The 72,089-nt window shown below is 44.9% G+C and overlaps 1 protein-coding gene across 2 annotated transcripts; it reads right to left on the reverse strand.

Annotated features, from left to right (window-relative positions):
- Nucleotides 1-10,071: 10,071 nt before the first annotated feature.
- Nucleotides 10,072-59,473, reverse strand: RSPH3 (radial spoke head 3). 2 transcript variants are annotated; one of them, XM_088451750.1, is made up of 10 exons: nucleotides 59,367-59,473; nucleotides 57,848-58,011; nucleotides 54,241-54,328; nucleotides 38,596-38,737; nucleotides 37,911-38,056; nucleotides 36,080-36,283; nucleotides 35,792-35,954; nucleotides 24,500-24,586; nucleotides 20,716-20,818; nucleotides 10,072-10,181 (listed from the first exon to the last, which is right to left on the reverse strand). In XM_088451750.1, the coding sequence occupies exons 2-9, from the start codon at nucleotides 57,958-57,960 to the stop codon at nucleotides 20,736-20,738; spliced, it is 1,026 nt and encodes a 341-aa protein (XP_088307876.1). In that variant the 5' UTR covers nucleotides 57,961-58,011; nucleotides 59,367-59,473; the 3' UTR covers nucleotides 10,072-10,181; nucleotides 20,716-20,735. The 2 variants fall into 2 exon arrangements, with proteins under 2 accessions (XP_088307876.1, XP_088307875.1); XM_088451749.1 differs by having other exon boundaries at nucleotides 57,848-58,014.
- Nucleotides 59,474-72,089: the final 12,616 nt, after the last annotated feature.

Genomic DNA, 72,089 nt, shown 5'->3' on the forward strand with positions numbered 1-72,089 from the left:
TAAACCCTTAGCACAAGCTCTAACCCAAGTCCTAATACTGATCCTAGCACTAACTGTGCTTATATCTTGCATTATCAAATTATCACTATATAAGAAACTCTGTCAGAGATGTATCAAACCTTCTAAAGATGACAAATGGAAACGTTGCATATAGCAACCAAACAGTATCTGGAACTTACTTATCAAACTTCCCCACTGTCCACTTTATGGTGCGTACACACGGTCAGATATTACAGGACGATAAGAACGATAACGATATCGATCATATCGTTATCATTCATATCGTCCTGTTTTTGGACCCTTCCAACCCCCAAATGATGGTCGATGCGCGGGCATGGATGGTCGATATCGATATCGACCAACGCCCGTGCATGCAAGCCAACATGGTCGATATCGACCAGGTTAGCCTGATTACTATAGGGACCCGAGCTCGACATACGCTGGTCGTTATAGTTATTTGGGGGTTGGTGCATGTGCTGGATGTTCGATAACGAACATCCAGCACATGCAGGATGATCAGACGATATCTGATCGCTCCATGTGTACTGAGCATTAGAAGGTTTATACATCTCTCTGTCCCAGCCCAGTCAGCACCAGTAAGAAGATACATGTCAATAACATTCCACCATGCCAAAGGGGGTAGTCTGTGAACGGAAGGACAAGCACTCAGCCAGTTCAAACTTCAACTACATTTTTATTACCAGGCTTTATTTTAACAACCTCATGGATGATGTATATTGTAGAACATTTACTAATTGCAGTCCCTTAAATGCCAGTCCATAAAGCAAATAAGTGAGAAAATAAAAAAAAAACTTGTGGCATTGAGATTACAGAAAATATGAGGTGTGGCTATTAAATAACGAGACTGATGCTATAATTTATGTTTAATTATATTAAGTACATTTTAACTCTGTTCCCCTTCTATAGCCACAAACATTTGCATTCTTATTTTCATTGGTCAAAGCTGTGCCGTAGCTCATTATCTGTCAGCTGTCTCAACAGCTCCATCATTTTCTTCCCTACCTCAGTAACTGATGCAAAACGGGTTCCCTTGAGTACAGATTTGACTTTAGGTAAAAGAAAGAAGTCACATGGTGCTAGGTATTGTGAGTATGGAGGGTGTTCTAGCACTGCAATCTGTTTCTCGCCCAAAAACTGTTTCACAGAGAGAGCTGTGTGGGCTGGTGCGTTATCCTGATGGAGGATGAAACCATTTTTCCACAACTCTGGCCTCTTTCTTCTGATTCTTTCCAGCAAAGTTGCTAGAACATTTTGTAGTAATGTTGAGTCTTCATTCGGATGCTGAGTTGATGGTCAATTAGAACAATTTTCTTAATTTTTTCCACATTTTAATTTGTTTTTGATGTGCAAGTTCATTATCTTCAACAGCCTCGGGACTGTCACTAAATCTTATTTGTCACTCACTGTAAAAAGCACACATACACTCATCATAAATTAGATCCACATAGTTGCTCTCACCTGTGCCTTGACAAAGACCATACATGGTTGAAACGCATCAGTAAGCAGGTGAGAGTGATCCTCCTCAGATGCCAAGGACCCTTCCTGATAGAGACAGCAGTGTGAGGGTGATTGAGTAAAGCTGAATCCCGGGTTATCATCAAACTGCTTTACATGCTCAACCCTTTTTGAGCTAACACTTCAGGTAGGCTGACTTGCTAGAGAGATATGTTTTAGGAAGACGCTCCTTGTGCTAAATTATAAGCATAATTTTTATCAGTGTGGAAAAAAAAAATTATTCATTTTTTTTATCTGTGTGGAAGAATTTTCTTATTAAAATAAAAAATATATAATGCACTAGATGTGCTATATATTTTTTCTTATTATTCCAAATGCTCTAATAAGAAAAAGTGAAAAGATGCTGCCAAAGAGGGGTATTCAATATGGGAGCGAAAAGTCCGTGCTGGACTTTTCGCTCCACATCGGAGATTTTACTGGGATAAAGTATCGGGCGCGCGCCCGCTTTATCCCCGTATTCAATATAAAACCTACGAAAACGGGAACCTGCGAAGTGGGATCTGAGTAAAAAAACAAAATTTACCTGGAATAAATTGTAGGACCCCCTAAAACTGTAAAAACATGGGGGATCATTATGGGTACCCCCGTTTTAGCCTGCAAATGAAAGTCGGGGATTTAAATAGCCACAGCAGGTGTTTTTTTCCCAACATTGAAGAAGTGATGCAGAAGACCACTTAGGTTATTTTTTTTCATTTTTTGAAGTGGTCCCATCAAATTTGGGGTACATGAAAATGGGTACTAGCATATTTTTTTCAATTCTGCAACTATGCACCTGCCGCTAATAATCTATTCTAGAAAACACCTGCCGCATACTTGCAGAATAGCCCTGAACCTATTTCCCTATTGTTAAATACTTTTTTCCTTTTTTTTATTACCCCAATTTTTAAATTAATTTTTTGGGGTGTCCCTATTTTTTTAAAAACTTTTTTTGACACAGTTATTTTTAAAATGTCATTCCCAGGGGTGCAGGCTATCTTTTTTAAGCCTGCACCCCTAAACCCCAATTCTGCACTTTTTTTCGCCACCTATTTAGTGGTGAAAAGTTATCCCCGGTTTTTTTCAAAGACTTTTCGAACCTGCAAAAAGTCTTTGAAATTGAATACGATGTAAAACCAAAACCAGCGAAAATGGCATCATTGGTGCAAAATAATCGCAAAAAATTAGTTTTTGCTCCATATTGAATACCCCTGAGAAGCTGGTACTAAGCAACATATCAGCATCCGTGAGGACCTATGTAAAGATTGGAGAACAGGTGAAAGGGAATCCTGTCTGAAATTGCATACTAGCAGGGTTGAACACAAGTTCAACCCAGCTCGTGGTGCGAACGGGTAACCTGGGTCGAGGTGAACCGGGGTCCCGTTCATTGCATAGGGAGCGGGCACTTGGAGATGATCTCATCTCCAAGCGCCAGCTCATCACGTGACGCTGATGGCGTCATCAACCTGGCATTATTACAGGATCGTTCCGCCAGTCTGAAAGGGTTCTCAGGCTGGTCGCACCCGGGATGGAGTCGTGCACAAATCCCGGGTGTGACCCTCAATTTGCTATCTGAAAGGGGTATAGGAAGGAGAATTTTTCAAGTATACTGCACATCTGAGACAGCATTGATAAGGCTAGACGTCCTAATTTTTTAAACATTTAAGCAGTAACAAATGAAAGATAAAAAGACATTGTTTCTATTTTAATATTTATTCCCAAAAGAATGTTAAGTAAATGTGGGAAAGTTTGAAGAACTATTGTATATTTCATCACTTAAGCAAGAATTTGTGATAGTTATTCTTTCTGTTTTGAGAACTATTTTCTGTAATCCCAGCACCATAAATTTTCTAAATTCTCAGGTTAGGTGAATATTGAGTAAATTTACTAAGCTCCGTGTTGTTGGCCAAGTTTGTCCATGTTTAAACACGGGTAGGAACAATCAAACATGGGAGGTTTTTTTTTTTTCAAAGAAATCCAGGAAAATATTAAGCTCCCGTAATTTACGGGATTGTGTTTTCCGATGGTGTAGCAGATCGTTTCTGCCCGTGTTTCCCTCCCGAGCAAGCAGCCTTCACATATTAGTGAGATACATGCAGGCTGCTTGTGTGTAATAATGAGTTATTAAAGGGTCAATATATAAAAAAACTGATGTGGGGTTCCCCAGTTTTTTTTTTTTTTATCAGGTCAGGGGTGCTCAGGAGAGAGGGACCCCTTTATTAGGTGGGTTCCCAACTCCTCTGGGATCCTTGGCCTGGGCTGACTAGTTTGGGGTGTTAATGCTTTGGCCGGAGTGACCCAGTGAAAGGGTCCCCGGCTGTGGCATTACACTTCGGCTCCGGTGCAGTTTTTAAAAATATGGGGACCCCCACGCTATTTTGTCCCCGTATTTTTAAAACCAACACTGGCTCACAGAGCCCAGTGCTAGTTCATAAAATACGGGGGACCCCTACACATTGTCTCCTGTATTTTTATAAACAGGACTGGCTTTTTTAAAATAATTATCCCTTTATTTTTTTCATTACAGGCAGAAACATACACAGGTCACACTGATCTGTGGTACAGTGCATCCGGAAAGTATTCATAGCGCTTCACTTTTTCCACATTTTGTTATGTTACAGCCTTATTCCAAAATGGAATAAATTCATTTTTGTCCTCAAAATTTTACACACAATACCCCATAATTACAACGTGTAAAAAGTTTTTAGAGATTTTTGCAAATTTAATAAAAAAAACCCTAAAAACTAAGAAATCACATGTACAGAAGTATTTGCCTTTGCTCAATACTTTGTTGATGCACCATTGGCAGCAATTACAGCCTCAATTCTTTTTGAATATGATGCCACAAGCTTGGCACACCTATCTTTGGGCAGTTTCGCCCATTCCTCCCAAACGTCAGTGCCCAGCCATTTTCAGATCTCTCTAGAGATGTTCAATCGAATTCAAGTATGAGCTCTGGCTGGGCCACTCAAGGACATTCACGCAGTTGTCCTGAAGCCACTCCTTTGATATCTTGGCTGTGTGCTTAGGGTCGCTGTCCTGCTGAAAGATGAACCGTCGCCCCAGTCTGAGGTCAAGAGCGCTCTGGAGCAGGTTTTCATCCAGGATGTCTCTGTACATTGCTGCATTCATCTTTTCCTCTATGTTGACTAGTCTCCCAGTTCCTGCCGCTGAAAAACATCCCCACAGCATGATGCTGCCACCACCATGCTTCACTGTAGGGATGGTATTGGCCTGGTGATGAGCGGTGCCTGTCTTACTCCAAACAGAACGCCTGGCATTGACGCCTAAGAATTAAATCTTTATCTCATTAGACCAGAGAGTTTTGTTTCTCGTGGTCTGATAGTCCTTCAGGTGCATTTTGGCAAACTCCAGGCGGGCTGCCATGTGCTTTTTATTAAGGAGTGGCTTCTGTCTGGCCACTCTACCATACAGGCCTGATTGGTGGATTGCTGCAGAGATGGTTGTCCTTCTGGAAGGTTCTCCTTTCTCCACAGAGGAATGCTGTAGCTCTGACAGAGTGACAATCGGGTTCTTGGTCACCTCCCTGACAAGGGCCCTGCTCCCCCTATGATCGCTCAGTTTAGACGGACGGCCAACTCTAGGAAGAGTCCTGGTGGTTCCGAACTTCTTCCATTTATGGATGATGGAGGCCACTGTGCTCATTGGGACCTTCAAAAGCAGCAGATATTTTTCTGTACCCTTCCCCAGATTTGTGCCTCAAAACAATCCTGTCTCTGAGGTCTACAGACAATTCCTTGGACTTCATGCTTGGTTTGTGCTCTGACATGCACTGTCAAGTGTGGGACCTTATATAGACAAGTGTATGCCTTTCAAAATCATGTCCAAACAACTGAATTTACCAGAGGTAGACTCCAATTAAGCTGTAGGAACAGCTCAAGGACGATCAGTGGAAACAGGATGCACCTGAGCTCAATTTAGAGTTTCATGGCAAAGTCTGTGAATACTTATGTACATGTGATTTCTTAGTTTTTAGTTTGTTAATTAAATTTGCAAAATATCTCAAAAAAACTATTTACACAACAAAAATTTTATTTATTCTATTTTGGAATAAGGCTGTAACATAACAAAATGTGGAAAAAGTGAAGCGCTGTGAATACTTTCCAGATGCACTGTAAGTATGACTAACTGTAACCCTCCCCCTAGTGCCAAATCCTAACCTCCCCTCTCATAGCCTATCCTGCTTCTAGTGCCAAACCCTAACCTTCCCTCACGCAGCCAAACACTAATCTGCTGCAGGTCCATGTAGAATGTCGGCATTCTGCAGATGCCAACATGGTCATTGTCAACATTACGACCACATCCCCAATAGGGGCAGTTTAAGAGAGGATGGGGTCCATGTGCTCCCTCCATCAGGCCCCCTTCCCTACGTAGAGCAGTACACCCTGGCATTGTGCAAAAGTCTACTGCACATGCGCAGCTCTCCAGTAACATGGAGACCTTTCTACTGTACATGCGTAAATCTCTGGAAAAATGTTTCAGCCTGTATATATATATATCAATTAGGTGTGAGAATAGTAAAAATCCTGCACCTGCTGAGTTTTTCCTGCAGGTGCAGGATTTTTGCGATTTCATTTTTCATTTTTTGTGCGCCAGGAGGTTTTTGTTTTAGTATCTCCAGAGCACGACCAATTTTCCTAAATTCCATATTTTAATTAAAAATGGTTGGGAAATGCTCTGGGACCCCAGCAGCACCCCTCCTAATGACTAATTAAGCAACTGGAAATTTCCAATTAGTTTAGTCAATACTCACCTTCCGAAGTGCTGTCCTCCCTCCAGTGCCGGGACCAGGTCATCTGTGTGTAAGTATGTTTTGTTAGTGTGTGCAGTATGTGTGTGTCTGTGTGAGCCCCCCCGGAGGCAGCTGCAGGGAGAACTACATTTCGCAGCAGCCCCCTCCCCAGTGCAAAGATAGAGGGGTGATGACACGGAGCCGTGGAGACCACCAGAGAGGCAGGTAGGTTTTTTTTTTCTCGCACCGCAGCGTTTTCAGTGCTAAAAACCCTGCGTGAATATTTTTAATTGAAAACCGTGGGTATCGGGAGCGCGCATACCCGCGGTAAATCACATTTGGGCGCAAGGTCCGTAGATAATACCTAGCTCCCAATTGAATATGCCCTTAAGTACTTCAGCCTGTTGTTCACTAGTTTGAAACTATGGGCCTGTCAGCAAGGAGAGAACGCACACACTTGGCTGATGTTTTTGCTCTGCGCATGCATCGATTAGATTGTGGTACGCAGACTACATGTAGTGTGTACGCAGACCTTTCCAAAAATGATTAACAGGAAGTGCTGTTTGTTGATGGTGATGGGGGTTGGTCAGGCGAATGCAGGCGTAATAACGCCATTATAGGGGCGTGCATAATTAAGACAGTGCGGCAGCATATGCAGCCATACCTGTACACAGGAAGTGCCCATATTCCTGCGGCAGGTCAGATCAACCACTATTGTGCATATAGGTCTGATGGTTCTCGATGTTACCGTTGTTTAAGCTATCTGATTAGGCTGTGAGTAAAGGGAGATGGGCAGCTTAGTATGGGGCTGGGCGTCTGCATCTTGTGCTGTGGTCTCCATGCGTATGCATTGATTAGCATATTCTCGCAGCGGACGGGTGCATGCGTCTGCTAGCGTGTGTTCCTTGCTGAGTCAGGCCCTATATCAGAGTCACTGAAATTGTGCCACACAAATGGCGCATTTTGTTTTTGACAGCTGCTCTAAGAAAACCAAAATGAAATAACACAAATTTTATTAAACATCACATTTCTGCACAGAAAAAAATGGACTGATTTTCTACATTTTCTTTGATCGTTACTGAGGTCAGTTCTTTAAATATTGCCATTATTCTGTTTATTTATACAATTTTTTTAAATATTTTATTCCTGTAATATGGTCTGGACACAGAAGCATCCACCGTTCTGCCTGGGGTCCACACATAGCAATGTAAGTGAACAATGTATTGTTTTCCACATTGATGCAGAGTTGAATTCGCACCAATCTGGGTAGCGTATTGTTCATGAATTCACACTGAGCAAACTCAGAAAATAGGATCAAATGCGAGAATGCAGTCTTATGCAATTTAGAAGCAATAACACTACTGAAGTGGTGAGAAGAAGTATTCTCACATAGGCATGTTGTACAGTACATGCTATAAGAAGATGCAAGTACTCGCTGATGATGATAACGACTTGTCAGAAAATGGGCAGATATTCTGCCTATGAAATGGCGTACACGGGTTGGGTATGGATTGCCGGCGGTCGGGATACCGCTGGTCAGAATACCGACAGCGGCATCCCGACATCCATAGGTAAGTATACTAGCACTAACCCCTACCCCAACCCTCCCTAGTGCCTAAACCTAACCTCCCCCTCCCCGCACCCTAAACCTAACCCTCCCCCTAGTGCCTAACCCTAACTCTAGCCCTCCCTTAACACCCGATACTTACCTTCGGGGTGGCGGCAGTCAGCATACTGGTGCCGGGATCCCAACGCTTTCAGGATTTTGGTGACGGCATATAGACCTTCGGCATCCCACATGCCGGGATGCTAACTACATCCCGGCATACACATCTCGTGTGCTTCTTCTAGGCAGAAACATGCTTTTAAAAAAATTTACTCCCATTTTACTTCCAATTGAGAACAGCCCCTCTGTGCCTGTTTTATTTTGCATTCTCACTAGGGAACACTTACTAACACCTCTGGTGACAGTACTCTCACAACTGAGTGAACACATCAGAAAAAAATGTTTTTTGTCTTATCCCATAAAGACAATTTCTAATGCTGATCACTCATGTTACAATATTGCCTGAAGCTTCGCACACACTGGACTATCTGTGTACGGAGCAATATTGGCAGTGGTGGGCCCGATGCCGGCAACGACGGTGGGTGGTGGTGGGGGTTAGCGGGGCCATGCTGCATTCGGCAGCATGGCATAGTTAACGATATCCCCAGATTGGACTGCATATACAGAAGACGGGATATCGTTAACGACCCATTCTTTGTTAATTTCATACACACTGGACGATTTGAATGTACATTGTTCAACGATATCATTGTCGTTCATAAAAATCGCTCAGTGTGTATGGGGCTTTAGATATCCGGCATTTAGTAAGAAATTTGTGTATGGGCCCAAAATGAGGATAAGATATTTATTGTTCATGTTAGTAAATGCAGTCTGGTTAGGAAAGGTGATGTATACGGAATGGGTATGTAATGCCGGCTGTCAGGATGCTTACTGTCACAATACCGACAGCGGCATTCCGATGGTTGGTATCCCGACAGGTATACTTGCCCTCCCCCCTTCTCCCCCTAACTCTCCCCTCTTGTAGCCTAACCCGAACCTTCCCCACCCTAACCCTCCCCGTTAGGTTTAGGAACTAAGGACCTTATTCAGAGGCCGCCGTACGGTCGACCGCCTCGGTGTTTTGCCAGTGCGCAGGAGCTGGCTCCCTCGTGCGCATGCGTGAGACCCGCTACGACCGACTGCGCCCGTCGTAGCGGGTCTCTTTCCAAAGGGGGCGAGTTGTCGATGTTGATTGACAGCTCGCCCCGTTTGGAAGGCGGGCCGGGGGGGGTGGCAGCCCAAACGGAGGCGTTCCCATGGGAACGCCTGCCGTTTGGGGGAGGCCCCACTGACATCACTAGTGATGTCAGTGGAGAGCTTCCGGCTCTGACAGAGCCAGAAGCTCTCCGGGGCTTACGACAAGTGAGACCCTACCCTAGGGTCTCGTCGTAAGCCCCGATGGTCGCGATGGTCAGAGACCATCGCGACCATCACCCGAGCGGTCGTTAGAGCTGTGGGTGTTAACCCACAGCCTAACGACCGCAACAGAGGCGGGCGGTCAGGATGCAAGTGACCGCCCAGTTTCTGAGCGACCGCTTGCATCCTCCGACCGCCTCTGAATGAGGCCCTAAGTCTCCCCTCTTCGTGGAATACCCTAAACCTTCCCCCTTAGTGTCTAAACCTAACCCCCCCAGTGGTACCTGACCCTAACCCTTCCCCCTAGGAGTGCCTAACCCTAACCTCCCCCCCAAAACATAACACTAACTGACCTAAACCTGACCCCCCCCCCTCGCAGCTAACACTATGGGCGTACCTTCGTTCGGGCCAACGTCCTCCTGGATTCCGGCTTCGGGATTAAGATAGGAGCCAGTATTTTGCCGCCTATCTTAACTCCCTTTTCGGTCTCTTAACTACAGTACATCCCATGTGTACTATCAATCTGCATGTACAGTCATCTTCTGACCACACTAACACACCCCAGTGATAACTGAAGTCATATGTCCCCTCAGCCTGCATGCTGAATGTGTGGATCATGCCTAATCACTTATAGATTCTGTAGCTTAGCTACAGGGCAGACCTGATTGTATGGCCAGAAAACTAATGAATGAACCTTCGGCCTCGTGTGTCACAACGCACAGCAAGGCATTCATGGCCACACACCCAGGAGTGGTATATCTATTACACACACGTGTGTGTGGGTTACTTTTTATATTATTGTGAGAAGCAGCACAAATACATCAGTCAATAAAATAGTGTTCTTTATTAGTCCTTTTTTCTTGCAGAATTTATATTTATACTTTCCCGTGTGTTGTTTGGAGCTATATATTGATGTTTGTTGCATGAAGGGGACAAAGATTTAGACTGATGTTCCTGCAAAAAAAGGAAATATTAATTAATATAAATTCATAGTATAATCATTCTTTATTAAACTGGTAAAAGTAATTTTTATATATAAATAACTAAATGCTAAGGTCCTGATTCAGAGACGCAATGGCGATATTTACTCACATTGAACGATTTTTAGCCATTGAGCATGAGTGAAAACCGTTCTGCTCACATGTAGCGATTGGTTTGCGGTTACACTTGCACAGAGGATTTGCTCGCAAAGGTAGTCAGTGTTTGGGGGAGGTAACGGGGACGGTGGTTAAGGAAACACAAGCGTGTCATTATTCTGCACGCCATTTCATGGGCGTGCATAAATTAACCATTGCCATCTCCTTCGCAGCATGAGAACTCTCAGCGTGTCAGTAGAGACTAACGGGTATATTTACTAAAGTACAGGTTTTTAGAAGTGGAGAAGTTGCTCACAGCTTCAATTTAACATTTATCTAGCACCTTCTAAAAAATAATAGCTAGAATCTGATTGGTTGCTATGGGCAACATCTCCACTTCTAAAAACCCACACCTTATTAAATATACCCCTAATTATTTAGTAAGTGTTGGGTTGTAAAACCCGACACTTTTGTTTGTGTTCATGCCCGATATTTAAAGGGCAGTGCTTTTACTAGCCATGTCTGGCTAGTAAAAGCACTGCCCTTTTAAATATCTGGCATGAACATAAACAACTTAGTAAATAAACCCCACAGTGTTTGAGACAAGTGAGACTTCACTTAGAGGCAGCGTGGCTACCCTATCTGCATCGATGTTTACGCTGTTGCATGTCATCAGACGGATATGAGAAGGCAGCAGTGGGCGTCCCTATTTTTATGAAAACATTAGCGTACTTTTGCTATTGCAACCGTGAGAGTTTGCAGTTGCGATTGCATTCTCGTATATTTCAAATCAGGCACTAAGTAAGCACTAAGTAAGCAGTGATCCCTGGAGTTCTGCTACTGCGACTCTCAAAGAATTACTAATAATGTATGTCGTATTGATATTCTTATAGGAGCAGTGTGGCATAATACTCGGAAGAAGCAATGTGAAATACATTCACCTGTGCTCCATAAAACATACACTGCTGGTGAGAACTGAGGAAAGGTTTCAAAACTGCTTGTCTAAATAATTAGGCCACGCGAGCATGTGTGGTATAGGCCATGTTTTAAACCAGGGATGGGGAACCTCAGGCCCGGGCGCCGTATAAGGTCCGCAGAATCATTTGGTCTGGCCCTCTGAGCTTTTTTTCTGCTAGCCTCATCTGGCTAGAAGGGTGCCTGGAATGGCACCCTGCAGCCAGAATCTATGCAGCAGTGCCACCTGGCGCGCACTTAGGGCCTGATTCAGAGCCGAACGCTCTGACCAGAGCGCTCGCTCTGAATCAGTGCCCTCCCCCCTGAAAATGGAGCGGCCTCCTGGCCGCTCGCATAGCTGTGGGTGACCACCCCCAGCATATGCGAGAGGCCAAAAAGATGGTCGCGATGGTCAAGACCATCGCGACCATCGGGCTTGCGACGAGACCCTGCGGTAGGGTCTCGCTGCCGCAAGCCCAGGAGTGATTTTGGCTCTATCAGAGCCAAAATCACTCCAACTGACATCATTACTGATATCAGTGGGGCCAGCTTGAGACGGTAGGCGTTCCCATCAATCAACATCGACAGCACGCCCGCTTTGGTGCGAGACCCGGAGCGACGGAGAGCCCGTCGATATCCGGGTCTCGCACATGCGCACGACGGAGCTCCCTCCTTCGTGCGCATGCGCAGTGGGGCAACATCGACCCGCTTGCGAGCGCCCTGCGCTCGCGAGCGGGTCTGAATGATCCCCTTAGGACGCTTCAGACGGTCACACCGCTGCCCTTACAGCACCGTCAGGATGCTCTGGGCATTGCTGTAATCACCGGCGATTGTGGCCCCGCCCCGTGTGACATCACACAGAGGGAGTGTGGCCTGCACAGGGCCCGCAAATAATGTTATATAGATCAAAATGGCCCTCGGCAGAAAAAAGGTTCCCCATCCCTGTTTTAAACAACTTGCTGACATCTCTAAACGCTGCCCGAACTTAGCATAGCACTGGGATAATTGAAGCCAATACAGAAATGGACAGTTCGTGAACACTTATACTTTTGTTTTTTTTCTTTATAAAGCACAAATATAATACACAGCAGTTTGACATCAGAAATTACATTGTGAACAAATACTGAAAAATCAGAGTTATGGTATAACATGCCTTAGATAACTCTTTTTCTTCGAGGTCCATAGGGTCCACAGAATCTTCCATGGGGTATGTAGTTGGAGAGATCCATTGCACCAAACAGCTACAGCTTTGAAGCTCCCAGCATGCACTGGTCCTCCTCCCTATATACCCCGTCACCAGCCACAGGCTGATAGCCAGGTGCAGACCTAAGTCTAACCCAGCCTGCAGAAAAGCAAGTACTCTTGAAACCTTGAAAGCCTTAGGGTCATATTTTGTTTGGGAACACCAAGAAAAATATGAATGCCAAATCTGTGATAGATGCAGGCTGAAGCAGGCTTCCTTGCCCTCATCATCGTCTGGATCAAAGAAGCAGAGAAACCCTTGACCTTTAAGACGGAAGCCTCAATAGCCACGCCATTAAAGCCAGCCGAGGTAAATCTGGATATAGATAGGGACCCTGCACTAGCAAATCTGGTCGTAGAGGCAGTGGAAGTGGCCTGTCTATAGATAGACATCTCAGATCGGTGAACCAAGGTCTCCCGGGCCAGGCAGGAGCTATTAGTATTAACCTGCATCCTTCCTGCTTGAAATTTCTGACGATTCTTGGGAGGAGGGATATTGGAGGAAACAGGTATGCCAATCTGAAGTACCACCTTACCACCAGAGCATCCACAAAGGCAGCTGAGGGGGTCCCTCGTTCTAGAGCCGTACCTGGGGACCTTGTCGTTGTGGTGTGATGCCATGAGGTCTACGTCTGGTAATCCCCACCTGTCCACCAGGAGTTGAAAGGCATCCAGATGAAGAGCCCATTCCGCTTTCCAGTTGAGGACTCCTGGGATGATTATTGCCAAGATTGCTGGAAAATGGCATTCTGCCCACAGCAGAATGTTTGCCACTTCCCTCATGGCTGCCGGACTTCGTGTGCCTCCCTGATGGTTGATGTAGGCCACTGTGGTCGCGTTGTCGGACTGAATCTGGACAGGCCTGCTGTGAAGAAGGACCTGCGCCAGACTGACCGCTTTGTGCACTGCACGAAGCTCCAAGATCTCTATCGGTAGGTGACTTTCCTGGATGTCGTCCACCTCCCCTGAAAGGTGTGACGCTCTGCCACCGCACCCTATCCTCGCAGACTTGCATCCGTGGTCTGGAGTACACAATCTGGGACCCATAACGGATGACCCTTGTATAAATGAGTCGTCTCCAGCCACCAAACGAGGGAGAGCCGAACCTCTGGTGAGATGCGAATCATCTGAAACTTTATCCGATGATACTGACCATCCCAATGAGACAGAATCCATTGCTGCAGGGACTTGGAGTAGAACTGGGCATACGCCACCATATCGAATGTGAATACCATGGAGCGCAGCACCTGCATTGCCAGGTGAACCGACACACTTTGTCCAGTAGACCGCGCACACGAGACTGTAGTGCCGCAATCTTGTCCTCTGGTAAGAGAATCCTCTGGCCCAGAGAGTCCAGCAGCACCCCCAAGTGCACTATCCGCTGAGTTGGAGAAAGAGGACTTTTTCCAATTTATTAGCCAGCCGTGCTCCTGTAAGCAGACAATGGTCATCTGCAGATGACATTGTAACGACTCCTGTGATTGTGCTAATATCAGGAGGTCGTCCAAATAGGGCAGTAACCTGACTCCTTAGTGTCTGAGATGAGCCGTCATCACTGCCATTATTTTGGTAAATACCCGAAGGTCTGTAGCAAGCCTCAAAAGGTAGCGCCTGAAATTGGTAATGTTGCTGATCATCAGCCAATCTTAGATATCCTTGGTGGGATCGTGCAATCGGAACATGCAGATATGCATCCTGTATGTCCAGGGAGACCATGAAATCTCCAGGTCCATTGCCAGCATAATTGACCATAGGGTTTCCATACGTAATTTGGGCACATGGATGAATCTATTGAGAGACTTCAGATTCAGGATAGGGCGATGTGACTCATTTGTTTTCTGAACCAAAAACAATTTAAATAATAACCCCTTCCCTGTTGCATCACAGGAACGGGGATTATGACTCCCGACCTCAGGAGGGCTAGACTCCCGGAAGGCCGAAGACCTGACCGGGTCTAAAGGTAGGGTTGTACCAACAAACCTTTGCGGGGGATGCCTCAGGAACATGATGGCATAACCCTGAGAGACCACCTCTCGAACCCAGGCATCTGTCGTGGTCTGATGCCAGGCCTGAGAAAACTGTAGGAGTCGGCCTCCAACCATGAGACCCCCCAGATGGAGGCCCGCCCCATCAGGCAGTGGGCTTACAGTCCGGCTTGAAGCGGGATGCTTAGCTGACCAGGACTTCTTGGTCTGCCATCTCCTGTGGGAATTATCCTGTCTAGGGGAAAACTGTCCCTTTGCCCTACCCTGTGGGCGAAAGGACCGAGCTGATGACTGCCTATAAGTAATATATAATACCTGCGCTTGAAGGTATGGTGTAATAGAAACAATGTATAACCCAAATATTGAAAAAATGATTATTTATTATGTAGGGATGGGTATGAATAGCAGATACAAATAGGATCTATATGAAGTCACAGTGCTACCCTGCTGAATATGGATGGGGGGAAGGGGGTGGGTGAAAAATGGGGAGGATATAATGCAGAATTGTTTCAAGTTCACCCTCCTAACCGGAAGGTTGTATGCTGTCCAGGGGAGTGAAAACAATGCAAAATACAACACACAAGAAAAAGAATATATAATAAAAAATTTAGATTAGTAAAAAAGTGTCTGTAGAGTTGCTGTATAAAAGTCTGGGGTGTTGCGCTCTGGAGGGGCGGCGTCCCGTGCCCTCCGATCCGACAACTTACCTTTATCTTCTGGGATTTCTGCTCACTTCTCCGTTGCTCCTGCGAGATGGGTGATAGAAACGCTGAGGATATCGGATGACACCTGTAGCGGCGGGGCGGCCTGAGTCTCACGATCCCGTGAGGTCACGTGATCCTCTGCCGTCCACTGCCTCTCACAGGTCGCTCGACTCCCTTCAGGAGAAGACTGGTCCGCGGCGATGCAGTCCGGGTGCGTGCCTAGTTACGCTCCATGCGACTAGAGGTACGGCTTCTCGTGCAGGAGACCGGATGCGGAGGTGGAGGCGTGGGGTATGCTGGGAAACGTAGTCTAATGTGTCCAACGCGTAGCAGCTGTAATGGCCTTCTTCAGGGACGTATGCAAGTATCTAATAGGAGGTGCTCTATATAGCGTCACCGATGATGACGTAATGGCACATGGGCGTATATCTGCATTGGGTGTATTTAGATCGGGTATGCCCTGTATCCCATAGGAATGGTCTATAGTCTGGGATACTGATGGATTAAGGTCTGCTGCTTCATATGCGCTATGCATAATCAAGTCCTGTCCAAAGTTGTATATCTTGTGCAGCCTAATAAGGAATCTAATCCATGGCTCAAATAATAGCCTTGTCACAAATAAATAATATGCATTAAAACCAGGTGTGCAATTTAAGCACTAGACCTATTATTTAGTCACTCTAAGGTAATTAGCCAATTGATGCTGGATGTTCTGTTAATTAACTTAACCACTAGTAATGGTATGTACTCTTATGATGTTGTAATGGATTTTACCTCGTTATCGATGTTAAGGCCTAATGGGCTCTGGGCCTGATTCAGACCCGCTCGCAAGCGGGTCGATGTTGCCCAAGTGCGCATGCGCGCGACGGAGATGGCTCCGTCGTGCGCATGCGCGCGACGGAGACGGCTCCGTCGTGCGCATGCGCGAGACCCGAATAACGACGGCCAAGCCGTCGTTATGGGTCTCGCACCAAAGGGGGCGTGCTGTCGATGGTGATTGACAGCACGCCCCCTTTGGTAGGCATGCTGGGGGCGTGGCTGCCCAGACGGAGGCGTTCCCATGGGAACGCCTACCGTCTGGGGCCGGCCCCACTGACATCACTAGTGATGTCAGTGGGAGTGCTTTTGGCTGTGATAGAGCCAAAAGCACTCCAGGGCTTGCGGCAGCGAGACTCTACCGCAAGGGTCTCGACGCAAGCCCGATGGTCGCGATGGTCTTGACCATCGCGACCATCATTTTGGCCGCTCGCTATAGCTGTGGGTGGTCACCCACAGCTATGCGAGCGGACAGGAGGCCGCCCCAAAAACTAAGAGAGACGGCCCTGATTCAGAGCGAGCGCTCTGTCAGAGCATCCGGCTCTGAATCAGGGCCTCTGTGCTTTAAGTGTAAAGATCCATTTTAGCTCTACTTTATTTAATCTCACTTCTAGATCACCCCCCCTCCAGTTTGGTGTAAGGGTTTTTATGCCTATTAGTCTTAAACCCGCGGGGTTACTGTTGTGTGCCACCTTGAAATGGTTTGAAAAATTATGTGTGATCAAACCATTTTGGATATTCTTTACATGTTCAGCAGTTCTTATGCGTAGTTTCCTAGTGGTTCTCCCTACGTACTGGAGACCACATGGACATTCCGCTAAGTAAATGACTATGCTTGTGTCACATGTGATGTGCTCCCCAATACTGAATTGTTTATTGGTTCTTACTGATGTAAAAGAAGTTATGCGTTTGGTAGTTATAGGGCTCAATCTGCAGGTTTTGCAATGTCCACAGTGGAAAAAACCTCCTTGAGGTCTCTGATTGGTTAATGTTTTTTGTATCTGTAACCTCGTTGCGATGTGGTTGATGTCGAGAGTACGGTTAAGGTCAGGTGCTTTCCGAAACACAAGGTTCGGTTTGCTTGGAAGAAAATTTTTAATTTGTGCAACTTGTTGAAGGACATGCCAGTGTCTCTGCAGTATTTTCCTCAATGGATTGGCCCCTCTGCTAAATTGGGTGACCATACAGGTTTTGTACTTGTTATCCAAATTTGCTTTGTGTTTAGTCTCTTTCGGAGCCAATAACGGTTCTCTATTTAATGTAAGTGCTTGCTGGAAAGCGTTTTATACCAGACCCAGAGGAGAGGTATACAGGGAGACGGACCAGACCTCTAAGACAACCAGCCTGCAGTAGTACGCACAACTGTGAACTGCGAGCGTCTCACACACGAGGTTGTCAGAAGTAGCAACCCAGAGGTGGGAATTCATAACCGGAAGTTGCATCTGGGTCGGGGGAGGAGCTGCCGGGAGAGCACCGATCTCCCCTAAGCTGCGATTTTGATGGCACGGGTACGCTGGCCTCACAGTAGTAGACGCTAACTAGTGCACTGTAGTGTGTCTACTACCCATCCCTGGTGACCGACGATATGGCCCCGGTCGCCTTAGCGAGTATACGTTACACAAGGCCTTCACCCGCAGCCGCCTCTGGTGCATCTCCTACAACGGAAGCCTGGACTTTGTTGTCAACGATTCCCCTCACGAGGAATCGCTTAACTGCCATCTCCATGAATCCGATCGCAGTCCGAACCCCAGCGACACCGCTAGCTAAGCTTCGCTGAGGCCCACCGAAATCCCCAGGGCATATAGCGGTACTGGCGTTTTGGCATCGGCAGAGGTAGATGGAGTCGCAGTATATGTGTCCTATTTGGCACCTAGCACTGCTCGACTCAGAAGTTCAAAAAACTAAGGTAAATCATAAAAGAAAAAGCCTGGGACTGCTTAGGCAGTCCCGCTGTTAAACAGGTGCGTCTGGATACTTTCCACGCACCACACAAAAAAAAAAGAATGACTGGGGCTGGAGGCGGGGTATATAGGGAGGAGGACCAGTGCATGCTGGAAGCTTTATAGCTGTAACCGTTTGGTGCAATGGATCTCTCCAACTACATACCCCAAGGTAGATTCTGTGGACCCTATGGACCCTGAAGAAGAAATTATTATTTTGTCTGGAACCAGAGGTAGAGGGACTGATTCAATGTGCACGCAGTGTCCATGCCGCACACAAACGGACAATATTTTCAGTCTGTACATGTGTCCGATTCACCACAGCCACAAAATTAATTTAGACACAGAGAGAGGCAGTTTTGGCGGGCATTTCTGAGTGGTAAAAATGGGGGTGACTAGCTAGACGGGGGCATGTTGCGGCCAGAAGTCTGTTGCACAGATTCTGATGGCCATGTTCAGATGGAGATTCTGCACCTCCATAGGGGTGGTGCAACCGATATAGGCTGATGGGGCATCTTAATGCACAAAGCAGCAAATTAGCACTGCACGCAATGGATGTCTCTGTACAGCTATCATCGGCATTGGCATAAACGCGCAGTCAGGCTGTGTCACAAGCAGCAGTTGCGGCTGTATCAGCATGCACCTCCGAATAGGACCCTGAAGCTACATTACCCCAGTCATGGTCCACAGCACACACCAGCAATTACCTATGGAACTCCGCACTGGTGTCAAAATTTAACGGATGTCTTAAAATCAATTATGGTACCGTATATGCACTTAAAAACATTATATTATATTCCCAGGACAACTGACCTATTCGTGTACAGTAGGTTTAGAGTTGTGTACAAATAGTGATGCTTTGCAAATTAAAATTCTAGACAATAACTCATGCAATGTAATTAAGCTTAGATATGAAAAAAAACACAACAACACAGCTGCAGCAGAAAAGTGAATATTGTTTCATGTATTCAAGGTTCAGGGATTGCTGTTCAGAATAAAAATTGCAGTCTAAAACAATATAAGAATTAGTAGTGTTCAAATGTTATAGGAAAGACAGAAAGCATTCATCAGCACCACCCAAAGGCCAAACTCCACCAACAATCCCAGCCCAGTAAAAAGTACTGTGCTGGAAGCCAATGTGTGCCATAGATTTTGTCTAGGACTCCTTAGGGCAGTGTCCAAATTGACTCTAATCTTGTAAAATGACGTGTGAAAGAATGAAATGCCAACAAAGGACTTTCACTGATAAAAGAAAAGTGAGAACGTTACGGAGGTGGACTTAAATGACCTATTAAACGATGATTATGCAGTATATACTAAAACAGTTGCCTAAGACTATCGCAATAGCAGTTATTTTATTTCTCTATTATCCTTTACATATTTCTCTAGTATTCTTTAGTGCCTATATGTTATGCAATTCTTTACAGAGACCAATTGTAGTCATCCTATCAGTTGCTGCTGTAAATCCCTATAAAACAAACACAAACTTGAGCACTCAGGTAACCCATGCTGCAACTTCAGGGAGAACACCAGACAGATTAGGACTCTGATCAGAGTCATACCCAATGGTAATTAATGTGGCACCATGACCAGGTGCTGTAGCCATTACCTCCCAGTCAGATTTTAGTTTTCATCAGTTTAATGGAAGTTAAGCTGACAAAGTAAACATCTGAATGACTTATGTTTTATAACATGTGTTCTCTATGGCCTTGTTATACACCTTTTAATATTTTATTAAAATGTCATGCTAGAGGCCAGTCCTTTTATTGGTGCTGCACCAGAAATGCCTGCTTTGACAACCACGAGTTTTGCTATGTGCTAACAACAAGATGATCTCTGTTTTGATAATATCAGCAAAACATTTCATACACATTTAGGACCTCATTCAGAGTCGGTCGAAGCGGCCGCACGGTCGTACGGGAAAAGGGGCCGGATATGCAAATGATTCCCTCGCAAGTTGCGTCCCTAAGTTCGGATCGGTAGCTGGCCGACCAAGGGGAGGAAGTGGCCGGAATAAAAAAAAAATACGCCCCCTTCTCGTACGCATTGCACGTCATCTCCGGGCATATAAGCATTAATCGAGACCATCGGGAACCATCGGAACTGGTCCTATAGATTGTAAGCTTGCAAGCAGGGCTCTCTTACCTCTATGTCTGTCTGTTATTACCCTGTTTTGTTCTATCAATGTTTCCAATTGTAAAGCGCAACGGAATATGCTGCGCTATATAAGAAACTGTTAATAAATAAAAAATAAATAAACTGGTCATAGAGCTTAAGGTTAACCATACCCTCTCTTAAGCTCTACGATCATGTCAGTGTAAAAACCTCCCATGTCACATGTTACATGACGCTACTTTGTTAATTATGCACTCCCATAAACCGTATGCACTCCCATAAAACGCCGTTCGCATTTTTAGGCACGCCTGCGTTTGGATCTCCACTCCCCCGTTTTCAAGCACCTTCCCCTGTTACCACCCACAAACACCTCAATTTGTCACTCAAACTACCGACCTGGCTGTGTTCAAGGAGAGAGAAATTTCTGATCGTAGCGGCTAGTTTGCACACGCGCATTGCAAACTTTACGCATGCGCAGTATAGCGAGCATCGGTGGCGTACGACCGTGCGGCCGCTTCGACCGACTCTGAATGAGGTCCTTAGTCCATTTAATGTATTTGTTATATACAGGTACCTTGTATGATACATAATTGATACAATGATATAGTACTTATAAATACATGTAAAATGCATCCGGTGTCATGATATATTTATACCTTCCAATGTCTGTTCTTTATTATATGTCTGATGATGCAGGGTCTTTTATCTCCAACTTGCTGAAATCAAAAATCCGCTTTTCCACTACTTCACGTATCAATACTAGAAGAGAATAAAAACCATCATTTCCATGCTACACCAATAATAATTACTAATAATGGCTGCATTGTAATAATTGTAGCTTACGATTTTTACTGCCTAACATTGTAATATACTGTATTAATCTCTGCGCTGCTTTGAGTTTTGTTCTTCGTTGTATGTAAACACAAACTTAGGGTGCAAAATGACCCTTCAATGGAACATGTCTTGGAAACCTGTGCTAAACAAAATACAGCCTCCAAGTCATGTTTGTCCGGTGTTTATTTAATTTTAAAAGAAAAAAGGGGGTGCTGTTAGGGCCCTGGGGCCCTAATCAAGGTTGACCGGGTTTATGAGGGCTTGTCCTGGCCTAAAGGGGGAGAGCCTTCCCATTACTGTGCTCCCTTGTGGAAGACTCCTACCCTGGACTAGCCAGCTATTTGTCTGTGCTATGGATCAACGATTGTTCCCCTCTCTTGCTCTCCCTTCCTACCTCCCACTTGCTGTCATTTCCTATCCACCCTCCTCAATCCACGCATGGAGCTGGTGCAGAGAATGCAAAGGAAGAAAATAAAGGTGTATGCCTCAGACAGCATTCATGAGCAGGTAAGTGTATTTGGAGTGGATTAATATAATGCAAATGTTATATGAGGAATGGTGGGGTATATTAATGCTATGTGAAGAATCTTTATTAAATGTAGGGAGCTACTGATGTAATGTGGATTTGATAAAGCTATCATGATATTGTAGGGGGCTATTAATGAAATTTGGGGTCTAAAGTAATTTTGAGGAGCTAATTTACAGTTAGGGTCCATCATGGTAAATTTGAATGCTATAAACTAGATAATAGGGCTGGTAGTGTGGACACAGGTCCAAAATTAACACTGGTGTATTTGCTCTTGTGCTAGAGAATTTAGACTATACGCTCACTTGGGACATGGACTGATATGAATGACAAATATTGTCTGTACAGCACTGCAAATATTAATGGCGCTATATAAATAAACATAATTTATCAAATGTGGGGTGGGATGTAATAGGGTGCGAGTTCTTTAAAAGTGCGAGTATAGCGCTATTTTTAGAACTCGCCCAACATAGTGGGATGCGAGAACATGCAAACTCATATGTTACTCGCATTTCCACAAATCTCAATGCCGAAACTTGAATCCAGATATTTTCCCATGAAAAACATACAACTCAGCCAATGTAAAGTTTTTACCTCACACAATATTACTTATCTACAACTGGCAAAATAATACACCTGGCTTCATGGGATCTCCCAGCCAAAGCATTCGCACCCCATGCTAGTCAGCCCAGGCCGGGGAACCCTGGGGAGGTGGATTCCCCCGTAAATAAAGGGGTTTACCCTGTCCAGGAGAACCCAAAGCCTGGACAGATAGCCGGGGGATATCCCTGGCACCCCTGGGTGGTGGGTACCGGGTTAATTGTGTAAAAGAATAGAATAAATAATATTGTCCTTTACAGGAGAACTAGAGGTCCCAGCAAGCCTCTCCTGCATGCTGGTACTTGGAGAACCACAAGTACCAGCATGCAGGGTATTAAGGGCCCGCTGGTACCTCTAGTTCCCTTGCAAAATAAATATAAAAAAAAACACAACAGGACACACACACCAAATGTTTTAATCTTTTTATTACACATGCACTCACTCATTCACACACTCACCTGCACTCATACTTAGTTTGTCCCTAGCACCAGTTTGTCCCCTTGTCCAGTAGAATCCAGATCAGGACCTGTAAATAAAAATACTCACCTAATCCTTGGTTCCAGTCCTCATCGGTTCAAGTAGGAATCCACAGTCTTCTTAAAATAAAAAAAACTCCAAGACCGGATCCAGCAGACATAGGGCCTGATTCAGCACGGATCGCACGGCTGCGTTCGCACACACTCATTAGTGCTCACCCCTGTAATGGCGTTTAAACGCACAGGCACGTCTGCGTTTCTCTGACCACCCCCCTGTCACCACCATCAAACGGTCACTTCCTGTCAATCACTTCCCGATTGCTGCGGCCGGTTCGCACTGCAATGCATACGCATATTGCAAACATTGACCGGCTGCGTGCGAACGCAGCCGTACGATCCTTGCTGAATCAGGCCCATAGTACCATCCTCTAAGGACGGTACTTTGCCAATGATGCTACAGCCACTGCATTTCCCATAGAAATGCATTGGCTGAACGCTCATTGGCCGATAGAGGCGTGCTTCCGCCTCTCAGCCAATGAACGGTGTCCACTATTGAGTTTAATGGTGGGAACTGCCAGGTTACTAAAGTGCATTCCCAACCTCAGTTTTAGGTACAGTTGCCCTTCAATTTTAGGAATGTAACAGAAAACATAGGGCCTGATTCAGACCCACTCGCGAGCGGCTGTCCGCTCGCAAGTGGGTCGATGTTCTGGACTGGGCATGCGCACGACGGAGGGAGCTCCGTCGTGCGCATGCGCCAGACGCGACGAGCGAAGGAAAGTCCTTCGCTCGTTGTGTCCGATCAAAGGTGGCGTGCTGTCAATGTTGATTGACAGCACGCCCCCTTTGGTAGGCGTGCCCGGGGCGTGCCTCCCTGACGGGGGCGTTCCCACGGGAACGCCTCCCGTCAAAAGCCGGCCCACTGACATCACTAGTGATGTCAGTGGGAGTGATTTTGGCTCTGATAGAGCCAAAATCACTCCGGAACTTGCGGTTGAAAACCTCAACCGCAGGCTCCGGCTCGCAATTTCGATGGTCGCGATGGTCTCGACCATCGCGGCCATCAAAATGCACGCTCGTATAGCCTGTGGGTGGTGACCCACAGCTATACGAGCGTCCAGAAGGACGCTCCATTTTCATGGAGGCCGGCCCTCATTCAGAGCGTGCGCTCTGCTCAGAGCGTACGGCTCTGAATGAGGGCCATAATACATTGCTTTCGAAGCAATAGCTTTGTAAGTGGAAATTGTTATGGGTTAATACAACAACCACTTTGATGCAGCCAATATATGGCTCACTGGCAGCCACCAGAAAAAATGATTGTTCATTCTTATTGGTGGTGTCATGCAAACAGTGTAGGCAAATAAACCTTTTTATAGTAGTCCTAGAAAATAGCTCTCCAAATCATTGGCCTTGAATTGTTTAGCACACATGACATGACAATATAAGCTACAGTATGTACTTTACCAGGTAATTGTACTAGGCACAAGGAGCTCTTTTGCTTCCTAATGCACTGAATTCCACGGAAGAACTGCTATGGCTTTTCCCTAGTCTCAGTCAGTAGCATTACATTTAGAATGTCGACATAGTCTGAATGAACGACATACATTTGGTCAATAACAGACTGCCAACATGCCATAGTGCTGACAAAATCATGTCGGCATCTGTTTTTTTTTAATCATTTTAGGATTAGGCTGCGATTAGGTTTAGTGTTAGGTTATGGTTAGGGATACTCACCTCGCCAATGCAAAACCGCATTGCTGATATTGTAACTGTGCACATTTTACATGGATAATGTCTACATTTATTACCACAACAACATACAATGTCTAAATGATATAGTGACAACCATATTTAAGTCTCACTGGGAATGTAATAATTTACAAATCATTAATAATCATAATGTTTACTGGTCCAAAAGTCCTTTAAATAATACATTAGATTACATTCCTATATTACACAGCACTTCTAAAATGAACGCTTAGGAGTTACAAGTATACAACTTACTGTCAAGCATTGTTCTTCCCAAGTCATTCTTTTCTAGTATTTTCTCCACCTCGTCCATCAGCCATGGCATGAGTTCTGTCTCTACATCTGTTTAAAACACAGGTATTTGGTTATGTAGAAAGGAGTGAGGAAAGCCTCAAAAACCAAAATCTATCTGCATGTAAATAGAATATGCAGAGAACCAAGTATGTATATAGCCTTAAGAAATGCACATGAACCATATGAAATATTAAAAGTAAACATTTAAAGAACAATGATCCTGTAACCTGTATAAAATATATACAAAGTGGCAATATTATGCTAAGACATAATATCATGCTTTGGGAATACTGAGTTAATTTCCAAATGATAAACTTAATAAACACAGAGTGACCATACGTCTTATTTTCACTGGGACAATCCTGTTTTTTTTAACTTGTTCCACCTGTTCTGTCGGTTTGCCATTTTCTGTTGTAAAAGATTTACAACATTAACATATGCATATAAACAAAACAAATCACAATAAAAAAAATTCACTGTTTGGAACAGCAGTTCTCAACTAGTGGTGTGTGTACTAGGGTCAGGTGGTATGCCTGGGCTGCCCATAGCCAGCTGCTCCTAATGAGACAAATGCTTTCAGTTGCAAAGCAGAGAATAAAGAGTGAATGGGAGCAGCTGGCTTACATGTCATATGACCACAGCATAGCCAATCAGAGAAGGAGATGGTGAGACAGAGCAGAGCATTAGTGATGGTCACTGAATGGTTAACTATCGATGGTTAAAGTCGATGGTGCCATCAAAATTTTACATTGTGCAAACCATTGACGGTTTCTTGCCATCAATCAGTGAACATCCCTGCTTGTACTACACAGCAGGGCGGCTAGCCAATCAGGGAAGGAAACAGGTCTACTTGCTTCCAACGAAGGGCAGAGCAATGCGCCATTCCTCCTATGCCCACAATATAAAAACATTACTGCACTCTGCAATCAATGGCAAAACCATCGACCATCAGTTGCAATTTACTCTAAATGGTTGACCCTACACAGCTGGGGGGAGTCACTGACCACCGGTATGGCAGTAACAGCCAAACCCAAATTATGAAGGAGAGTGCACTAAATACAGAAAACAATATGTCAGCTGAACTACCTTACTTTCCTGCTGCAAACATCACCCAATCACAGGAACTGCAAAAACAAGCTAAACCAAATACAGCAGATAAAGGAATGGGGGTGGGAGATGATCAGGAACAAATAAGACCACTCCAGACAGACCTAAGTTTATATAAACAGCCTAAATCTAAACCCAGCCCCAATGTCCTTCCTCTAAGCCCACAGCAACTTTGTCAATCACAAACTCCTTTAACCCTAAAACCTGTAGTACACTGAAATAAAGGTTACAATTTGCTGCAACCTCGAGCGAGGTTTAACAGCCATCAGCTTTAAGCTTTCTGTTAGCCTTCTGCTTTGCAGATGTTCTTGGACAATTTTTTATTTTTATTTTATACAAACGTATAGGAGCACAGGAGTTGTTTGTTACCATTGGCAACATTGACAACCAGACAAATTGAAAAAATAAAAGTTGAGAGAGAACACGTCAAGTATTTGGAACAGTTAGAACAAAAAGGCACATGATTCTGTGCCCAACCATTATAAACTCTCTGTAAAAATGTTAAAACAGTTGTATTAACGTAGCAATATATTCAAATTAGATATCATTTACATTCATGTTGAAACATAGTTTAAGGGTATAGCTGTTATGTATTTTCTATAGAGAACATTTTATTCATGCAAATTTTTTTTCTTAATTAATGTTATTATAGATGGTGTCAGAAGTTAGAGCTGTCGCGCTGTTGTTTTTTCCCCATCAGTTTCAATTTCACTTTGCTGCAAAATATGCTATAACTGTTTTTTTTAACAGTTAGACTGGGTACACATGAGACGATATATCATCCGATATATCACTTTGAGGTAGATTTGAAAGATATATTAGGCACATCCTCTAATGTGTACGCATGATTGGCTGTACTGCATGGCCAATCACACAATATTGTGTGTGCGGCAATGTAGTTTATTAAAGGATGGAATGAGTGATCAATCATTCCGTCGTTCATTAAATTTTTTAGTGTGTACCGGCAATCTGGCATGATGGAGTGAAGGTAAATCGCCCCAACCATCGGCAAGATTGCTGGGTTAGGGGCTTATTCAGAGTTGCATGCTAGTCAGCTGTAACTGCACCTGCATTGCGTGCATGGTACTAAGGGGTTGATATATCAAGCAATGAAAAGAGTGGAGAACTGGACCAGTGGAGAAGTTGCCTATAACAACCAATCAGCTTTGAGGAAGCATTTATCAAGTAGATGCTGATTGGTTGCTATGGGACACTGTTATAACTGCTTGATACATCAGCCCCTAAATGTGGATATATGTATGCTAAGTGGTTCACATCTATGGGATTGCACTGCCCTTATGTCAGGGCTCGACAAATCCTGGGGGCCAGGTCACCATGGTGACCAGATTTTGCTGCATGGCACCAGATTTTACAGGGAGGGAGGAAGGGAGGAAGCAGATCTTTGGCAACCCCAGCAGAGATTCGTGGGTGTGCCAGCAGTATTGTGGTGGGCATTTCATGCACAGGAGTGCATGTGCCGAGTGTAGCTTGAGGTGACTGCTGTGTCTGTCCGCCCCAGCCTGCGCTGACTTTTGCAGTCAGACCCAGTCTGTGCTGACTTCTGCTGTCAGATCGAGTCTACGCGGATCCTCCAGTTCGTCCCGGTTGTCTGCTGTCACCTAACTTCGGTTGCTTAGAGCTCTTCCGTAAGAGGGTTTGTGCTTGGCCAGGGATTGCGGCTTCGGAGTGGTAGTGGTGTGGGCACAGGAAGGGGGGGGTGTTGTGCCCGGGGTGGGTAGCTGCTCAGTAATGTGGCTGCGGGGGAAGGGGGGCAGCTGCACAGCATTGTGGCAGAAAGAGATGGTTTGCCTATGGGTACTCCCTTATTGGTGTGGCCATGGAGGGTTGGTTGCCCGGGGGTAGGTGCTCAGTAATGTGGCCCCAAGAAGAACGTGGGGGGGGGGAATGTTGCCGGGGGTGGTACTTTCTGGCACTAATGTTTTATGTACACATGTGGTCCGTTATTTCTGGAGGGATGGGGGGGTGGAGCAGGAGAGCTGTGCAGAGCAATGAGAGGGCCTTCATTTTGCTACATCCATTCAACTGTGGCCCTTTTGTGGACTAGTATATAAATTGTTTAACAGCTGAATTACACACAGAGCTGTGCTCCTTACTCACTCCTGTAATTATTTTTTTTGCAGTGGTCTGGCTCCTACATTTTCACCCTAGCGCCCAGATTTTAGAAAAAAATTTCAAGCACTGCCTTATGTATACATTTGGTCTCTTAGCAATCATCATTATCAGTGTTCACTTGCAACAGCCCTGTCTGAAAACAGATCTCAGCGTAAGCACGACTCACCATAACACACTATGCCCTCTACATGCCCACAGTAAACTCAGCCTACATCTACATACTCACATTAAAGTGAGCCTATATATTAACTCCGCGTTACCACCCAGTTACATCACTTCAGCCACAAATAGAGATGCTACGGAGTTATGTATGACTCTGAATCACCCATACTTACGTACGCTCGGCTCAGGAGTAAGCGCAGGGCTAAAAAAAACAGTCAACAAGTCCAAATCAGGCTAATTGTATAAACAATAGGTTCCCAAACTCCGCTATAACAATCCAGGTTCTAAGGAAATCCATGCTCGAGTCCAGATGGTTAAATCAAATCGACTGAGGTATTAGATAAGTCACCTGTGCTCCAGCATGCTCAAAACGAGGACGGAGTTTGGGAACCTCAGGTATAAACAGAGGACGTGATATGCCAAAGTGATTCCAATAAAAAAAAAAAATCAAACAAAGAGGAATTTTATGTTTTGTAACATATTTTTGGTCTGCAAATCACCCCGAACCTCACCCCAAAACAAGCAATAACAGAGAGTATACCGACATCGTAAACATAGGTTCTTTAGTCATGTACCTCTATTGTACTAGTGTTAAAAACACTATTAAACACATTTATTTTATTGTGTCAATCTGATTTTATATTCATCAACAGGATTGGAGCACAAATTAATCCCAGTAACTGTTTCTAACTGTTTAATAATAAACAGTTGAAATCTCCTGCATGTTACAATGAATGCTCGTTTCTAGAGAAGGGAGAGTGTTTTTAAAAACCCAGGACTGATACAGGTGGCTTGATTCCTCTTTCGTCAGAAAGCCATATCAGAGCCTAAAAGCTGGTTATGGTTCATTCTTGTACGTAATTTATGATAAACAAAAATACAGCATCTGACCATGCTATATGTGTCTTCTATATACAAGGCCATAAACTCACTTATTGCCAGCTTCCCACCATGTATGGGCAATTCTCTTCCATCGCAAAAAAGAGAAATCTGAATATATAGTATATCAAGATTTTAAAAAGTAAGATTATGAACAAGTTGGCTAAGATACAGAAAGGAATATAAAATAAATAATGCCGTTCTATTTAAGATAGTATGAGGTATTTAGCTGGTGACCTTGTTAGCTTATGATATGGATGAAAGGCAAACAGCAGTCAGCAACCACAGTTCCAAGTGATACAAACAGAGCTTTAATGCTGACGTGGAAGAGGTCATCATGGTTCTACAAAACCTTACATGTCCTCCAACATACAAGGTGATTATTGTGCATGTCAGTCAACAGCAGACATTTATAAAATGGTTATAGTTACAGGAGAATACTGCATTATAGGATGTGCTTTCCACAAACCAAGTAGTAGAATGTGGGTATTGTAATTTGAAAAAATACATTAATTCTGAAGTGTGCTACGACAGTCTTTTTAGACCACTGTAGAAGCATTTACATTTCACAGCTAATTTGATTAATTAGAAAAAGCAGTTTTGGGTCTAATCACATGACCGGAAAGAGTTGCATGGCATCAGGAAGTAACATTTGCAACCAGGAACAGGGTCCTGTCTGTGACTGTTATTTCTGTTGCTTAAAATGTTCAAGGTACTTGAAAATACTTCCATGGTCCAGACGCATCATCTAGAACTGCTCTATGAATACAGGGAAACTTTGCCTTCTTACACTGTGAAGCAGAAGTGTTTGCAAATTGGTTAAAGTTTCCTAATAACGGTTGGTGTAATGTAGTGAATATCCGATGGAAGGCGATTCTGTGTGACAACAGGATGTGTCTGATGGGTACCATTTTCTCCTGATGCTCCATCCTGGAGGGTGGACAACTTTCACACCATCTTAATAAGATATCTGAAGTGATACAATTCACTCCAAAAGGTGTCTGTCTTGATATAGCCTAAAGAGCTAATGAAGTACATGGATGTCCATTTCACTCCCATCCAGTTTGATAACTCACTTCATGCTTCTTAGGCTCGGCATACACTGTCCAATTATTAGCCTGATCAGTCGTTTATCGTATGATCGGGCCGATAACTCTGGTCTACAAAAATAAACTTTTTTTCTTTCACAAGAACTAAATAAACAGGGGAAAACAGGAGATATGGTAAGAACTTACCTTTGTTATCTCCGTTTCTACGAAGTCCTTAGTGTCCACAGGGATACCTATACCTTGGGGTATAGGTCTTGGCTCCAGCCATGGGCACCACAGAGTTAAAAGATGTCCTCCCAGGATGCAATGGGCCCCCTCCTATACCCCGCCCCCAGGCCAAGGCACCTCATCAGTTTTAGTATCAAGCCATAGGCCGGGAGAGACGAAAAAGGAAGAAGAATGTCTGGAACACACAAGATTCACATTCTCATAGAAAAGGGAGACAGAAACTGGTGACCAGAACACCACCCTATGGAAGCACAGGGCGTCAGGGCGGGCGCCCTGAGGACCCTAAGGACTTCGTAGAAACGGAGATAACAATGATAAGTAATTACCTTATCTCCTGTTTTCTGCCTCAGGGTCCTTAGGGATCCACAGGGATACCTTGGGGATGTCCCAAAGCAGTATCCTTCAAGGGAGGGGACGCTCCTGTGACGAGAGTAGAATCTGCCACTCGAAGGAAGCATCCTGAGAAGCAAATGTGTCAAAGACGTAATGCTTGACGAAAGTATGGACAGAGGACCATGTGGCCACCTTACAAAGCTGAAGAGCTGAGGCGCCACGTCGAGCTGCCCACGAAGGTCCCACAGATCTTGTAGAATGAGCTTTCACAGAGGGTGGCACTGGAAGTCCCTCATGAGTGTATGCCTCAGAGATCGCCATCCAGATCCAGCGTGCCAAAGTCTGTTTATTGGCAGGCCAACCCCTCTTATGAAATCCATATAGGACAAACAAAGAGTCCGATTTTCTCAACTGGTACGGTCCACGTAAATCCGCAGAGCCCGTACCACATCCAAAGAAGCCTCACCAGCTGTGAGATCAGATGAATTAAAAGCTGGGACCACAATTTCCTCGTTAATGTGGAAACTAGCCACCACTTTAGGAAGGAATTCGGGACGGGTACGAAGTACCGCCCTATCTGAATGAAAAATTAGAAAAGGGGGGCGACATGAAAGAGCCCCCAAATCCGACACCCTTCTGGCTGAAGCAATAGCCAAAAGGAACACTGTTTTTGCCGTAAGCCATTTCAGATCCACAGAACCCAGATGTTCAAATGGAGGATCCTGTAGTGCCTTCAGGACCACAGCCAGATCCCATGGAGCTACCGGATGGACATAGGGAGGCTGGATGCGAAGGACACCCTGCATAAAGGTACGGATATCAGGCCGCGTAGCAATCCTTCGTTGAAACAAAACCGACAGGGCAGAAACATGCACCTTCAGTGAAGCAAGGCATAGACCTAAATCCAAGCCTGCCTGAAGGAAAGCCAACACTCTCGATATTCTAAACTTGCGAGGATCGTACGCTTTAGGGCGACACCACTCAAAATAGGTATGCCACACCCTGTGGTAAATTCTAGCTGAAGCCGGCTTACGAGCATGTAACATGGTATTGACCACCGCTCTAGAGAAACCCTTGGACCTCAAGATGGAAGCCTCAAGAGCCACGCCGTCAAAGATAGCCGACTCAGGTCCGGGTAGAGACAAGGACCCTGAGACAATAGGTCCGGCCTCTGAGGTAACAGCCAAGGAGTGTCGATGGATAGACACTCGAGATCCGAGTACCAACACCCTCTGGGCCACGCAGGGGCCACCAGCAGGATCTTGCCTCATTCCTGCCTGAACTTTCGAATTACTCGAGGCAGCAGGGAGAATGGAGGAAACAGGTACGTGAATTGGAAGTTCCATCGTGTCGACAGAGCGTCCACCAGGAACGGTCTTGCATGCTGCAGCGCCCTGAACACTGCTCGAATTTTCAATATATTGATTGGCAGGTCCGATTCCTCTGACGTCCACCGTCCCTGGAAGACGTGTGGGCCTGTCACAGCGCCCCAGCCCCGAAAGCAGGCATCCGTTGTTAGAAGGACCCAATCCAAAATCCAAAACGGACGTCCCCTGCTGAGATGAGACTTTTGTAACCACCACGTCAAAGACAGGCGCACTTCCGGAATGAGCCTGATCATCTGTGTCTTTATTCGACGGGGATTTCTGTCCCATCTGGACAGGATCAACATTTGTAGAGGCCTGGAATGGAACTGGGCATACTCCACCATGTCGAACGTTGACACCATGGAACCCAGTAACTTCATCGCTGAGAGAAGAGATACTCGGCGACTGCTTAGAACATTGCGTATCTTGGACTGCAACAGGGCTAGCTTTTCCTCCGTCAAGAAGATCCTCTGTTGCTGAGAGTCCAACAATGCCCCGAGATGGACCATTCTCTGAGAAGGAATTAGAGAGGACTTCTTCCAATTCACTATCCAGCCGTGAGCCTGCAATACAGATATTGTCAGTTGTAGATGGCTGCAAAGGACTTGTAGCGACCCTGCCAACAACAGAAGGTCGTTCAAGTAAGGTAACAGGCGAACTCCCTGCAACCGCAGGTGTGCCGCCATAACCGCCATTGCTTTTGTGAACACCCGAGGAGCCGTGGAAAGGCCAAACGGTAGAGCCTGAAACTGGTAATGGAGGTCCGACACTGGAAATCTGAGGTAACGCTGATGAACCCTGGCAATGGGGATATGCAGGTAAGCATCCTGAATATCCAGGGACACCATAAAATCCCCAGGTTGCATAGCTAAAACAATAGAATGCAGAGTCTCCATTCGGAACAGAGGGACCCTTAAAAACTTATTCAGGGACTTGAGGTTGAGTATAGGTCGGTATGATCCATTTGGTTTTTGAGCCAGAAAAAGGTTGGAGTAATATCCGGTCCGGTCCGGTCTCAGGGATAACGGAACAGGTTCTATTACTCCCATCTGAAGCATAGAACGCACAGACTCTTGGATCGCTAGAGCCTTCGTTGGATGTACGTAGCGGAATCCCAAAGGTTACCCACTAACACAACCTGTTCGCTGGTACCCTCAGAAGCAAATGACGCTTCCAAAGCGTCCGCCCACCTTTCCATAGCCTGGGCCACCCAGCAGACAGACAGCCATAGCTGGCCTAGATGCTCCTCCAGCAAGGGAATAGATAGACTTTAGGCACACCTCCACTTTACGGTCTGTAGTATCCGTCAGAGAAGACATATACATAGGCAAAGTTGCGCTCTTTACTAAGCGCGTCACGTGAGAATCCACCTGAGGAGGAGACTCCCATTTAGTGAAGTAATCTTCCGCAAAGGGATATGTACGAGCCAGACGCTTGTGAGGTTGAAACCTTTTTCCTGGAGATTTCCAGGCCTCCTCCATGTGATCAACTAGCTGAAGAGATAAGAGGGAATACTGCTGCAGCTCCTTTAACCTCTTTAAAATAAGCATGAGTAGGCGCTGCCGGTAAGTTGTCGTCCATAATTACCATGGCCGCACGGACTGCCCGTATGAGGCCTGGAATGTAAATACTAGACTTAGCCTCTGACCCTAATTGAGGAGTGTCAGTGTCCGAAAAATCTAAAATTTCGCCCTCATCAGACGAGCCGTCATCTTCATCATCCTGAGCAGATGGATATGACAATAACGGTCTTTTAGCAGGTCTAGCTTGATCCTGCTGAGAGCCCCGCACCCCAGAATCAGACAAACCTGGGTCAGCCTGATTAAGGACCTGTTGCGGGGGTCACTGCATTACTATCGGTCCTGGAACTCCCAGAACAGGAGACGGGACTACCGCCTGCTGTGCAAACCCCAATTGTGGAAACATAGGAGGGGCTGCAAGCCTATTTACCAGAACATTCAGGGCTTGTGCAAAACAAGCCCAAGGTGGCTCCTGAGAGGTGCTGGGTACAGCAGAGGTACTAGGGATGGCCAAACATGCAGCACATAACCCATCCTGAAGTACCGCCCCCTCCCCCACACCTGCTTTACATCTGGAGCAGGAAAATAGGAGAGGTGCTCCTCTAGCAGAGTCCTCACTGGACATAGTGGTATGTGACACTCCTCTCACAGAAATAAATCTAAAAACTGTGAGGTAAATTCCTACCCTGACAGTACTGGCACTGAGAGGGCTGGTCAGGAGGAAGAAATAGGGATAGCTAAAATGGCTGACAGGAGAAAGATCAGGCACACAGCGCTAGCATAAAGTCACATACAATGCAGAAAACCCTGCACTAAATCACATACACAGACTTACAGCCTGGCAGTGATAGCGCTACATACGCTGACCTTTACTGGAGGAGAGGTATGTAAGGGGCACCCCAGGCTCCGCACCCTGTCACCACAGCGTCTTGGGTCACATAAGATGGCCACCGGAGGATGAAGGGAGGCGGGCCTGAGGAGGGTCACTGCCTCAGCCCGCCAAAACCTTAATGTAAGGCGGCGGAGAGCAGTGATGGGGAGGAGCCTCCTGTGCGCTACAGGGAAGGCATCCTCCCCTGACAGGCCATTAAGCCCCCGGGATGCTGGAGCGTGTTCCGCAACGCTCCAGCCCCGTATCCCTGGTGGTCTAGTGGAGAGCGCAGGCATCCGCGTGGCTCCACTATACTGCCGTCCCCAGGGAGCCCCCAGCCCTGGGGACACCAGATTGTGATTCAGCGGGCGCCTAAAGCAGACGCCCGCTGCTTACCTTATGCAGCCCCTCGTAGATCCGGCCACAGTCCAAGGCCCCCGGGGGTTCCGCTAGCTGGAACCCCCAAGAGCCCGCCGAGCTCCCCGCTACCGGTGTCGAAGCGGTAGCATGGACGTCCGCTGGACAGTCCTATGCTACTGCTCTTGAAGATCTTCAGGGGCTGTTATACACAGCCCCCCTCTGCGATGACCGGCTCCCGGCCGGGCACCTACTGAAACTGAGGTGCCTTGGCCTGGGGGCGGGGTATAGGAGAGGGCCCGGTGCATCCTGGGAGGACATATTTTAACTCTGTGGTGATCATGGCTGGAGCCAAGACCTATACCCCAAGGTATAGGTATCCCTGTGGATCCCTAAGGACCCCGAGGTACAAATATGGTTTGTATGCCCTTGTATGTCTGTCTGTGTGTGTATGACAGGCCATAAAGAACACTAAAATGTGAAAAAAATCAAAGTAACGGTCACAAACACACTATGCCTGATGGAAAAATTAATCACATATTTGAATTCAGAATTTAAAAGTGCACTAGAGCCACTATTCAGTGACCAGTGTAATTGAACAGTGTATTGCTGCGTTCCGACAATTGGTCGGGCTTATCTTACAGTGTATGCACTGCCGCGGCCAACTGCCCATCATTTACCCTGCTCCTTCACAGGGGAGGAATGGGGAAAGGTTTCCTCTCTAGGGGAGGAACGCAGATATTGTGGCCATGCCATGTTAAATGAATGGTAGACATTTCCTAGTCAAATAGTAATCTCTTTAACTTGTATCTTAAAAAATGCCCATAGCTTCTGTCGACACGTAGTTTGTGAATGTTGAGCAGAGAACACTATAAATCCTGTAGAATATGGGGATGATGTGAAGTGGAACATACGTGGATCATATCCTGTCAGAGTTTGCATGCTCAGAAATGGGCATGATGCAGAGATGTAAGCATTCCGGTGACATCGAATTTCTTACCATCGAAGAGGCGAAACAGATTTGTAAAGGTGCGTCTCATACAAGCAATGTTCAGTGAGAGTGTGTTCCCACAAATGTGGCCTATGCAGACCTCAACATCAGCCTAAACACCCCTTGTAGGAGGCAAATATCTTGCACTTCGTATAAGGCAGAATGATGATGATAGTAGCATATCAGGTACACACAGATGCGATCGGCTGCAGAAACAGTGAATTATTTAAAAAATATACATTTTGAAAACACAAACCTCTTTCCATAGGGTCATAGAAATAGCCATTGTCCCTTAAACTGCTAAATACGGATGGAATAAGATCAGTCAGGTATTGCTGTGCGAACGCCCTAGCTGCCACTTTCTCTGCAGTCTCCTTTTCTTTGAGGAGCATTTCACGTTGCTGCTGTTTGCGCCGCTCCTGCAAAGAATAGGGCAGTGATCTGTACATTGAGCTTTTTGTTAGGATGTTTTAGGACTATATATACAGGACTGGGTGGATTTGTACAAGAACCATAGTTACTGACTAAAGATAAAGCATCTTACCTTCTCCTCCCTGTGCCGCCTCTCTTTCTCTTCCAGCCGCTGGGCCTCTGCAAGCTCAGCATTGCGTAGCTCCTCAAAAGCTCGCTGCTGTGCCCTTAGGTTTGCCAGCTCCTCTTCTTCCTTTACTTCCAGCAGAGCCTGTTCAATTGTTTTTCCAACCAACACTTCCAATATTGGTTTTACCTCCAGGTCAAAGTCAAAAAGCTTTAAAAAATTAAAAAAAGGTAATATCATTTACACAATGGCTGATCAATACCACGTGTGCAATACAATAGATAATAAGTATTATGTGGATTATGTAAGGGGAGTCGGTGCATTCGTTGATTATTTTACTTTGGCGTACTACAAGTCCCAGTAGGTTTTCTCAAGTGCCAGCATGGTCTGGCATTTGTAGTACTACAACCACCAGGATACACCGTCATGTAAATGTGGACTGAGCAATCTAGGATCTGTAGTGAACCAGGGGTGTTGGAAATAGCCATAGTGCTGTCAGCACAAAGTTGATTTTAAGTTTGTGGGTGGGGGCATTCCCCCAGAAAATACAGTTCCATGCTGACCAGCCTTAGCCTGGTGAGCATTATGGAAGGAGAACCCAATGCTGCATGTTTTTCAGCTATAGTGCCACCAATCCTGTCTGGCATAGTCTGGTGTAGGAAGGAAGAATCTCAGGATGATCACACACATTTTGTGCCGATTTCATCAGTGGGCTATGTACATTAGTGATGGTTGCACCTTTTGGGAAGGGGGGGCATGCTGTGTTTTTATAATTTATTATTACAACAAGGGATTCAGTATGATGGGTTCTAATCCCGACAGCAGCAGCCCGACAGAGAAGGAAATCCCGATCGTCTTTAGGGCAAGTATAACTAACCTAATTTCCCCCCCTAACCGTCCCTTAGGGGTGCCTAACCCTAACCTCCCCTCCAAGTGCCTAACCCTAATCCCCCCCCTAAGTGCCTAAACCTAACCCCCCCGACCCCGCAGCCTAAACCTAAGTCCCCTGGGGGGGTGCCTAACCCTAACCTTCCCCCCCGGGGGTGCCTAACCCTAACCCCCCCTTCCCCTAGCCTAAACCTAACCTCCCAGGGGGGGTGCCTAACCCTAAGACCCCTCCAGAAGCCCCTTACCTAACCCTCCCCCTCCCCACGGCTGTCCGCGCCCGGCTTACCTTCGATCGGTAAGCCAGGTGTCGGGCTCCCGGCATAGGTCTAATGACAGGTGTCAGAATATCGACGCCTGTCATTAATGCCTTGCTGGGATTAGACAGTCGGGAAGCCGGCGGTCGGGATTACGTCCGTCGGCTTCCCTACAGCAAGATCTTCAGATCAGAGATGTTCATCATCAACACAGATCTCGCCACAGGGACATCAAGAGAGGTTTACTCCAGGGTAGCATGTTTGAGTCCTTGCTAAGACCCTTATTAGATGCAGAACTGCAATATTTGGTCTCTAATTATACAGGAGAACTAAAAAAAAAAATACAGTACAGAGTTATATTATGGGCTAATATTGAACATGTAAACATAATACTGGGAAAAATTATGAAAAATTGTTCTCTTGTGATACTTTCCATAACTGTATGTACGTAAAATAAAATGTGATTGATTTTAATATGTCACCAGAAGAAACCACTATGAGTCCCAAAAAAAAAAAAAAAGTATAAAATTTGTTTGGCTAGAATAATAAATTAAAACGTTATTTCTGACATAACTAATGTACAGCAAAAGCATGGAAATGGGTCCATTCCCAGAGGGAGGAGCAAGTGTCCCTGGTCTTGTTGCGGTTAAATAATGCAAAACAACAATTAGCTTCAAGAAAGAAATGCCAATTACTTCTCCTTCCAGGATTTGAGTTGCTACATCAGCCCCAGTCTTAGCTGGGATGAAGAGAGGTGTAGGTGGTCTATCCAGGAAAGCATCTGTCTGGCACTCCGTGTCCTTCTCCTCAATGCGATCGCTGAGCTCTTCCAGGTACAGCTCTGGAAAAACGGTAACATAGATTACATTATGTGGTTTGTTTTTCTACAGCTTACACAAACAATCCACTTTTATTAATAACTATATTATGCTTATAAATGGTCCAGAGCCTTGTTTACAGGGTGAGAAATGAAAAGCTCAGGGTCATCTTACAGCATCAGTTAAAAAGTTCGAAACCAATCGTGGACAGCACAGTGGCACAGTTGTTATCATTGCACTCTCACAGCACTAGGGTCATTGGTTTATTTCCAACCAGAGTCCTATCTATGCAGTGTTGGTATGTTGTCTCTGTGTTTGTGTGTGTTTCCACCAGGTACCCCAGTTTCTTCACACACTGCAAAACCATACTGGTAGGTTAATTTGCTTCTGAAATTAACCCTTGAGTATATGTAGGTTTGTCCCTGTGGTAGGTAATATAGATTGTGAGCTGCACTGGGGCAGGGAATGATGTGAATGACTAAATATACTCTGTAAAGCACTGCAGAATATGTGTGTGCTATATAAACAATTGTTAAAAATTCAGACCTTTTATTCTTCTAACCTGTCTGCACGTGTATGTGTTTCCTGCCCTCTACAGGCTCCGGTGTCCTGGGCCTCAGCAGTTCCTTGGCACGTTTCTTGGCCAGTGCTCTCCTCCGTGCCTCCTGGTTCCTCTGAATCTCCACTGGATCTGGCTGAGCAGACTAAAGCGCAAATAGTAAGTAATCAGTGACCTGTGTTCTACCATAAATATTAACGTCAAGTGCAGGGGTGTAACTAGGTATTTGTAAGGGACCCTATGTACCACTCAATGGTGAAAAATGTATATAACACATGTAACTGTGACAAGGAAGATGGGCCCCCCTATCAGCTTTGGGCCCCGTAGCAGCTGCACCCCTTGCACCTATGGTCGTCACGCCCAAGTGCATAATACGATGTCAGATTTTTATTCTGAAGCAAGCAATGTTACTATTAAATATTCAGAACACACTACATTTTCTATTGTATACATAGATAGTGTGACTGCTGACTATGCAGCAAAATGTGAATTACTATTTAATATTATTTTTCAGGCACACTAAAAAAAAAACCTGGCTTTTCTATGTTAAAATGAAAATGACACAATCCACATTGTAAGATCCAATTGTTTAGTGGCAAAGTACGAGTTACAGTGATCTCATACAGGGTGTAGGTCTTTCCTTATCTCTAATAGGATTACATAAAACCAAAACAAAATACCCAGGAATAGCAACCAGTCTTCCTCGCTGCTGTGTCACGTAACCACTCTGATACTGTTACTATAATTGTCTCCGCACTATGTGGCCTGAGTCATGAGCTGCTCATTATCTCCTGCAGCAGAAAGGGTTTTATTTCATATTTACCAAAGGTCTCTCTCTGGAAATAAGGCTACAAACTTTAGATTGATCAAAATCCATTGACAGAAGTTAGCTCCTTCATAGGGATGCATACAATTACTGTGGGTTATTAAGCAATAGCCATCAATAAAGTGCATAACATGATCATCTACTGTAAGCAGTGTTCTGTGCCTTATACAAAGCACATGGCTTGTGCTTTTATTTTGAATCATAACTCCTTGTAGGTCTCTAATTCCCATATATTCTGTTTTCATTTGTGTAAGGATCACCTCAATCAACTACCCTGCATAATATGACAGCACTTTATATATAAACAATAATAATATAATGTTCTAATTATCTTGTACAGGTCGTCCATTTTTGGACAACTCGTCTTAACAAAATCATCTCCCTTTCATGTAGCATATAGGTCCTTCCTCATTCCTGGCCATAGCTTTAAGGAGCAATTCTATACCCTTTATTCTGAGACAGACTAAAGGTGCCTACACACTTGGCGATGTGCTCACGATCCGACATTGTGTCCGATTTCCCCTTGAACTCTCCCCAGCAGCTCCCCGGCAGTCGTGGGCACGATTGGTGTTAAAAACTGTCCAATGTGACAAACGATCTATCGTGCCTCCTAACTATTCCAGTGCATCGTGACCCAGATTGTCAGATTTGCCCTACAGCACGGCAGATCTGAAGATGCGATGTACGACCTGCGGAGATGCGCATCGGCATCGTGATCGTGAGTGGACACTCACGATTTGGGCATATTTTACACGATTTGTCGTAACGATTGGTGCATGACTGGTGCCCAGGATGTAAGGCAGAGGTTGGCGGCACAGCCACTGCATTGAGGACAACTGCTTACTTTGCTACATAAAAAAACACAGGCTGCATCCTAATGACGCGCCTGGAACCTAACTTTTGTTCTGGGACGTCACGTGACTGGAGGGTGCCGGCCCAGGGTTTCCCTGGAGGGATATTTGGATATGAAGTAGTTAGGTGGCTAATACATGTATATGTGGTGAATAGTAGTGTATTGCTTCAGTGTTTCTTAGCTTAATTTACATTATAAGGACAAATAAATATATTGCCGATTGGAAATTATATTATATGAAAACTTACCTCAAAGTTGTGAAAAATATATAAAAGCCACTGATACACAGTCATAGAACTTTTCAGCGACTTCTTTTATAGACCTATGAGTTATACCATTAATTATTATCATTAGTTTTCAGAGATGGAAAGAGTGGAAGATTTATAGACACCACAGACAAAGTCTGGGAAAATAAAGAAACTCATTTGATCACTTTGTATATGATTATGCGACAGTAAATACTGAAGTTCTGTGTTATGGAAAACACACAAGTCCATTTCCTCGCCAGTTAATATATGACCTTGATCATCACCATTGGGAGTAAATGTAAACACTTTCCTTTAGTTTTCCTCATGCATACGCACTGCCTGCCAGGAAATAAATGCGGATCTCCAACTGTATTTAGAGTTTAAGGCATTTATACAGCCGCACAGCCCCTATCCATTTGCTTGAAAAAGTAACCTCATCACTATCAGCTCATGAATGCACAGCCCTATACCTGGTGCAAGAGATCTGTCAGAAATCAGACGGTTGTCTGTGTAGCCTAAGTGCACTATAATACAAACATTCTCTAATACTCTGCTGTTGATCTGTGTACACTCATCTCTGCATAGCCCTCAGTACCACCTACATGCACACAATATTCCCTCAGGACCCTCAGAGTAGATGTGAATGCCCAGTTGCCCCAAGTTTCACTCATTCAGCCACAAGTTGGGAAGCGGCTTACATGCATTCAAATCGCTCGTAGTTGCTCATAGTTGTGTATGGTTAGCTTGGAGACATGCGCAGTGTGAAAATTTGCAGGTCTGTCCATAAAACAACGAATCTGTCCCTAACTCTACATTGCTCTGTACGGAATGGGTATGTAATGGCGACTGTCGGGATGCCTCGTGTCAGAATACTGACAGCGATATCCCGATGGTTGGTATACCGACAGGAGTCGGGTAAGTATACTTACCCTCCCCCCTTCCTGCCCTAACCCTCCCTTCTTGTAGCATAACCCTAAACCTCCCCACCCCGTACCCTCACCCTCCCTGTTAGTGCCTAAACCTAACCTCCCTCCCTTAGTGCCTAACCCTAACCCCCCCCCAGTGGTGCCTAACCCCAACATCCCACCAAAAATCCTAACTCTAACCCCGCTATACTCCCTAAACCTAACCCTCCACCCCTGTGCGGCTAATGCTAAGGGCGCCCCGGACTTACTTTGTTCAGGCTGGCGTCCTTTGGCATTCCGGCATCAGGATTAAAAAAGGTGTCGGTATTTCAACGCTTATCTTAAGTCCCTTGTCGGGATTTCGATGTCAGTATTGAGACCAGCGGCATTGCGGCCGCCAATCTCATAACTACATCCCCTCTGTACGCAACTAAATCTTTTGCCACAACATAAATCACATAAACCCACCATTACCATATTTATTTGAAGGCTACTGAATAAGTTACATATACACACACATATATTATATATATATATATAATTTGTGAAAAGGATAACATACGCTGGATTAAAAGGTTCCAGCAGTTCCTTTATTCTCAGGCAGGTGAACAGCATCAGGTAAATTTCGTACTTCACAGCATGGCAGTTTACAGTTCACAAGCAAGTTGGTAACACATCCATATGACTTTCTATCATAATCCCACAACCCCAGCCTATTGTCCGGGTGACTGATTCACCATCGGAAGCATTGTGGATTTGCACTGACACAACTTTAAAGATAACAGGTGCTGCTAAGTAGCTTTGCTTTGTGGCTTAAAATTGATCCCAGGAATACCTGGACTGAATCTCATTACAATGCTGTTTATTGCTCCATCTCTGCACAAACCTGCTGCTCCACATTAACCTCATGTGAAAGCATGTTGTCCCTGTCACACTTCTTCCCCCTTAGCTTAAATCACCCTGGTGAATCTAAAACTTTTTTAGGCAAGCTCTCTGCCTCACTCACCTCTATTTGTGTTATCCAATCGGAACACAATCGTCTACAACTTTCCAGAGCTCGCATTCCACCCCCTCTTCCTCCTCTAGCTTCACCATATGGTTGCTCAGAGGTTCGGGACCCACAAATCTTCTGGAAAGAGCATCAGCATTGAGGTGCTGTTTCCCTGGTTGATGCTGTACCTCAAATTTGAATTGCTGTAAAGCCAAAAATCAGCAGGTAACACGGGCATTCACTTTGTGTGCATCCACTGTAAGGGATCTGTGACTAGCTGGAATTCTTGCCCCAACAGATAATATTTTAGCGACTCTACTACACACTTAATCGCCAAGCACTCCTGTTCTATAGTTGAGCACTTGCGTTCTCTGGGCAGCAATTTCCAGCTAAGATAGAGTATGGGTTTCTCCTCCCCACCTACCTCCTGGGAAAGGACTGCTCCTAAGCCTGTCCCAGAGGTATCTGCAACACAAACTGCTTCTTATAAAGTCAGGAGCTTGCGAAACAAGTTTTACACTCAAGGCTTCTCTTAAATCCTGCCAAGCAGTCTCTGCTGGCCTAGACCACATTAACTGGTCTGGGGGTTGTTTCTTAAGGCACTCAGTCAGTGGAGCCGCCCTAGTGCAAAATCACGTATGACTCTGCGGTAATAACCCACCAGACCAAGCAATGTTCTGAGTTGTGATTTACATTTGGGTTTAGGCCAGGTGAGGACTGCTTCCATTTTACTGGGCTGAGGTTTCACCTGCCCTCTGCCTACGATATATCCGAAGTATTTTGCCTCCACCATTCCAATGGCACATTTCTCAGGGTTAGTGGTAAGCCCATGTGCCCGTAAAGACTGTAACACTGCCTCTATCCTTGGAAGGTGTGACTCCCAGTCAGAGCTAAAGATGACAATGTCATCTAAATATGCAGCAGCATACTTCATGTGGGGCCGAAGCAACTTATTCATAGCCCTCTGGAATGTTGCTGAGGCTCCATGCAAACCAAAAGGCAGCATTTTGTACTGGAACAAGCCCTCTGGGGTAGAGAAGGTAGTTTTTGCTTTAGCAGCTTCAGTCAAAGAAATTTGGCAATAACCTTTTGTCAACTCAAGAGTGGTGAGATACTGGCTTTTTGCTAGATTCTCCACCAGCTCGTCAACCCGGGGCAATCAAAAGGAGAAACTTTATTTAACTTGCGAAAGTCATTACAGAATCTTAAAGCCCCCGAAGGTTTAGGCACTAAGAGAATGGGGTTATTCCATTCACTGTTTGACTCCTCTATGACCCCTAAGTGCAGCATCTCGTCCACCCCTCATTTTACCACTGCCCGTTTTGCCTCAGGTATGCGATAGGATCTCTGCTTTATTTTCACCCCGGGAGAGGTAACAATATCAAGCTGTATGAGTTGGGTCTTTCCTTAAATAGCAGAGAATACATCTTGGTTTCATGCTACTAAGCTCACCACTTCCTGACCTCATTGGGTACCTGACAGTCTGGAATTTTCTTTGCCACTAAAGAGGGCTGACTGGCACTTACTTTCCAAAGTTTTAAAAGATTTACATGATAAATTTGTGCCTCCTTCCTTCTACCCTCCTGTCGTATCCTGTAGTTTACAGGTCCCATCGCCTCTATGATCTCATAAGGGCCTCGCCATTGAGCATACAATTTGCTTTCAGTAGTAGTCACAAGCACAAGAACCTTGTCTCCTGGTTTGAAAGACCGGTCGACTGTGGCAATGCCGTAATTGCGTTTCTGACGCTGTTGAGCTCTGTTCATATGTTCATTCAGTAGTGGCGCAATCTGCCTTAACCGGCCATACAATTGGAACACAAACTGAACGATATTAGCATGACTGTTGCTCCCACCCTTCCTTTAAAACCTCTAAAATCCCTCTAGACTGCCTCCGATAGAGGAGTTTGAAGGGACTGAACCCCGTGGAGGATTGGAGCACCTCTCGAACTGCAAACATTAAATAAGGCAGGAGTAATTCCCAATCTCGCTTTTCTTTTCACACGCCCTCTTTACCATCTGTTTAAGAGTCTGGTTAAAGCGTTCTACTAAGCCATCTGTTTGCGGGTGATAAACTGAGGTGGTAATTCTATCTACCCTTAATAGTCGGCACAAATCTTTAATTTAGATACAAAAGGGGTACCTCGATCCGTCAGCACCTCTTTTGGTATTCCCAAATGAGTAAATAGCATCAATATCTCCCGGGCAATAGTGCTAGAATCATATTACGTAGCAGTATGGCCTCCGGGTACCTTGTGGCGTAATCTACAACCACTAATATGTATTGATGACCATGAGAAGATTTTTCCACCAGCCCTATCAGATCCATACCAATTCTCTCAAAAGTACAGAAATTACATAGAAGGGAATCAAGGATACCCGAAACCCTGGCAGGGGTGCTGTCTTTTGACACACTGGACATTCCTGACATTTTTTTTACTGCTGCATGAATACCTGGCCAAAAGAATCTTAACTAAATATGCTAGAGAGTTTTCTCCTCCCCTAAATGGCTACACCACAGGTGTGTATGAGCCGCCTCAACACCAACTGCTTGTGTTCCTGGGGAACCAACAATTGGTCTACTCTCTTACCCTGCAAATATGTTTTACGATATAACAAATAACTTTTCAATGCAAAGTATGGTACACCTTCTGTTGGTGAAGCCGTGATTACCTTACCATTTATCTCTACAACATTTTCAAATGTGTTTATCAAGTTCCCATCATACTGTTGGTCTTGGCCAAAGTTCTGTAAAGAGACTTCCTTGCCGATGGGAATCCACTTTGCCTCTGTCTCACTCCCCTCCTGCTGCTCACTGGCCAAGGAAGGTGTTACAGTCACCAGACTTTGGTATACTGCAGAGCTTGGCTCTTGGGACACCTCTAACGTGGTCCATCTGCTGTCATCATGCCAAGCAACCACCAATGGGTAGGGTGGTCTGGTGGCTACCAGCTACAGAGATCGCCCTTTTATCACTACCCGGAGGTGTACTCGGGGCATTCTTCTACATGCCCATGTACACATAGAATCTTTACCGGGGGTAGCACCTGATCAGCCCCGGGTGGAACCAGGTTGGCAGAGATGATAGTTCATTCACTGCCAGTATCCACTAAGGCCCCAATCTCCCGGCCTTCCACTTGCACCATCAAACTAAACAAGGTGGTTTCCGCTGGGGAAATGCTTACAGCAGCCATGCTGACCACCAAACGAGTTGTTTTTCCAGCCCTGTACACAGGCCCCTGGGTCCAGGAGGGCCCACACTGCACACCCTGCACCCAGATTTCTAATACTTACCTCTCTAGAGTCCCACACCAGAGCGATCAGCTCTGTGAAAATCGCCTGGAAAATGGATGTCGCAGCCCAGAGTTCACTGCTATGGCGCTGTGCTCAGTGCACTGCCGGCCACCAGAGAGAGAAGAGGAGGCCCTGGACAGAGACTGCACAGGCACCCTCCCCTCTTAATACACCCCTGGCCCAAGCCTATCGTCCAGGATACTGATTCAACATCGGAAGCATTGTGGATTTGCACTGACACAACTTTAAAGACAGATAACAGATGCTGCTAATTAGCCGTGCCTTGTGGCTTACAACTGATCCCAGGAAAACCTGGACTGGATCTCATTAGCATGCTGTTTATATCCACCTCTGCACAAACCTGCTGCTCCACGTTAACCTCATGTGAAAGCATGCTGTCCCTGTTATATATATATATATATATATATATATAAATATAAACCACAAGTGAGCAGCACTCCTCAATATGTGCAAATCACTGCAATAAATACCTCAGATCTGGTGCCTTCCAAATAGCTGTCAAAGAAGATGTCATATATCCATGTTGGCGGCACTCAGGAAAAAAAGACAGACTAGCAGGGTGAGTAACCGACGTTTCAATGCTGTACCCTGACGAAAATGCACTACCCAATACAGCATGGATAATATATATATATATATATATATATATATATTATACATATATTCAGGTCGTATGTCTAACTATATTATATGTAAATTGTAAAGTTCAGAGCAGATCATTTGAAACACAATTTGCATATAAGATAAGAGTATTGTATAATAAAAGTGAATTTCCTTACTTCTTATGATAATTTATATCTTCCTTTAGTGTTAGAGACTCATAAACAGTTTGATAAAAAAAAGTGTGTGTCCTGAACTGATTAAGGCCTGTAATAAATGTACAAAAAGTGACTCGTCTCAGTAGCTTCTCATACACAGTTATGGCGGCACACTAAGGACACATTTAGAGTTAGAAGCACCAGCTGAAGGGTAACATTTGGTTTTTTTGCATGTGGGGAAGATGCTGCCTTCTTTTGCATGTAGTACACATGAACTGGGCAGCTTCATTTTACACTACAATTTAGAGTTGAGCTAGGTCGTAGCCTCTTTCCAAATAAATCTGTCTGCACATTTTAGATTTGACCCCCCTGCAGTGTAACATGGTTTTGTGAAGGTTAAATGTTCACAGATACACATAAAAATATCTGAAGTTAAATATATTGCTTCACAAGCAATGTTCTGATCCCGATATCATTGTCTATAATGTGGCATATTAACAGCAACAGTGTGACTAGTAAGGTTGAATGCCAGAAACAGAAAGTCCTTCGCTAAATAAACATAAATTATTCGTATTATATTTCTTACTGATACAACCATGCTATAATTCACAGGGCTGTACAATATTACTTTGCATAGGTTGACATAAACACATGATGGACATTCAGAGAGGATCCTAATGGAGAAATTATCATAGTTGAATGACCATTGAAGTATTAACGTTAATTAGGGATGTGCGCCGGACCATTTTTGGCGGATTTGGATTTGGATTTGGTTCTAATTCGTCATCCGGCTTTGGATTTGGATTTGGATTTGCCAAACTGCGGTGACTGGCTTTGGATTTGGATTTGGATTTTTTGCCAAAATTGGCAAAAAAAGCTAAAATTACATAAATTGGGCTTTTTTTTCTTCCTAGAGTGTTATTTACCTCAATAACATTAATTTCCAGTCATTTACAGTCAATTTAGACCACCTCACAGCTTAAATTATTCGTTTCACCATTATTGGCCAAAGGTTGCAGTGAGCTGACTGGTGACCAAGCGTCAGAGCAGCGGCGCAGTGGCACAGACACCACAGTTTAAAGCACATCTATGAAACTATGCCACACAGCAGTGGCAGAAATGAAAGGTAGTGCTAGATGGAATTGTCCTTGGGCCCTCCCACCCACCCTTTATGTTGGATCTTAAAAAGGACATGCACACTTTAACAAACAAAGCATTTCAGCGACAGGTACTGCCACTTTGTGGCTGAAGTGCTTGGTTTGTTTGGGCCCCCACAAAAAAATCTTCCAATCTACTAAAGGCAACAGGTCTACAGTGGCATGATGTCACCATCATTGCCATCCTCACCCTCATCAGTGTGTACATCATCCGATTCCTCACACAATATCAGTTCATCCCCGCTGGAATCTACCATTACAGAAGTATCTGTACTGTGACGTGATTGGTGGGAAAGGTTTTCCTCGTGAAATTTCCAGTTCATTTTAATGAACATCATTTTTTCTACATTTTGTGGAAGTAGCCTCCTTCGTCGTTCACTCACAAGGTTCCCGGCTGTACTGAAAACTCTCTCCGAGTACACACTGGAGGGTGGGCAGCTTAAATAATGCAAAGCCAGTTTATACAAGGGTCTCCAAATTGCCTTTTTTTTCTTCCAATATTCGAAGGGACTCTGTGACATGTCTACGTGTATGGTGTCCTGAAAATAATCCTCCACCATTCTTTGGATGGTAATCGTATTAGATGGAGTTGCGGTAGAGGTGTCACTGGTGTTGGGCAAATCTTTTAGACCCGACCAGATGTCAAAATGTTGACTTGACTTATCTGCATCACCACTGGGTCTTTTGGAAAAGGTGCATTTTTTTCTGGCTGCTGCTGCAGAAACCGAAGGAGACGTCATCGTAGTGCCATGTGTCACTTCAGCTGCCAACTTGCTCACCAGGAGCGCTTTGGTTCTTTTAAGATCTGGGTCAGTTGTAAAGAAAGACACAGCATATGACTTGAACCTAGGATCAAGAATGGTTGCTAAAATATAATGATCAGATTTCAAGATCTTGGCCACCCGTGGATCCTGGCGAAGCGAACAAAGGACTTGATCTATCAGTCCAGCATACTTTGCGGAATCACTTTGTTTAATATCATCCTTCAATTTCTCCAGCTGCTTTTCCAAAAGCGAAATCAGGGGAATCACCTTACTCAAGCTAGCAGTGTCAGCACTCACTTCACAAGTGGCAACTTCAAATGGTTTGAGCACCTTGCACAAGACAGAAAGTACTCTCCACTGTGCTGGGGTAAGGTACATTCCCCCTCCTCTCCCAATGTCATGGCTTGTCGTATAGCTATGGATGGCTTTTTGCTGCTCCTCCATCCGCTGAAGCATATACAGGGTTGAGTTCCACCTCGTTACCACTTCTTGCTTCAGTTGATGGCAGGGCAAATTAAACTGCTCTTGCAGGTGCTGCAATCTCCTGCACGCTGTTGCTGAATGCCGAAAATGTCCCGAAATTTTTCGGGCCACAGACAGCATCTCCTGAACGCCCCTGTCGTTTTTTAAAAAACCCTGCACCACTAAGTTTATTGTGTGAGCAAAACAGGGGATGTGTTGGAATTCACCCAGCTGTAATGCTTTCACTATATTTGTAGCATTGTCAGAAATCACAAATCCTGAGGAGAGTCCAAGTGGGGTAAGCCATGTTTCTATGACATCTCTTAGTTTTTCTAAGAGGTTGTCAGCGGTATGCCTCTTATTGAATCCGGTGATGCACAGAGTTGCCTGCCTCTGAATGAGCTGGTGTTGTTTGTTAGATACTGCTGCTGCTGAAGGCGATTCACCCACCCAGTGGGCTGTCACAGTCATGTAATCTTTAGTTTGTCCACTACCGCTTGTCCACATATCTGTGGTTAAGTGGACAGTGGGTACAATAGCATTTTGCAGACCAATAATTAGGTTCTGTTTAACGTCCTGGTACAGCCGAGGAATGGCTTTTCGGGTAAAATGAAACCGAGATGGAATTTGGTACCGGGGACACATGACCTCAACTAGCTGTGTAAATCCCACTGCATTAATTGAGGATATTGGACGCAGATCTAATATTAGCATAGCTGTCATGGCGTCAGTGATCCGCTGTGCGACAGGGTGAGAGCTGTCATACTTGCTTCCCCTTGCAAGAGATTCTTTAACAGTCAATTGTTTTTTTGGTATACTACTAGTAGTCTTCTTTGTCCACTTCTGGGATGAAGATCCACCAGCAGCAGCAGCAGCAGGCCTAGCGCTCAAAGATTCAGTTTCTTCTGAGGTGTCCTGGAAATTGGAGGAGTCACCGTGACTTAGCACTAATAAATTGGATGTTGTACTACCACTGATCATTCCTGAGGATATTGAGGAGGAAGGTGTTGTCGGTGGAGATTGCAGGTGCTGGGATTTAGTAGAGAGAAGGCATCTAGCTAATGCTGGACTGCTTGTTGTTATTTTTTTTGCAGTAGTTTCTGTTATCAAACACCTGTCATGAGCTCGCTGCAGATGACGTAATAGCGTAGAGGTTCCTAGATGTTTAACGTCCCTACCTCTACTAACTGTGGTCTCACAGAGGCTACAAATGGCTTGACAAACGTTGTCAGGGTTTGGGTAAAAGTAATTCCACACAAAAGATGTGGATTTCTTGGTTCTATGCCCAGGCATGGCAATGGCCTTCTTATCTTGGCCAAGAGCTGCTTCCACTGGTGCCTGACTTATACAAATAATATCCTCATCCTCAACATCCTCATTAGTGCCAGCATCAGCTGCACATATATTCCTCTCATCCTCTTGCAATTCCACGGTGGCATCCTCAATTTCTATGTCCTCGGCAATACTGCTCATCCCCACAACTACAGATGGAAAAGAAACTGTGGAGGGCGGCTTCTCTGAAAGGTCAGGCTTACACATAGAAATGCCACTTGTGGACCCACTTAGACTCTCCTCAGGGATTTCTGACATTTGTGTTTCAAAAAACACAGTTTGTTCGACTGCCTTATTGGTTTTAAATTTTTTCACACTTCTATAGTCTGATTGAAAAGGTCTTTTATCATCACGAGAGGCACAAGATGCCTCACTGACAGCTGCAGAACCACCACTCAGAAATAAAGGGCAAAGCCTGAGTCTTTCCTTGCCGCTACGTGTGGTGAATGGTATGTTGCCAATTTTCTGTTTCTCTGCAAAAGTAGTAGTCTTTAGAGGTTTTTTTTTTGTCTTTACCCCTGTAAAATCTAAATTTTTTGATTTCAGGTTCCCTAAGGTTTTAAAGCCTCTACGCCCTTGAGCATCAGCTTTAGATAAAAGTGATGGACTTCCAGCCGCTGCAATGCTAGCATTTACATGTTGTTTCTGCTCTAATCTCAGTTCATTCTCGTGATCCATATTACTTTATCACTATGAACTGGAGTCACAGAGCTTGTATACACACAGTGGGCTATGCCCTTTCACGGAGCTTGTATAATAGACACAGTGGGCTATGCCCTGTCACGGAGCTTGTATAATACACTCAGTGGGCTATGCCCTGTCACGAAGCTTGTATAATACTCAGTGGGCTTATGCCCTGTCACGGAGCTTGTATAATAGACTCAGTGGGCTATGCCCTGTCACGAAGCTTGTATAATAGACACAGTGGGCTTATGCCCTGTCACAGAGCTTGTATAATAGACACAGTGGGCTTATGCCCTGTCACGGAGCTTGTATAATACTCAGTGGGCTTATGCCCTGTCACGGAGCTTGTATAATACACTCAGTGGGCTATGCCCTGTCACGGAGCTTGTATAATAGACACAGTGGGCTATGCCCTGTCACGGAGCTTGTATAATACTCAGTGGGCTTATGCCCTGTCACGGAGCTTGTATAATACTCAGTGGGCTTATGCCCTGTCACGGAGCTTGTATAATGCACTCAGTGGGCTATGCCCTGTCACGGAGCTTGTATAATAGACACAGTAGGCTATGCCCTGTCACGGAGCTTGTATAATACTCAGTGGGTTTATGCCCTGTCACGGAGCTTGTATAATAGACACAGTGGGCTATGCCCTGTCACGGAGCTTGTATAATACACTCAGTGGGCTATGCCCTGTCACGGAGCTTGTATAATAGACACAGTGGGCTATGCCCTGTCACGGAGCTTGTATAATAGACCCAGTGGGCTATGCCCTGTCACGGAGCTTGTATAATACACTCAGTGGCTATGCCCTGTCACGGAGCTTGTATAATAGACCCAGTGGGCTATGCCCTGTCACAGAGCTTGTATAATAGACACAGTGGGCTATGCCCTGTCACGGAGCTTGTATAATACTCAGTGGGCTTATGCCCTGTCACGGAGCTTGTATAATAGACACAGTGGGCTATGCCCTGTCACGGAGCTTGTATAATACACTCAGTGGGCTATGCCCTGTCACGGAGCTTGTATAATAGACACAGTAGGCTATGCCCTGTCACGGAGCTTGTATAATACTCAGTGGGTTTATGCCCTGTCACGGAGCTTGTATAATAGACACAGTGGGCTATGCCCTGTCACGGAGCTTGTATAATACACTCAGTGGGCTATGCCCTGTCACGGAGCTTGTATAATAGACACAGTGGGCTATGCCCTGTCACGGAGCTTGTATAATACACTCAGTGGGCTATGCCCTGTCACGGAGCTTGTATAATAGACCCAGTGGGCTATGCCCTGTCACGGAGCTTGTATAATAGACACAGTGGGCTATGCCCTGTCACGGAGCTTGTATAATAGACACAGTGGGCTATGCCCTGTCACGGAGCTTGTATAATACACTCAGTGGGCTATGCCCTGTCACGGAGCTTGTATAATAGACCCAGTGGGCTATGCCCTGTCACGGAGCTTGTATAATAGACACAGTGGGCTATGCCCTGTCACGGAGCTTGTATAATACACTCAGTGGGCTATGCCCTGTCACGGAGCTTGTATAATACTCAGTGGGCATATGCCCTGTCACGGAGCTTGTATAATACACTCAGTGGGCTATGCCCTGTCACGGAGCTTGTATAATAGATACAGTGGGCTATGCCCTGTCACAGAGCTTGTATAATAGACACAGTGGGCTATGCCCTGTCAAGAAGCTTGTATAATACTCAGTGGGCTATGCCCTGTCACGGAGCTTGTATAATACACTGAGTGGGCTATGCCCTGTCACGGAGCTTGTATAATACTCAGTGGGCTTATGCCCTGTCACGGAGCTTGTATAATACACTCAGTGGGCTTATGCCCTGTCACGGAGCTTGTATAATAGACACAGTGGGCTATGCCCTGTCACAGAGCTTGTATAATAGACACAGTGGGCTATGCCCTGTCAAGGAGCTTGTATAATACTCAGTGGGCTATGCCCTGTCACGGAGCTTGTATAATACACTCAGTGGGCTATGCCCTGTCAGTTGTCATGGAGCTTGTATAATACAGTGAGTAGTAGAGTACACATACACACAGTGGGCTTATTATGCCCAGTCACAGAGCACACACAAGGGCTTATGCCCAGTAAAGTCACAGAGCACTGCCTACTCTAATCTATCTAACACTAGAACAGACAGCGCACTAGCTAACTACCTAACTACGCGTCACGCGAGAAATGGCGCCGACTGCCGGGCGCCGCGCCTTTTTATTGAGGCCGAACGTCACTCGGCTCTCGCGAGAATCCGACGCCGGACGGGTGACGTTCGGCCTCGAGGTGGAATCCGAGTCAGGCGGGAACACCCGAACTTGCGTTCGGGTGGACTCGGATTCCACCTGTTCGGAGAGGTTCGGATTCCTCAGAATCCGAACCGCTCATCACTAACGTTAATACAATTTATCTATTTATTAAGACCCCCCCTCTAAAACAAAGAGTATCTATTGTTGCTCATCGCTGGGATAGAAAATGTATTTTTGTGTTATTTACCAAACAAAGTCACCGAAGTAGCTGAGCGATTGTCACCTCCCAGACTACGCTGGCTGGCAGCAGTAAGAGTAGCCTTACTGATCGGCTGGCGAGTCAGAAGTCTATGAGCATGCATGAGACAGCGTACCAGCTCCCATATGCGTACTGGAACTTTAAGCCCAACATGCTAGATTTATTAAAACTAAATAAAATACAGTTTGTTAAAAAATAAAAACGAAGCAATTGAAAAATAGGGTTAAAAAAAAGAAAACAAATGCAACATTTTAATAATTAAGCATTTGTCATTTGGGCGCCCCCACTTAATACCATACTGAGAAGATGTTTGCACAGGAGGTCCCGTTGTGCTCTGATAAATTGGCAATAAACTCTAAATACTGCAGGATTTAATTTGAAATGATTTATGTCTTAATATATATTTATATAGCATATAAACATAGCATTTGACAGTAGATGAGAACCACTTGACTCATCTAGTCTGCCCTTTTTTTAACCTTATGGTAACCTCAAACCCAATATGATCCTAGTTCCTTGTAAGGCTATCCTTATGTCTAACCCAAGCTAGAATTGCTCTATTGTATTAGCCTCTACCACCTCTGATGGGAGGCTAGTCCACTTATCCACTACCCTTTCTGTGCAGTCATTTTTCATCAAATTTCCCATATAGCGCCAGGAACTTTGGTAGAATAGCGCAGGAATTTGAGGTACCTTGTCTGAGGTGCGTTTTCAGGGAATTGTTAAATATCTCCCAAAAACTGCTACGGTAAAATGGATGTGATTCTTGTGTGAGAAGTAGTAAGACAAAACAGCTTAGAAATCACAAACAAAGCACTGCGTGTTCTGCTTACCAGAGGTAACATATGCTGGGCATAGGTATTGCCTCGCACCACTCTTGGGTCATACATAATGTTTCCATAATTATAGGTCTCTTCAAACCTGAAACAAAGCAAACATACGCATTCCTTATATGAGAGCCAGAATGGTCATACTATGTAATCTCTTGTGAGCATTATAGGAACACACAAGTAAGGGGGCGATTCAGGGTTATCGGCTTACCATTGGCCACACCATCGGACATCTGCTCTATGACGGGTGCACAATGTCCAACTGAACATGGCTGCCGGTTTCAGTGCAACTGAGTCTTTAAACACAGTCTCCCAGTTACCATCCAGAAACGCCCGTCGAAATTGCAAGGACCTGCATGCAATTTCGATCTGCGTTTGTGCAGTAACCATCGGACGCATGTGCAGTGCAGCTGAGAAGCATGTGCAGAGGGAAACAATCGGCCAATTGCTTCCCTGTGTCCACCTCTGACTCACCCCTTAAGGATCTATTTACCAAACAAGTCCTATTTTCCATCACCAAAAAAAATATTTTCTATTTTTTTATTTTTTTTTATTTCCCTGATGATACTGGCTGAAAACAGAAAGCAGTGACTTGCCACATAGCGGCCAATAATGGTCCCCACTCCTCCTGTGCATACTTGCTGACGTTAAACGGGCTCCCTCCAGGAGTTTCCTGTAAGGAGCATCCAGCTCTGATGTGCGGGAGAGGGATGGTGCCACTATTACTTCATCATGGTCCTGCCCCTTGCTCTTCAAAGATGTGATCACTGTATTGTACTGTGGGGGTGGGGCCATGATAAAGTGATTCAATGTGTATTGCGTTATCCAACTCCTTGGTCTCCTAATTCACTTGGTAGGTGGGCGTCATGAAAGAGATGGACCAATTCATATTTTGAAATATATCTTTCAGATAGAGTAAAACTAAAGAAAATTTCCATTATGAAATGCTTCAATTAATAGTTAGGTCCAAGAAAAACTTTTCTGTTCAGGCTCTAGAGCTTTTTATTTTATTATTTTTACATTCACTGTAAAAATTGTAGTTTCTCAACTATTCCAAAATACAAATATGGAAAGGATGCATTGTGTCTATTATACAACGAAAAAACAAATAGCATGTTTCTATTTTACAATAAACGACTGAAAATGTGTTTAAAAAACAAAACAAAACAGTGGTTTAGATAAACTATGTTCTAGCTAGTGGCTCAGTCATTGGCATCTTACTAACCAATAATGCTCATATAGTATAGGGTGGGATGAGGCAGTGTGAATTAAGTGCCATGAATGATATCTGTCATAGTGCAGCTGATATAAAAAAAGTGCAAATAATATGGACAGTGCCAAAGCATAACAGCTGAATGACTGTCATTGATTGTGGAATGGAGCTCAGCAGCACTGTAGCATAATGTATTTTTATTTGATATAACTGCGGGTACAATTAGTACTGCAGAAGTGAGTGGCACTGTCTGATATGTTGAGGTTCAGAGATTTTTCGGCACAGCAGTATTATTATAGATCAGAAGGGGGAGATAGTGTAACACATTAACAAGTGTCACTAGCAGATCTATGTCGGGCTGTGCTTGGGTGTTAGTGCAAAAGAATGTAGCTTATGCCAAATTCACACTGAAATACGGATTCTGACTGCCGGGTGGATTTGCTGGATCGAGGGACATAATTCCCGGGTCTCCGACCCTGTTTTTTTGCAGGGTCGGAGACCCGGGAATTATGTCCCGGGATGACCCTTTCACACAGGTAAAAAAATCTGTGTAGTTCAGCAAATTACCGTGTAAAAGTGATTTACCCGGTAATTTAATTTTCAGTATAAAGGCTCGATCCGGCAAATCCACCCAGCATTCAAAAGCCGGGTAAAACCCTTTATTTCAGTGTGAAAGCGGCATAAAACTAATTTACCCGGTAATTTCATTTTCGGTGTGAAAGGGGTATTACAGTCACATTTATTTGGAAGATACTTCACTGGACTCCAGTTCCAGCAGTCTGACTCTGGAGCTGTTAGATCAGAAAAATACAGCATAAACACTGTGTACACAATCAGAGATGGATCTTCCAAATTGTGGTTGCAATAGAAAATGAGGCAAAATTACTGTTTTTTGATAACACTTTTTTTATACCACTTGTTTTCCTTTAATCATAAACCCAGGATTAATCCTGTTAATCCTGAAACCCAGAGATTTCACAATGGGTCCGGATTGGAATCCGTCTACAGGGTCCTGGTCCCCTTTGATGTATCAGAGAAAAATAAGACTGTGGTCAATTAGCTCCATTCTATTTGACTGCCAACTAGGGATTGGACATCTGCATTGATGCTTTGCAAACATTGGCTCAATCCTATTAGTTGCAAGTTTGCTGCAGGACCCAACTTGCACTGCGAGTAACATTTGCATTTCAATTCCAAAGGTGTATTGCGTTTTCAGAGGAAATTCAACTTTTTTTGGGAGCATCCCCTGAGCAGGTGAAAATCTTTATTTTAAGGTAAAAGTGTCAGGACACAATGAAGAACCTCTGATACACCCTGCCCAATGAAGGGTTTATATAGCATAATATGACTAATAAAGACATCAATGGTGATTTTCTAAAAAAAAAAAAAAAAGAGACGGTATCCTCTCCTAGAAACTTTGTTGGCCCTAATTTCAAATTAAGCCCCTATTATAAACCTTTAATTGCAAAGTGTTTAAGTGCCAATTCTACACCTCATTGGGCATCACCAATGTTTTTATTTTTAAGGATTTAAAAAAAGCAGTTTATTTATTAATTCACTTGCCATTTGAAAACATTTGACATGGATATCTACCTCCATTTTGTGAATATTTCCGTGGAAATTGATACAATTTTACTTTATCACTGGCATGTTTAATAGGCACTTTGGGTTCATGAAGTCCACCCAAGCAAACAAATAATAAAATAAAATAAAAATGTCAATATCACTTATGACAAACTGGAGTGATAATGACACAGTCCTTTCATTTTAGCCTGCACAGGAATGGATCCCATGAATATCTTTTGTCTATGCATTACACAGGTTCTCAAACTCGGTCCTCAGGACCCCGAACAGTGCATGTTTTCCAGGTCTCATCACAGAAAAACAAGTGAAATAATAATCTTGTCTGTGGATCTTTTATAATGTGTCGGTGAGTAATGACTACACCTGTGCAGCTGCTGGGTGACCTGGAAAAAATGACCTGTGTGGGATCCTGAGGACAGAGGGCCTGATTCAGAGTTGGGAATAGAGAGAGAGATAGCACTTAACTGTGTACCTGGGCAAGCCATGTTGCAATGCAAGGGGTGTAAATAAAAATTTTTTTGCATGTAGTGTAAATACTGGCTGCTTTTGTATGTAGACCACAAATACTGCACAGCTTTATTGTTACACTGCACTTTAGATGTCAGTTTGGACACCTCCCTCCCAAATCTAAATCTCTCTGCACATTTTAAATCTGCCCCACCTGCAGTGCAGCATGGTTTCACAAAGATGATCAGTTGAGAGAGATATCTCTCTATTCCCAAGTCTGAATCAGGCCCAGAGTCTGAGAGCCACTGTTCTATTATTTTGGAGAATCTTGTTGTGTTTCATACAATACAGGGATATTACACTCACATTAGTGGCTCTATTCCTCGATACTTTCTGCGATTTTGAACAACCCTTGGATGGCTGGAGAAAGTGTACGTTCCACTTCCCATTTCCTTCTGGTTGGTCAATACAGACGTCATGGCTGTATCTTTTTAGTTTTTCCTAGTGGTTTTTTCATACAACCAGGGATGCTGCTAAACAGAAGACTTTGTGTTATCAACTGCATAAGACAGCATGCAGAACCATGTTGGTTTGTCAGTATAATGATATCAAAAGGTGTTATAGATCTCATTCACTTAAATTGTAGATTATATTCACTGTGTATTGTATGGGTTCTAATTAGGATTAGTACTGTGTCGGCATTATGCCGTCGGCGTTACACTGTCCACATTGTAATTAACGACATTGTAACCATAGAACAAAATAACTGCTTCCCATCTTATGAATATAGTATATCCCACAGTTCTATGAAGACTATGTACAGTATCTATTGCTTAAATATATTGTACATAAACTTGAATATGAGGAAAATATTGTGATTTATGGGCCTGATTCAGGTCCGGACAGTATTGCACAGCCGCAAGGAAGCAGCTGTACAATACCGTCCAGCAAATATTAAAATACTACAGAAGGCGTCTATAGGAAGCAGGCACCTCCTGACAGCAATAGTGACCATAGACGCTGCCTCAGATCACAATAATCGGTCGCGATGGCGGCAGCACCGACCAGTCTGAGTAGAAGCTTTCACGCATTTGCAGTAGCAAAACATTGCTCAACTACGTAAATATTGGAACTGCGTCAATCTCTGAATCAGGCCCTAATGCGGTAATTACACACAAATTCATGTGCTTTGGTAGTAGATCTACTTTTTAAACGTTTACAATGTGCAAAGTTATTAGCTTGGGACAAATACTATCTATCTTACTTCAATTAAGCAATTCTACATAAATATCATTATCAGCAACCCCAAGTTTATGGTATGGTAACAGAAAAATGTTAACCATAGGTAGACAAGGGTCACTAACATGACATAAACAAATAAATGCACATGATGAGAATACGAAACACATGCAGAGAAGCATCTCTAGAATAAGAAAAGATCATTAAAGCAGCATAAACACCAGTGTGCTTTTATGCAACATCTAAGAAAATCAGAGGCATGAAATAGAACATTTAAGAAACTTCTTCAGAAAATGTTTAAATACGGAAACAGAAATCGGGAACTATGTCATCTGTGTAGCAGCAATACGGAGAGTGTATACGTCCAGAAAGTAACTTTGTCATCGCATATTTCCCCCTTATATAAAGCATGTGAGTGCTCGGAGTGAGAGCAGCATTGCTGGATGGAGCGTCTCCGCCAGTGCCCGGTGCCTCCCCTGACATGCACAGGTAATAGGAGCAGATCACTCATCCTACACGTGTGAGAGCCAATAAGCCAGAACGATATTTCAGGTACACAGGAGGGTGGATGTCAAACATATCCCCATTAAATCTAGTGCATGTGACACCGTCACCCCGGGTCCCCTCACCATCCGCCCTCACATACCGCTGTCCCAGGCTCCGGGCTCCTCTATGGACAGGGATCAGCTCTGAGAAGTGACAACAAAGCTACAGCGTTCCTTAGTGACCGGTTACCAGGGACACCGCTCTCCATAGAAATTGCCGCATTTTGTCATGTGGCCACTTTTTTTTCTACAAAGCTTAATTGAAAAAAAAGCAGCAACACATAACACGTCGTGTTACATAGTTGCCAAGTCCGCTTATAACAAGCGGAATTGGGCTTCTTTTTTACCCGAGTTGCTTGTTTGTTTTTTTATTAGGGTTGCTTGTTGCTTGTTTTTGGGCTTGTTTTTTTTGGTTCGTTGCTGAGGCACCCGAGGGGGGGAAAATAGAGAGCAGTGGACAGGGTTGCTGCTATTTCCTATGTGGCTAAAGGACCTCTGTGACGTATCCACCACGTGATCGCTGCAGGAGGCTGGACCGCTCCTGTGTTACCATCCACTAGGGCATAGAGGGAGAATATATATTTGTGGCGAGCGCAGCGAGCCACCATGCCCAAAGCGTGGCAAGCGCAGCGAGCCATCGAGGGGACACTTTTGGTCCCCCGTTAGCATCCCCGCCCCTCCCCCTTTCAGACCGGGTCACGTGGGTGTGACGTCACAGGTCCATCAGCCTTGTATAGTCTAGACCTAACCCAGTGGACAGGGTGAAGTTGGAGGGGGCAGGCAAGAGGGAGAGGTAAAATAGATGATGGAAATGAGGCAGGTACATCTGGGTGAGTTAAAACTACTGAGGCTGTTAAAGAGAGGGGATAATGGAAATAGGTGACAGGTATGAAGGAGGTAAAGAAGAGGGGTGAGAGGAATGGGGAGTCAGGTAAAGGATGATAATATGTCACCCGATCCTGCTGATCGGGCCAACATATCGTCCTCATCGGCCAGTGTGTACCCACTATGCACGACCCTGCGCACTCCCACGGGTCGTCCATTGGGGTCGTTCCGTTGGCCTGCATGTAAGGCCAATGGAACAACCCAGATGCCGACGCTTGCATAGTGGATGGAGCCTGTGCTCATATCGGGTGTTCGGTCACCACATCGTGCAGTATGTTTCAACCGCGTGGTCGGGCGTCGCTTCACTGGGTTCACACATCGGCAAGTGTGTACCCAGCTGAAGACTGGCAAGGGAATGAGGTATGAAAAGAGGGAGGAGGTAAAAATATGGAGGCTGGTGTAGAGGGAGAAAAGCAATATAGACAGATAATAAGGTTGTGCATACACTAAAATATTTAGGTTAGTGAAGGGGGAATAAAGGAAGTTAGGCAGGTAGATAGTGAGGACAAAGAGACACCCCAATAAATTGGCCTTTTTTTTATTGGGCTTTTTATGATTGGTTTGGGCTTGTTATATACTTATTGGTTGCTTATTTTTCATTTCATAGTTTGCAACACTGGTCGTGTAGTGAAAGGGGCTTGCCCAATTGTTTGCAAAGTAATAGGGGATGCTCAATTAGGGGAGAGTTTGCAAAGTAATAGGAGATGCTTCAATGAAGGGAGAAGACTTCTCCCCTAATTGAAGCATCCCCTATTACTTTGCAAACAATTGGGGAAGCCCCTTTCACTACACGAGCAGTTTGTTTGATGTTTGTTTTGTTGCCACTAACAGCAGCCATTCATAGGGAGCAATGCAATTAGCCGGGAATCGTCTCGCAGGGTGGTGTGGCTGTAGGGTCTCATTCAGAGATGGACGCTTTGCACAGCGCAGCTGTTGTGCAAAAATATGGTAATACCTACAGGAGGCGCCTGAAGGATAAAAACGCCTCCTGCCAGCATCTCAGAACCGATGCCTGCATTCAAAGATGCAGGACCAGATCAATATTTCCAGCATTGGTCATTTTAGTAAAGGCCCCCACACAAGGTGCAATTTTTTAAACAATTTGGCCATTTTCAAACGATTGGAACGACAAATCATTTAAAAAGTGCCGTGTGTTACCATGATAACGATGCCAATGCACGCTTTCGCTGATCGTGGTCGCTGATCAATTGAAACTGCAGAAAGATATCGGCAGTTCGATCCATCTATTTCTCCTTCATCCACAAGGACATTGGAGGCTTCAAGACAGTGGGGTATAGACAGTGCTAAGTGGAGCTGGCACTTTAAACCTTTTGAGGTGTGACTAGCTCCTCCCCCTCTATTATCCCCTACAAGCCCCTGCCTTAGCTTGTGCCTGAGTGGAGCTGGTTGTGTATACCAGGTTCTCCTTTGGGTTTTAGATTTTTCTCACAGCGCTGCTGCGCTGAAACAGCAGGAGGTTATTTATTATAGCAGCACTCTGATTAATGGAGTCACTCGTCAGAGAGTAGCGGCTGTGTGGGCTATTCCCTCTCACAGCGCACTTATGCATTTGCAAAAACAGCATAGCAGGGGGGCAGAATGAGGACAGACAGACAGGCAGCATCTGCCACTGCCTGTCTGCTCCGTGGGAGACTGCCGACAGGGACTGCTCGCAACTGCTTGCAGTTTGCCTGGGGTCCCTCACTACATGAAGAGAACACTGTCTCTGGGTGTACTGCATGCCACTACACACAGCGTGCACTGAGTCCCCCGCTAGTCACAACCACAGCCGGCAGTCAGGCAGTCCATGAGTATGCCCTGGCTACCTCAATTAGTGAAGTGGCCAGTTGAAATTGGATTGGAGGAAGGCAAATTCATGGTATCTTTAGATATCAAGGACACCTACCTTCACATCCCAATCTGGCCAACTCACCAGGCGTTTCTGAGATTCGCAGTTTGGAATTCACATTTCCAGTTTCAGGTCTTACCCTTCGGCTTATCATCAGCCCCCAGGGTATTCACAAAGGTCATGGCTGTGATGATGAGTCTCCTTTGGATACAATGGATCAATTTACCTGGATGATCTACTGCTGAAGGCACATTCCAGGGACCAATTACTGCAGAACATCACAGTGACACACAACCTTCTCATTTGTCATAGATGGATTCTAAATTTCCCCAAGTCACATCTGCAACCGACACATAGGTTACAATTTCTGGGAATGATCATGGACACATTGTCTCAGCGTGTGTTCCTCCCTCAGAAAAAGGTAACTTCCATACAGGAGATGGTGAGGAAGGTCCTTCAACATCGTCAGGTTTCGGTGTATGTTTTCATCCGACTCCTAGGGAAGATGGTGGCGATCTTCGAGGCCATTCCTTATGGTCGTTTTCACTCCAGGACTTTTCAGCTAGATCTCCTCACAATGGATAGGATCCCATCTTTTCCTTCACCAACGGGTAAGGTTAAGTCTCAGAACTCGGATATCCCTTCTCTGGTGGTTGAACCTAATGGAGGGAAAGAGATTCGGAGTGTGGAATTGGACTCTTCCCACCACAGACGCAAGTCTGAGAGGCTGGGGGGCTGTGATTCAAGGACATCACTTCCAGGGCCGCTGGACATCACAGGAAGCAAGTCTGTCGATAAACATATTGGAACTAAGTGTAGTCTTCTACGCTATCCAGATAGCTGCTCACCTGTTGCAGGGCCGAGCAGTCAGGGTCCAGTCAGACAACGCCATGACAGTGGCATACATAAACAGACAAGGCAGCACTAGAAGTCGAGTGGCTATGAGGGAAGTAAGCCAGATTCTAATCTGGGTGGAAAAGTTCACAAGACAATTTCAGCAATCTTCATTCCAGGCGTCGGAAATTGGGAGGCAGACTACCTCAGCCGGCAGGACGTGCATCTAGGGGAATGGGCACTACATCCTCGAGTTTTTAACTAGCTAGTCCAATGGTGGGGTCTTCCATGGGTCGACCTCATGGCATCCAGACAAAATCATCAACTGCCTCTCTACTGCTCTCGGATGAGAGACCCGCAGGCGGTGGCAGTGGACGCACTGTCAGCACCGTGGCAGTTATAATTTGTCTATCTGTTCCCTCTTCTCCCTCGAATCCTATAATGCATCAGAAGGGAGAAGGTCAACGTTCTATTGGTAGCCTGACTGGCCTCGCAGAGCTTGGTATTCCAACATTCATCTTCTGTTGATCGACGATCGGTGGCCCCTGCCACTGAGAGAAGATCTATTACTTTAGTCTATCCAGACTTACAGCGGCTACGTTTGATGGCGTGGCTGTTGAAAGGGCCATCTTAAGACGTAAAGGGATCCTACCAGGGTAATTTAAGAATCCGGCTTACTTCTTCGGATATATGTGGAGAGGACTGCAGCCATATGTAAAACAGACACTCTATTTGTTTTGTATGATGCTGATTAGGACGGCCAGCTTCCAAACAGTCGCTGGCTCGCTGGATTCATCTGACCATCAGACAGGCATATATGGCCTCATCTAGGGAACCTCCACCTTCTATTACAGCACATTCCACTCGCTCAGTGGGTGCCTCGTGGGTGGCTGCTCGCGGGGTTTCCCGGGTGGCTACTTGGTCGTGCCGGCATGCCTTTGTTCGTTTCTACAGATTTGACACATTTGCGGCTGTTGCAGCACAGTGTGGCCGGTCTGTTTAACAGGGTGCTCAGCGCTCTCCCGCCCATGATGGGAGCTTTGGGACGTTAGAGACCTGTATGTTGTCTCTTGTTGTATTTCTGTTTTTTTCAACCTTTTCAAATGTTTTGTGTACTTTCGTCTCCTCCTTTTCTAGTTGTCTTTTTCTCAGCTCCCCCCGGGCACAGTTTCCTAAGACTGGGGCTTGTAGGGGGGAATAGAGGGGGAGGAGCTAGTCACACTTCAAAAGATTTAAAGTGCCAGTTCTACTTAGCACCATCTATACCCCACTGCCTTGAAGCCTCCAGTGTCCCCTGTGGAATCGGAGAAAGGGATTTATCGGTAACTACCAAAATCCTGGTATCATTTGGTCGTTTATACAATTGTACCATGTCTAGGCACAATATCATTTGTCCAGGAGTGTTCAGGAGTTCAAGGGAAATCGCAAATGAGATTGGATCATTTGCAAATTGTACCGTGTGTGGGGGCCTTTACATTTACCCTCCAACATGACCCCTTCCATCAGGTACAAAATGCTCTGCTCCTGGACTTCACACCTAATTTATGATTGCTGTCACCTGTGTTGAACTAATTCACTGAGGAGAAGGTTGTTTCACCACAGGTGGCTGAAATCATAAATTAAGAAGGAAGTCCAGGTGCAGAGCATTTTGTACCTGATGGAAGGGGTCATGTTGGGGGGTCTGATAACAGCCCCTGTGCTGCACCCACCTCCTGAGTGGTGCTCATGGCTTACACAGAATGACCACCTCCTGCTCACTTGCGAGACCAGTAAATCTGCATTGAAAGATGCAGCACTGGTCTCAGCACTCTCAGAAAATGGGGTCGTCATCGCTGCTGTCTGTAAACGCAGGCAGTGCCGCCCTGTCCCCGCCCTGCCATAGCATGTCAATCATGGTGTGGCTTGGGGCTACTGTGTGAACAAATGTCCAGTCCACCCGCCATTGGAGTTGTAAGCAAACCATTGGGTCTATTAAGAAGACTAAAGATTTCCCTAATGTTATTTTATGCATTTCATAAAAGAAAAATGGTCACCTGGGCAGCTGAGCGATTCTAAGATTAGTCTTATCGCTTGCCAGCAGGGGTGAAACTACCGGCAGCTGGTGTGCTCAGTAGCGGCTCCAGGCATGGGCAAGCCGGTCCGTCGCCCGGAGCGCTACTGTTTCCGGAGAGCACAGGAAAAGCCCACCTCCCTCCCAGCGCTATAGTATATATATTTAAGCTCAGGGGGAGGGAGGGAGCGGAGGAGGGAAGGGGTGGCAACACAGGACGGCGCTGGGCACAGCACAGCCTAGCGCTGGCCCTGGGTGTGCTGCACAGAGACAACTATGGCCGGGGACGGAATCCCCACACCCAGAGCAGCAGGAGGCTGACTGACTACTACTCTGACCAGTAAGTTATCAGTCCTCTTAGCCACACGCATCATTACAAGCAGCCTCAGCACCTAACCACCAGACAAACCACTACCCCATAATTGCATCAGGAGTGCTAATCCTAGTCCTCATTACTTCAATGGACTCCATCCACTGATTGACTTTTTCATCCCACCTGCCCATATTACTGCCCATGCCAGTGCACCTCCCCCACCCCCATCCCATGGTTTTGCATGTCAGTGTGTTCCCCTTACCTGTGCTGCCCGGCATTCAGTTAACACCACCGTACTGGTCAGAGGACTACTCTGTTTCCATCCCTAATCCAGCAGCATTACAAGATACACTCGCTTGCCATCTATCTTCTAATAGAGCCGGAAGCTGTCCCACTGACATCACTGGTGATGTCAGTGGGGCCGCCCGAAACGGCAGGCGTCAATCACCATCGACAGCTCACCCCCTTTGGTGCGAGACCCAGAGCGACGGAGCACCCGTTGCTAACCGGGTCTCGTGCAAGCGCACGACGGAGCCAGCTCCGTCGTGCTCATCTCCAGTGGGCAAACATCGACCCGGTTGCGAGCGCTCATCGCTTGTGACCGGGTCTGAATCAGGCAATATTGTACAGCTAAGGTGAGAACACTCAGGTGAATGAAATGGCACGCTGGTGACACTTTCAGACTCGAAAATTAAAAAATAATCTTGTCCCCTTTAAGGGTGGACCCTTACTAGATGGCAACTTGATCAGTAGCACTTCACTATTGATGTTTCCAAAACTACCACATCTCCCTTCTTTCATCAGATGTGAATCGCTTCTCACTCAGCAAGATAAAACCATAAAAAACAGAAGATATCCAATGGTGAAGGAACCTTTTGACACTCAAAAATATTTAATAGTACAAAAACTTGCACAGGCTATAGACATATGGTTGCGGTAACTCCCGGACCGGAAATGCAAATGGCCGACGGATCTTTATTTGCACTCCAGCGTGCTTTCCATTGCAGGCTGAAGTGCATAACCACTAATTCAGCGTTTCACATAAGTGCAATGCTGAATGTAGATTCCAGATTATCCGGGGACGGCCGGTGTTCCCGGAAATGAGGGGGCGTGTCCACCCTGTTTTCCAGGAGTAGCCAGGCCAGGGGATGTATCCATGGATGCAGTTTCCTGGCTTCGCAAGCCGACCAGCCTGTGCAAGCTGACGCTTACTCAGCTGGCCGACGGCCTGGCGTCGTCCACAATCTCAACTGATGGTCGCAGTGGTGATCCCAGCCTGCGACATCAGTCACAGTGTTGGAATCGCAAATACAGCAGGGGGTGTCATACACCTGCTGCATTCGCATATTAGCAAGGATGGAATTGCAAAGCTGCTTCCAATTCCGTCCTAAGGTGAATCACCCCCCATGTGCGCATGTCAGGATATGGTTACTGTTGGAACTGGAAACAAGATGGCCCCTGGATCTTTTTCTATGCCTTACAACTTGCGTTCCACCATCAATTTGGAGCGCAAAAAAAACTTCCTGGTTGCCTTCCTTCATCCAAAGCGTTTAATAAACACTTTTGTTTGTAAATTAATAGCTCAGTATTGTTCAAAAGTTCATTAGTATCCACATAAATACAGACATATCTTTGTAAATAACGGTTTTATTCACATTCACAGATGATCCAACTTAATTCAAAGCATAGATCCATATTATGATGTATTTATAGGGACAATTCAGATACATTTGGAAACCAAGGAGACAGACATAAAAAATAAAACAATCCATTAATAATATATAGCCCAAGAATAGAATACAATTTAAAAAGGCATTATATTTATAAAACGACTTTAACTCAAAGCCCCCATTTGGGCTGAATTTGTTTGATCCCCCAATGGGCTAAATGGGGACTTTGCGTTCAAGTGTTTTTTTGACTTCCCACTGTTATCAAAACCTCATCACAAAGCCACAGTTGTAGCACGCCACAAGTGTAAATGATAACATCTCTCACAACGACACTGCTCACAGAAAAGCAGCACATCACTGACAGAAATACACATTTTTAAAAAAATTTCAGGACCTGATATCAATCTTTACCAAAGATAACTGGTACAATGATGATCTATTCAAAGAACTTGAACAGGGCTTACCTGAGCATCCTCTTCAGAATCCAGCACAGCCATCAATGAGTAGACATAAGAGTCTTGGCCTTGAACTTCCTGTTAGTACAATTCACTGTGCAACACATGCTTTCTTTCCAAAATGAACGTCTCTAAGGGCTCTATTTACTACAATCCGCATTGCGAATTCAGGCAATATCACAGAGCTTTATTAAAAATCCCTTGCAGGGACAGAGATTGAGATAAAGCTCTGTCCCTGCAAATCCCCTCCGAAGCCTCATCACTGTATTTTTTGGAAAAACAAGGAGCCGCGCATGCACCGACATGCCGCCACTATCCCCCTCCCCCGTTAATTTCACTTACCACCGGTCAGGTCTTCGGTGCTCCGGTGATCTCCGTGGCTCCGGTCAGCTTGTCTCCCATCCTGCACTGTGACCCGGTCAGCTGTTCTAGCAGGTAAGTTTTGTTTTTTTTACAGTAATCAGCTTGTGGTCCGTTTAGACCACACAGCTGATCACTGGAGCCCGGATCTGCTCTCCCTGTTAGAGCAGAGCAGGAGTCCAGTAACCAGGGGAGACCCTGGATAACGCCATCTCCAGGTGGCGTTATTATCACAGGGCCTCCCCCGGTATTTTTTCACAATTTATTTTAGTAAATTTCAGGCAGATCGCATTTCCCATTACAATTATGGGAAATGCGATCTGTTTACTAAAAATAAGTGATACTTAGGGGTTGGAGTAGAATTTTACGAATTCTACTCCAATTGCCCTTTAGTAAATTTAGGTGATGCTAAAATAATGTGAAGAGAGTGTGAAAACACCCTTTTTTACTTTATTTTAGTAAAAATAATGTTAATAAATAGAGCCCTTAAAGTGACAGTGGTCATTAATGTTCAACTGTTTAAACCGCCTATTCTGAATGTTCAACTGTTTTATTCACTTAAGCTGGCCACACATCTAAAGATTATCTGTCCAACCAGCCAACTAGTTGATTGGTTGGAATGAAAATCTGGTAAGGTATGGGAGTAACTGATGATCAGCAATTTGCTCCCAAACGCCGGAAAATGGACAAAAACTGTTGTTTGAACAAATTGTTTAGATCAAGCATTTAACAAACTTGTCTGACCGACCATTTTCATCTGTTTTCTGGCATTTAGGAGCAAATTGCTGATCATCATTTACTCCATACGTTACCAGATTTTCATTCCAACCAATCAAGTAGTTGGGTGGTTGGATAGATAATCTTTAGATGTGTGGCCAGCTTTACACTGTTATGCAGTTACATGTTTATTTATAAAAAAATATTCAAATTAAACAGCCTATTCTGAACTCTTTTTCTGTATATCTTTCACCCTATGTCATCTCCACAGAACTATTTTGTCACAACAGGGGCCATTGTATAAGATAAATAAACCACTCTGTGGAGTGCAGTCGTGCTCTGCGCATGCCTTGGGTGGATAAACTCACTTGGCCCTCGACCAAATGTAAGTGAGCCCAAAAGCAGTTAATAAGATCTACATGAAAACACACTGATATTTTTCAGAGAATGCATGTAGCCATAGGGATCATTATGCCTTATAAGTTATAACCAATGCAGGGAAGTTATACTAATGATCCCATTTGAATGTATATATCTCTGTTTTTTTTATATACAGCTACATAATGGGGGTAAGGTGCTAGACTCTTCAGGGAGTCAAGGATTGCTACTATTTCAGGGCGTCTCCCTTACAATGAGAGAGAGCTGGCAAGCATGGCCAAAAGTTATGGGATAGCAGTATGTAAAGGTAATGGTAGGTGGTGTCGCTGTACTGTGATGTCTAGAAAATGCCCAGACCTACATCAGTTGTAATCTAACATCTCGTGAACACCAGCTAGGCTGCTCATGGCAGCAGTCACTGAGTAGACACCAGTCTTCACAAAATTTACTGATGTTATATAACTGAGGCTGGTATGGCCCAGACCTGATCTAAGCTACAGCCATCTCTAGCTGCTCCCTGCATACATTGTGATGTCACAATGCAGGTCACAGCCCTATATAAAAGATACTCCGCTACTGGCAGCCATTTTGTGGTGACATTGAGTCCTACACTGGTCCTCTCTGAGTAGTTCCTGCTTTATTTAAGTAACTTTGGATACTGATTACCGATAAGTACTTTGTATTACATCTTCCAATAAGGTCCTGAACAACAACATCTTCAGAAAAAGAATCTGAATAAGATCTTCAGGTAAGGACCATATAACAACTTTTGGCCTGTCACCCTTACCTCTCCAGACACTTCCTACCATTTTATTTGCAGTTTTTAATTTAGAAATAATAGATAAAGCAAATTATTAATCTGATGATGCATGACTTAAGAAGAGTACACACTTGCCCAGTCCTCCAGGGATCCAACTCCAGACCAGACTGTTGGTCCTAATGAGTATTATATAACATGGCCATAATCCAATTCTACCCCTACTGTTTAGCTGGTGACTTGGCTACACCTCTGGCCATTCTTCCTCCCAGCATTAGCAAATAGAGATAGAGCTGGCTGGGCCTGTGACAGCGGATATGCTGCCCTGTAGCAGGGTGGGAGTGATTTTGCTGTTGGGCTCCCATCAGGCTTGCCTACCCTCCTGATTTGGTCGAGAGCCTCCCGATTATCGGGTGCCGCTCCAGTTCACCCGGAAAGGCAGGCAAGCCTCCCGGCTGCAGCCTGCCCCCCCGACTTCCTACCAGAAACCCCCGCAGCGGGGGGGACCGATGATGCGATTCGCGTTGAGGAGAAGGGAGCTGAATGTCGGCAAGTATGGTTTCCATAGATCTTTCTACACTCCTGGCTCTGAGCATAGGTCTTGCTATCATGCTACAGAGTAAATTATACTACATTACAATCCCAACCTATATATGTTCATTAATCTGATAAAGAAGCCCAGTGTCAAACTGGGGCATGAAGGGCCCACCGAAGGAATGCAGTGATAGGGGCCCATACTTAAGGGTGTGGCCAGCCTCCAGAGGGGGTCTGGACCCCTTTAAATATATACATATATATAGTAAATACTGCTAGTGAATGCATGATAATGTACCAGATTAATAACAGCAGTGCATTGTAGAAAAGCCACAATAGTCCTGTACAGTATAAATCAAGTGCAAAGTCTGGAACCTGTTCCCTAAAGGAGGGATTGGACCCTCAGGCCAATCCGGCCCTGACGAAGCCTTAATCAGGAGTTTATATTATACTTTTTTAAATGTGCTGACATAGCACACAGCGTTGCACATTGGCGGGATGACATAAATTACATACAATGACATGAAACAAAAGGTAAATCCATACTTGCCTACTTTTTTTTTCCTCCAAGGGAGAAGCCCGGGGAGGAGAAGGAGGTGTGCGGCAATGAGGGGCAGGGCCTAATGTTTTGTGTCATTAAGCCCCACCTCCTCATGGCAAATTGCATCGATTAGCGCATATTTAAATAGGGGTGGGGCCAAATGACGTGATTCTTGTATAATCTTATCATTAAGCCCCATCCCCTACTCGGAGACCCCGATCGCCGTGGAAATTCTTCCCATTCTGCCCACTTCACTAGGAATGAAAGGCATGAAAGAGTGTTGTTATTATAAGGCAGTAGCTTTATCCTTGGTGAATGACTTATTTGTGCTGCAACTGAAGGTGTGACATGGGTGACACAATACAAGAACCAGGCCTTTTAGGTACCATAAAATAGTGATAAATGTCCTATGTGCATTTATAATAACTGAGGCCCTCAGAGCCGGCCCTAGCCAATTTGGTGTCCTAGGTAAAATTTTGACTGGTGCCCCCTAGCAGATAATCCCACCACCAATCTTATTGTTTATACACGGACGCCAAAAATAACACATTGGTTTATAACTGTGTGTGTATATATATATATATATATATATATATATATATATATACACTGTATATACACACACACTATGTGTATATATATATATATATATATACACAGTCAAGTCCATAAATATTGGGACATTGACAGAATTTTCAGATTTTGGCCTCTATTCACCACCACAATGGTTTTGAAATTAAACAAACAAGATGTGCTTTAACTGCAGACTTTCAGATTTAATTTGAGGGTAATTACATCCAAATCGGGTGAACGGTGTAGGAATTACAACAGTTTCAATATGTGCCTCCCACTTTTTAAGGGGCCAAAAGTAATTGGACTATCAACTCAAAAGCTATTTCATAGACAGGTGTGGGCTATTCCCTCGTTATTTCATTATCAAATAAGCAGGTAAAAGGTCTGGAGTTGATTCTAGGTGTGACATTTGCATTTGGAATTAGTTGCTGTCAACTCTCAATATGAGATCCAAAGAGCTGGCACTATCAGTGAAGCAAGCCATCATTAGGCTGAAAAATCAAAACAAACCCATCAGAGAGATAGCAAAAACATTAGGTGTGGCCAAATCAACTGTTTGGAACATTCTTAAAAAGAAAGAACGCACTGGAGAGCTCAGCAACACCAAAAGACCCGGAAGACCATGAAAAACAACTGTGGTGGATGACAAAATAATTATTTCTCTGGTGAAGAAAAACCCCTTCACGACAGTTGGCCAAATCAAGAACACTCTCCAGGAGGTAGATGTATAGGTGTCAAAGTCAACAATGAAGAGAAGAGTTCACAAGAGTGAATATAGAGGGTTCACCACAAGATGCAAACCATTGGTGAGCCGCAAAAACAGGAAGACCAGATTAGAGTTTGCCAAACAACATCTAAAAAAGCCATTACAGTTCTGGAACAACATCCTATGGACAGATGAGACAAAG

The sequence above is a fragment of the Taudactylus pleione genome, unplaced genomic scaffold (genome assembly GCF_031769625.1).
Source record: "Taudactylus pleione unplaced genomic scaffold, aTauple2 ptg000006l, whole genome shotgun sequence".
NCBI classification, from domain to species: domain Eukaryota; kingdom Metazoa; phylum Chordata; class Amphibia; order Anura; family Myobatrachidae; genus Taudactylus; species Taudactylus pleione.

Coding starts and splice junctions, on each gene's coding strand:
- RSPH3 (XM_088451750.1), bottom strand. CDS start 57,960: ATGACGTCTGTATTGACCAACCAGAAGGAAATGGGAAGTGGAACGTAC. Junction 24,587..35,791: donor CTATGACCCTATGGAAAGAG/GTTTGTGTTTTC, acceptor TGTTTTAAACAG/ATGTAGAGACAGAACTCATG. Junction 20,819..24,499: donor GGGAAGAACAATGCTTGACA/GTAAGTTGTATA, acceptor ATTCTCTTCTAG/TATTGATACGTGAAGTAGTG.